The following is a 72,089-nucleotide window of genomic DNA, read 5'->3' as shown; positions in this document are numbered from 1 at the left end:
TACAAGAGTTAGCATTCCAAAGTCTGTCACCCTGATTTTTTTTAAAGTTTGGAGAAGGCCGGCATTTCCATCTGAATGATTGAACGACGTGAAACGAAAAATTCCATCGCATATTATCTGGCAATATGTACAGTAGAAATACTGTATACCGTCGCTCCAGGTACGTATAAGCTTATACTCCACAAAATGGCCACAGGCGGCGTGAACTTTCTGAAAGGATTTCCTAAACGTCCTACTTGTTACCTTAGGGACTCACTTGTGATGTCCTGAAAAGTATTCTCTGCAATAATTCCAGTTTCTGTCAACATGCAAAGCTCAACGACAAGATTATAGCACGAGACGTAGTGTTCAGACTACACATTCACGCGCAGGTAAATTAAAATGCATTCGCTCAATGTCAATCGGAAAAGGTAGATGTTCGTATATATCGCGTATAAGGCATATGTAATTTGCATACAGCGATATTCTAAGCGAGAAACTTTACATGAACTGTGTACATGTTTTATTGCGTTGAATTTGGAGGGGTTTGGACTTCTCGCCGATTGTGGTGTCACACCTTCTATTTTTTACACTTATATCTAGAATCAGCCTTCGGTCTCACACTTCGATCCCGGGCCTTCGATCGACTATCCAAGCAATTGCAGAAAATACTCAATTCCATTGAGTATGGGTTGAAAAAATTTGTAATAAAACAGCCTGTAACCGGAGCAGGAGAAAGCAATGGTAGATTTTCTGGAAAGAATCTACGATTTCGTGAATTTGTCGACAGGGTATGGTAAATCCCTCGTTTACTAGATTGCTCCGTTGCTTGCGATTGTCGATCGTCGGCATCCCTGGAGAGGTACTCCTGATATTTTCATAACGAGGTGCCACCTTGGCCCATGTATGTACAAAAACTATGACCCATTGTTAGAGATTTGCTTGACGAATTTATGGAACTTTGACTTTTATTCTGTTGCACATGGAGGTTTTCCTAAACCATCGGAATATTTGTTTGTTGTCAAGCCATGATAAGGTTTTTTCAGATGAAAAATCAATCCACATGGAGGAACGTTTTCATATTTTTGCTCCGTTTCAACGAAGTCCAGCCTTTTGGCCCATTCGACTGCCAATTGGTGATAAAAGACCTAGGTTTATATGCACGCCATACCTTTTTACTGGCATATTTTTAGGTGTGAACATACGAGACATGGTGGGTACAAAAGTACAGTGAAAATGCTTTGTCGTCGTCAATGCCCTGTTTTGAACCAAAATAAACCGCTGCACAAAGAACCCAACCTTCCCCAACCCAAGGGGACTGGCATATTTTCCCTGTGGTTACTCGCCGCTTGTGTGGCACACAGAGTTCCGATCAAGCACAGGCGCAGGTTTTCGGTCTGGCATGCTAGACTATATATTGACCTTCGGACCGTTGATGACGATCGTCGAAATACAGTCCTCGGCTTTGTACAGTCATAGAGGTATATTAAACACAGAACCTGCTGTGCAGCATATATCCACAATACGACTTTAATAACATGTTCTTTAGTGTGAAAAGTAAACATTTACTCAACACATTATATAAATATGTCTGATAGGTCCAGCCATACAATCCTCGAATTGGAATACAATGTTTGAACTACATATGGCTGGGTCCAATCACAGTGAGTGGAGGGACTATGGTCCAATACACGAATGTACAACATTTTCAAAATCCTCACAAATATTGGAAGTTGTGTACACAAGGGCTTATGTTTGAACGAGTACGGTAGTTGATGAGAACAAGTGTCAAATATTCATTCTTCCGTGTTCAAACTCACAAGAGAAAAGCATTGTTTCATTCACTACATACCTCGACTGTGTGGTATTAAAACACCTTGGCAGGGAATTATTCGCTACTAAATTGTTTCGAATAAACACATGACCTAAGAAATATCTTGAATGATAACGTCTAACCGGAATTGGCCTAGTCAAAGATCCTTGTTTGTCACTATAACATGAAACTCTCGGTAAAGAGGCGGATTACAAGGGTGAGCCCATGGCTAAAATTAGTTAGTATTATTGCTCAATATATACAAGTCGTTAAACGAGAGTTTCATGGACTTTTCGCTTGATCCAGACGAATTACCGAGTGAAACCAAAGCCGAGAAATTGAGCACTTCTTCATCTTACCTTATGAACAGGGGACACTATTTCTCCATTGTGTAACAAAAAAGGTTGTACTGACGAGACATTGTAACCAAACTCGGGTCTCTCGGACTTTGAAGTTTTCAGTTCGAAACTCCTTGGTGCTCGACAAAGCTTTGAAAAATTGGCACGCCCCTCGACATTGTTGGCATCTAGCCAAGCTGTGCATTGCGCACTGTGCAACAACAGGACTATATAATAAAGGAAAAATACCAATTATGGTATGGTTTAAGTCATTTGATTTACCTGTAATATACTCATTCTCGAATCTTCTTTTCACTCTCTTGTCAGGGAGCCGTCATTATTTACAGCCGGGGTCCGAAGAATGGCTGTGCATGACTCAAAAATGATGAACAGAAGAGGGGGTTTGTCTAAAGATGATTAAAAGGGGTTTGTGCATAAATATTCTTGTGTAACAGCTGTATCACATTACTTTTACACATCAAGTTTTCAAATAGGTCTTATTTGGAGGAGCCTCCCGCATGTATTGACTGCTTTACAGCTGCTTGGTCGTCAAACACACACATACCACTTTCAAATAATACAGTGACTACAAACGCCACATGTGTTAGAAGTTTTCAAGAACGCGTCGGCAGTGCCGGTTCAAGATATCCCGCCATCAACTGTTTACTCTATCATTTTACCTTAGACATGGAAAGTGTACGGTGTGACTTTAGACATTGTAAAGTCAAAGTGCTTATCATTCAGGCGAAAATCTCAGAAATAAAAAAGACCGATAAGACAATTATAGGACAAAGTATGTATTCTGTGTCATTGATTTGCATTTCAGTAAAATCACTCAGAAAATTGATTAAGATATGCAAACTGTATGGAAATGATCATGATATTCTCTTCCACTCTAGTAAATCTGAATGTATGTGCTTTCTGCCAATTAAAGTCTTGCAAATTAGTAGAAACCCGAACGTGTACCGCTATGGAGAGTTGCTCACGTTTGTAAAAATAAAATGGTATTTGGGCGACATGGTGTCGTCGTCTACGGGAGATAACCATAATGACATCAGAAGACAGCTAAAGTGTAAGCTTATTTATGCAAGGACAAGCTGTATCATCCGTGACTTCAGTCATTGTTCGTATGAGGTCAAAAATGTTCTTTTCAAAGCTTTCATTTGTATAGTGTATACTGCCTGAATATCTTGAGTGACTATTAGTGTAAAACAGATGAATACTAATGCGAGTTGCGTACAATAATTGTATGAGAATCATCTTTCAACTTAAATTTGCCTGTAGTATAAGGAACATATTTGTGCAGAGGAGCATTCTGAATTTTACTTCACTTCAACGCCAAGCTTTTTTGAATTCAGGGTTCGTCTAGTGAGAACATTTTAATTCTCAGTTTTATGGATTCTGACTCGTTGCTGTTTTCATCCTTTTGGAGTCATTTTGGAATTGTAATGTACAGATATTTTTTAAAATCCTTTTGTATTCATGTTCTTTTATCACTGTCATTTTTTAACTTTTTTGATATGGGCCTATGTATGCCTGAAATAAACAACAATAATAATAAAATAATTATAATTATAATAATTTTACAACTAAGTGAACATGAAATTAGCTTACGGGAAATTCAAGTACAAACTGTCTACTGTCAAGGTAAACACTTGAGAAGCTGCCTATTTATATTTAAACATGTCATGCCTTCGGCACAAACGATCTTTTGTTACTACTCTTCCAGTGCATGGAGGTAGGCTAGCTCTCTTCCTACCGCCATAGTTAACGTGTGTGTCTCTATCGCCAACTCTGGTTCATAGAATAAATTTGTATCGGAGGCAAATTAAAATGTCTTCGCTAAATGTCAATCGGAAAAGGTAGATGTTCGTTTATGTTACGTGTTGCTGATAAAGTAATTAGGCATATGTAATTTGCATACAGCGATATTTTAACCGAGCAACTTTACACATATTGTGTACATATTTCATGCGTTGGTTTTGGAGGGGTTTAGACTTCTCGCTTATTGTGGTGTCATACCTATTCTTTACACTTGTACCTAAGTTCAGCCTTCGGTATCACACTTCGATCCCGGGCCTTCGATCGACTATCCAAGCAATTGCAGAAAATACTCAATTCCATTGAGTATGGGTTGAATAAATTTGTAATAAAACAGCCTGAAACCGAAGCAGGAAGAAGCAATGGCAGATTTTCTGGAAGGAATCGACGATTTTGATTGTCTATCGTCGACATCCTGGGAATGGTACTCCTGTTATTTTCATAACGAGGTACCGCCATGGCCCATGTATATACAAAAACTATGACCCATTGTTAGAGATTTGCTTGACGAATTTATGGAATTTTTACTTTTATTCTGTTGCCCCTACATGAAGGTTTTCCTAAACCATGGGAATGTTTGCTTTGTTGTCAAGCCATGATAATGTTTTTTTCAGATGAAAAATCATTCCACGTAGAGCACCGTTTTCATATTTTTGACGGTTCCAACGAAGCCCAGCTTTTTGGCCCAATTCGACTGCCAATGCGACTGTGTACACAAATTGCCAACTGGCTAATCGGCTGTCCTATCAGCGGATTAATTGATTAAGTCAACACCACAGCCGTCCCACACTTCTTAATATTTTACTAAGTCTGGGATAGACAGCCAACACAGGTTGGAGACGAGATAAGGACTTGTAGCTAATAAAGAAAGCAGTCAGAGGGTTTGGAATCGAAATCCTTATTTGAAATATCACAGTCTAAAAATATGAATTAAAATGAAACAAAATAAACCGCTACACAAAGAATCCAACCTTCCCCCACCCAGGGGACAGGCATATTTTCCCTGTGGTTACTCGCCGCTTGTGTGGCACACAGAGTTCCGATCAAGCACAGGCGCAGGTTTTCGGTCTGGCATGCTAGACTATATATTGACCTTCGGACCGTTGATGACGATCGTTGAAATACAGTCCTCGGCTTTGTACAGTCAGGGAGGTATATTAAACACAGAACCTGCTGTGCAGCATATATCTACAATACGACTTAAATAACATGTTCTTTAATGTGAAAAGTAAACATTCACTCAACACATTTTATAAATATGTCTGATAGGTCCAGCCATACAATCCTCGAATTGGAATACCATGTTTGAACTACATATGGCTGGGTCCAATCACAGTGAGTGGAGGGACTATGGTCCAATACACGAATGTACAACATTTTCAAAATCCTCACAAATATTGGAAGTTGTGTACACAAGGGCTTATGTTTGAACGAGTACGGTAGTTGATGAGAACAAGTGTCAAATATTCATTCTTCCGTGTTCAAACTCACAAGAGAAAATCATTGTCTCATTCACTACATATCTCGACAGTGATATTAAAACACTTTGGCAGGGAATTATTCGCCACTAAATTGTTTCGAATAAACACATGACCTAAGAAATATCTTTGAATATAACGTCTAACCGGAATTGGCCTAGTCAAAGATCCTTGTTTGTCACTATAACATGAAATTCACTAAAGAGGCGGATTACAAGGGTGAGCCGATGGCGAAAATTAGTTAATATTATTGCACAATATATACAAGTCGTTAAACGAGAGTTTCATGCACTTTTCACTGGATCCAGACGAATTACCAGAGTGAAACCAAAGCCGAAAAATTGAGCACTTCTTCATCTTACCTTATGAACAGGGACACTATTTCTCCATTGTCTAACAAAAAAGATTATACTTACGAGGCATGTTAACCAAACTCGGGTCTCTCTGACTTTGAGTTTTTAGTTCGAAACTCCTTGGTGCTCGACAAAGCTTTGAAAAATTGGCACGCCCCTCGACAATGCCTTGTTGGCATCTAGCCAAGCTGTGCATTGCGCACTGTGCAACAACAGGACTTGTTTTAATAAAGGAAAAATACCAATTATGGTATGGTTTAAGTCATTTGATTTACCTGTACTATTCTCATTCTCGAATCTTCTTTTCAGTCTTTTGTCAGGGAGCCGTCACTATTTACAGCCGGGGTCCGAAGAATGGCTGTGTATGACTCAAAAATGATGAACAGAAGGGGGGTTTGTCTAAAGATGATTAAAAGGGGTTTGTGCATAAATATTCTTGTGTAACAGTTGTTTCACATTACTTTTACACATCAAGTTTTCAAATAGTTCTTATTTGGAGGAGCCTTCCGCATGTATTGACTGCTTTACAGCTGCTTGGTCGTCAACACACACATACCACTTTCAAATAATACAGTGACTACAAACGCCACATGTGTTAGAAGTTTTCAAGAACGTGTTGGCAGTGCCGGTTTAAGATATCCAGCCATCAACTGTTTACTCTACCATTTTACCTTAGACATGGAAAGTGTACGGTGTGACTTTAGACATTGTAAAGTCAAAGTGCTTATCATTCAGGCGAAAATCTCAGAAATAAAAAAGACCGATAAGACAATTATAGACAAAGTATGTATTCTGTGTCATTGATTTGCATTTCAGTAAAATCACTCAGAAAATTGATTAAGATATGCAAACTGTATGGAAATGATCATGATATTCTCTTCCACTCTAGTAAATCTGAATGTATGTGCTTTCTGCCAATTAAAGTCTTGCAAATTAGTAAGAAACCCGAACGTGTACCGCTATGGAGAGTTGCTCACGTTTGTAAAATAAAATGGTATTTGGGCGACATGGTGTCGTCGTCTACGGGAGATAACCATAATGACATCAGAGACAGCTAAAGTGTAAGCTTATTTATGCAAGGACAAGCTGTATCATCCGTGACTTCAGTCATTGTTCGTATGAGGTCAAAAATGTTCTTTTCAAAGCTTTCATTTGTATAGTGTATACTGCCTGAATATCTTGAGTGACTATTAGTGTAAAACAGATGAATACTAATGCGAGTTGCGTACAATAATTGTATGAGAATCATCTTTCAACTTAAATTTGCCTGTAGTATAAGGAACATATTTGTGCAGAGGAGCATTCTGAATTTTACTTCACTTCAACGCCAAGCTTTTTTGAATTCAGGGTTCGTCTAGTGAGAACATTTTAATTCTCAGTTTTATGGATTCTGACTCGTTGCTGTTTTCATCCTTTTGGAGTCATTTTGGAATTGTAATGTACAGATATTTTTTTAAAATCCTTTTGTATTCATGTTCTTTTATCACTGTCATTTTTTAACTTTTTTGATATGGGCCTATGTATGCCTGAAATAAACAACAATAATAATAAAAATAATTATAATTATAATAATTTTACCAACTAAGTGAACATGAAATTAGCTTACGGGAAATTCAAGTACAAACTGTCTACTGTCAAGGTAAACACTTGAGAAGCTGCCTATTTATATTTAAACATGTCATGCCTTCGGCACAAACGATCTTTTGTTACTACTCTTCCAGTGCATGGAGGTAGGCTAGCTCTCTTCCTACCGCCATAGTTAACGTGTGTGTCTCTATCGCCAACTCTGGTTCATAGAATAAATTTGTATCGGAGGCAAATTAAAATGTCTTCGCTAAATGTCAATCGGAAAAGGTAGATGTTCGTTTATGTTACGTGTTGCTGATAAAGTAATTAGGCATATGTAATTTGCATACAGCGATATTTTAACCGAGCAACTTTACACATATTGTGTACATATTTCATGCGTTGGTTTTGGAGGGGTTTAGACTTCTCGCTTATTGTGGTGTCATACCTATTCTTTACACTTGTACCTAAGTTCAGCCTTCGGTATCACACTTCGATCCCGGGCCTTCGATCGACTATCCAAGCAATTGCAGAAAATACTCAATTCCATTGAGTATGGGTTGAATAAATTTGTAATAAAACAGCCTGAAACCGAAGCAGGAAGAAGCAATGGCAGATTTTCTGGAAGGAATCGACGATTTTGATTGTCTATCGTCGACATCCTGGGAATGGTACTCCTGTTATTTTCATAACGAGGTACCGCCATGGCCCATGTATATACACAAAACTATGACCCATTGTTAGAGATTTGCTTGACGAATTTATGGAATTTTTACTTTTATTCTGTTGCCCCTACATGAAGGTTTTCCTAAACCATGGGAATGTTTGCTTTGTTGTCAAGCCATGATAATGTTTTTTCAGATGAAAAATCATTCCACGTAGAGCACCGTTTTCATATTTTTGACGGTTCCAACGAAGCCCAGCTTTTTGGCCCAATTCGACTGCCAATGCGACTGTGTACACAAATTGCCAACTGGCTAATCGGCTGTCCTATCAGCGGATTAATTGATTAAGTCAACACCACAGCCGTCCCACACTTCTTAATATTTTACTAAGTCTGGGATAGACAGCCAACACAGGTTGGAGACGAGATAAGGACTTGTAGCTAATAAAGAAAGCAGTCAGAGGGTTTGGAATCGAAATCCTTATTTGAAATATCACAGTCTAAAAATATGAATTAAAATGAAACAAAATAAACCGCTACACAAAGAATCCAACCTTCCCCCACCCAGGGGACAGGCATGTTTTCCCTGTGGTTACTCGCCGCTTGTGTGGCACACAGAGTTCCGATCAAGCACAGGCGCAGGTTTTCGGTCTGGCATGCTAGACTATATATTGACCTTCGGACCGTTGATGACGATCGTTGAAATACAGTCCTCGGCTTTGTACAGTCAGGGAGGTATATTGAACACAGAACCTGCTGTGCAGCATATATCTACAATACGACTTAAATAACATGTTCTTTAATGTGAAAAGTAAACATTCACTCAACACATTTTATAAATATGTCTGATAGGTCCAGCCATACAATCCTCGAATTGGAATACCATGTTTGAACTACATATGGCTGGTGCCAATCACAGTGAGTGGAGGGACTATGGTCCAATACACGAATGTACAACATTTTCAAAATCCTCACAAATATTGGAAGTTGTGTACACAAGGGCTTATGTTTGAACGAGTACGGTAGTTGATGAGAACAAGTGTCAAATATTCATTCTTCCGTGTTCAAACTCACAAGAGAAAATCATTGTCTCATTCACTACATATCTCGACAGTGATATTAAAACACTTTGGCAGGGAATTATTCGCCACTAAATTGTTTCGAATAAACACATGACCTAAGAAATATCTTTGAATAATAACGTCTAACCGGAATTGGCCTAGTCAAAGATCCTTGTTTGTCACTATAACATGAAATTCACTAAAGAGGCGGATTACAAGGGTGAGCCGATGGCGAAAATTAGTTAATATTATTGCACAATATATACAAGTCGTTAAACGAGAGTTTCATGCACTTTTCACTGGATCCAGACGAATTACCAGAGTGAAACCAAAGCCGAAAATTGAGCACTTCTTCATCTTACCTTATGAACAGGGGACACTATTTCTCCATTGTCTAACAAAAAGATTATACTTACGAGGCATGTTAACCAAACTCGGGTCTCTCTGACTTTGAAGTTTTTAGTTCGAAACTCCTTGGTGCTCGACAAAGCTTTGAAAAATTGGCACGCCCCTCGACAATGCCTTGTTGGCATCTAGCCAAGCTGTGCATTGCGCACTGTGCAACAACAGGACTTGTTTTAATAAAGGAAAAATACCAATTATGGTATGGTTTAAGTCATTTGATTTACCTGTACTATTCTCATTCTCGAATCTTCTTTTCAGTCTTTTGTCAGGGAGCCGTCACTATTTACAGCCGGGGTCCGAAGAATGGCTGTGTATGACTCAAAAATGATGAACAGAAGAGGGGTTTGTCTAAAGATGATTAAAAGGGGTTTGTGCATAAATATTCTTGTGTAACAGTTGTTTCACATTACTTTTACACATCAAGTTTTCAAATAGTTCTTATTTGGAGGAGCCTTCCGCATGTATTGACTGCTTTACAGCTGCTTGGTCGTCAAACACACACATACCACTTTCAAATAATACAGTGACTACAAACGCCACATGTGTTAGAAGTTTTCAAGAACGCGTTGGCAGTGCCGGTTTAAGATATCCAGCCATCAACTGTTTACTCTACCATTTTACCTTAGACATGGAAAGTGTACGGTGTGACTTTAGACATTGTAAAGTCAAAGTGCTTATCATTCAGGCGAAAATCTCAGAAATAAAAAAGACCGATAAGACAATTATAGGACAAAGTATGTATTCTGTGTCATTGATTTGCATTTCAGTAAAATCACTCAGAAAATTGATTAAGATATGCAGACTGTATGGAAATGATCATGATATTCTCTTCCACTCTAGTAAATCTGATGTATGTGCTTTCTGCCATTAAAGTCTTGCAAATAGTAAGAAACCCGAAAGTGTACCGCTATGGAGAGTTGCTCACGTTTGTAAAAATAAAATGGTATTTGGGCGACATGGTGTCGTCTACGGGAGATAACCATAATGACATCAGAGACAGCTAAAGTGTAAGCTTATTTATGCAAGGACAAGCTGTATCATCCGTGACTTCAGTCATTGTTCGTATGAGGTTCAAAATGTTCTTTTCAAAGCTTTCATTTGTACAGTGTATACTGCCTGAATATCTTGAGTGACTATTAGTGTAAAACAGATAAATACTAATGCGAGTTGCGTACAATAATTGTATGAGAATCATCTTTCAACTTAAATTTGCCTGTAGTATAAGGAACATATTTGTGCAGAGGAGCATTCTGAATTTTACTTCACTTCAACGCCAAGCTCTTTTGAATTCAGGGTTCGTCTGATTGAAAGTGAGAACATTTTAATTCTCAGTTTTGTGGATTCTGACTCGTTGCTGTTTTCATCCTTTTGGAGTCATTTTGGAATTGTAATGTACAGATATTTTTTAAAATCCTTTTGTATTCATGTTCTTTTATCACTGTCATTTTTTAACTTTTTTGATATGGGCCTATGTATGCCTGAAATAAACAATAATAATAATAAAATAATTATAATTATAATAATTTTACCAACTAAGTGAACATGGAATTAGCTTACGGGAAATTCAAGTACAAACTGTCTACTGTCAAGGTATACACTTGAGAAGCTGCCTGTTTATATTTAAACATGTCATGCCTTCGGCACAAACGATCTTTTGTTACTACTCTGCCAGTGCATGGAGGTAGGCTAGCTCTCTTCCTACCTCCATGGCTAACGTGTGTGTCTCTATCGCCAACTCTGGTTCATAGAATAAATTTGTATCGGAGGCAAATTAAAATGTCTTCGCTAAATGTCAATCGGAAAAGGTAGATGTCGTTTATGTTACGTGTTGCTTATAAGTAATTAGGCATATGTAATTTGCATACAGCGATATTTTAACCGAGCAACTTTACACGTACTGTGTACATGTTTTATGCGTTGGTTTTGGAGGGGTTTAGACTTCTCGCTTATTGTGGTGTCATACCTATTCTTTACACTTGTACCTAAGTTCAGCCTTCGGTATCACACTTCGATCCCGGGCCTTCGATCGACTATCCAAGCAATTGCAGAAAATACTCAATTCCATTGAGTATGGGTTGAATAAATTTGTAATAAAACAGCCTGAAACCGAAGCAGGAAGAAGCAATGGCAGATTTTCTGGAAGGAATGGACGATTTCGATTGTCGATCGTCGACATCCCGGGAGAGGTAGTCCTGATATTTTCATAACGAGGTACCACCTTGGCCCATGTATATACAAAAACTATGACCCATTGTTAGAGATTTGCTTGACGAATTTATGGAATTTTTACTTTTATTCTGTTGTACATGAAAGTTTTCCTAAACCATGGGAATGTTTGCTTTGTTGTCAAGCCATGTTAAGGTTTTTTCAGATGAAAAATCAATCCGCGTTGTGCAACGTTTTCATATTTTGCTCCGTTCCAACGAAGCCCAGCTTTTTGGCCCAGTTCGACTGCCAATTGATGATAAAAGACCTCGGTTTATATGCACGCCATAATTTTTTACAGGCTTATTTTTCGGTGTGAACATACGAAACATGTCGAGTACATAGGTACAGTGAAAATGCTTTGTCGTCGTCAGTGCCCTGTGGTCCAAAGTTATACTAATTTTGCAAAGCAAAGACATCCCACTTTTGACATCATCACTTTCCTCTTCAGTTGATTCTAGCCAGACCTCGTAACCTGCGGTTACCCCACAATGAAAAGATGTCACTCCCCTGGGGTGGGGATGGTTGGGTTCTTTGTGCAACGGTTTATTTTAATTTATTAGTTTTGTCTGTGATATTCCAAATACAAATTTTGACTTCTAATCGTCTGACTGCTTTCTTTATGACCTACAAGTCCTAATGACTGTGATATTTCAAATAAAATTTCGATTCCAAACCGTCTGACTGCTTTCTTTAATATTATTTAGGGATCAACCCCTGGCGTCGCGCCAGAGGATGAAGATTTAATTTCCGTCTGAAGATGCACAGTCGACGGTTACGTGATCAATAATGCTACTGATTCATGATTAGTGTAAGAATGAATGAAAAATAATTGTTACTGACTGTATACATTGGTAAGACCCTTCACACATTGTGTACACAATAAATTTACTTTGTCACTCACTGATGTATACAGTTTGCTTTATCAGACTAGGCAGGTATAGAGTTTCTCTTTTAATTTGTCAAAAGTTAGGCATAAATGGCAATTTTTGCGCATAACATTTTGCATCATAATCCACTGTGTACAATAAGGAACTTATCATGCTGTCATGAATTATCTTTGCCATAACAACTTTACTGCCAAACGTCCAGTTTGGAAGCTCAAAACCTGCTCAAAACCGTTTGCATCTAGTTGTTGACACAGAGGGTGCTTTTCTAAACGTGATTTCAATCCCAGCATTCTTAGAGTGACTTCTCGTTATATGCAGGACAGATTTCTCTCTTTTCTATTTTTTAATCATGGTAATGATATCTTGTATCAATGGAAAGGTGAAAAATAATATTTACTGGGTAATGGCAGCAACATGTTTTTTGATTGCGAGTGAAAAAATAATACTTCGTATTTGTTTCTTTAGGCCTACAAGCACTAAAAAAACATGATGGCGGCGCCGAGGCATTTACCCGGTACATTTCCGGTAACTCGCATAGTATTTATTGAACCTGTGCAAGCTTAGTCTGTTAGCCACCGACGGGACTACAAGCCCTTATCTCGTCTCCAACCTGTGTAAACACATTGCCAACTGGCTAATCGGCTGTCCTATCAGCGGATTAATTGATTAAGTCAACACCACAGCCGTCCCACACTTCTTAATATTTTACTAAGTGTGGGACGGACAGCCAATTAGCCCGTTTGCAGTGTATATACACAGGTTGGAGACGAGATAAGGACTTGTAGCTAATATAGAAAGCAGTCAGAGAGTTTTGAATCGAAATCCTTATTTGAAACATCACAGTCGAAAATACGAATTAAAATGAAACAAAATAAACCGCTGCACAAAGAATCCAACCTTCCCCACCCAGGGGACTGGCATATTTTCCCTGTGGTTACTCGCCGCTTGTGTGGCACACCGTGCGCCGATCAAGCACAGGCGCAGGTTCGAGGTGTAGCATGTTAGACTATATATTGACCTTCAGACCGTTGATGACGATCGTCGAAATACAGTCCTCGGCTTTGTACAGTCAGGGAGGTATATTAAACATGTTCTTTAGTGTGAAAAGTAAACATTTACTCAAAACATTTTATAAATATGTCTGATAGGTCCAGCCATGCAATCCTCGAATTGGAATACCATGTTTGGAACTACATATGGCTGGGTCCAATCACAGTGAGTGGAGGGACTATGGTCCAATACACGAATGTACAACATTTTCAAAATCCTCACAAATATTGGAAGTTGTCTACACAAGGGTTTATGTTTGAACGAATACGGTAGTTGATCAGAACAAATGTCAAATATTCATTCTTCCGTGTTCAAACTCACAAGAGAAAATTATTATTTCATTCACTACATACCTCGACTGTGTGATATGACAACACTTTGGGAGGGAATAATTCGCCACTAAATTATTTTGAATGAATATATGACCTAATAATTATCTTTCAATAATAACATGTAATCGGAATTGGCCCAGTCCAAGATCCTTGTTTGTCACTATAACATGAGGCGGATTACAAGGGTGAGCCGATGGCTAAAATTAGTTAGTATTATTGCACAATATATACAAGTCGTTAAACGAGAGTTTCATGGACTTTTCACTGGATCGAGACGAATTACCAGAGTGAAACCAATGCCGAGAAGTTGAGTACTTCTTCATCGGAACTTATGGACAATTGATACTCTTTCTTCATTGTCTAACAAAAAAAGTTATACTTACGAGGCATTTTAACCAAACTTGAGTCTCTGTGATTTTGAAGTTTTCAGTTTGAAACTCCTTGGTACTCGACAAAGCTTTGAAAAATTGACACGCCCCTCGACAATTGTTTGGCATCTAGCCAAGCTGTGTGCATTGCGCACTGTGCTACAAGAGGACTTGGTTTAATATAGGAAATATACCAATTATAGCATTGTTTACGTTACGAAATGCGCTTGCGCCATATGTGACATAGTTTGCCCGATCGTAAATTGATGTACCTGTACTATACTCATTCTCGAATCTTCTTAGGGAGCCAACATATTTACAACCGGGGTCCGAAGAATGGGACTGTGTGTCACTCAAATGATGAACAGAAGAGGGGTTCTCTAAAGATGATGAAAAGGGGGTTTAGTGCATAAATCTTCTTGTACAACTGTTTAACATTACCGAAAAGTCATTCTTTTGAAAGCAAGTTTTCAAACGTTTCCTATTGGAAAGAGTCTCCCGCACGTATTGACTGCTTTAAAGCTGCAGCTGCTTGGTCGTCAATCACTCATCACGTAGTACCGGTTTCCAATAATACAGTGAGTTAAAACTCCACATGCGTTAGAAATTTGCTAGAATGTGACGACAGTGCCACCCGAGCCATATATGGCCGCCATGCACGTTATCTTGAAAGGTACTATATTGACCTTTGGACTGTTGATGACGATCATCGAAATGCAGGACCCGACTTTGTACAGGCAAAGAAGTATATTAAACACAGAACCTGCTGTAGAGCATATATTTACAATACGACTTAAATAAAATGTTCTTAAATGTGACAAGTGAAAATTTACAGGAACATTTTTTTAAATATGTCTGGTTGGTCCAGCCATACAATCGTCGAATTGGAATTCCACGTTTGAATTACACATGGGTGGGTCCAATACACGAATCTACAACATTTTCAAAATCCTCAAAAATATGGGAAGGGGTTACAAAGGGTTTATGTTTGAACGAGTACTGTTGTTGATGAGAACAAATGTCAAATATTCATTCTTCCGTGACCAAACTCACAAGAGAAAATCATTATATCATTCACTACATACCTCGACTGTGTGATATAACAACACTTTGGGAGGGAATAATTCGCCACTAAATTATTTTGAATGAATATATGACCTAATAATTATCTTTCAATAATAACATGTAATCGGAATTGGCCCAGTCCAAGATCCTTGTTTATCATTATAACATGAAACTCCCGGTAAAGAGGCGGATTACAAGGGTGAGCCCATGGCTAAAATTTGTTTGTAAACTTGCACAATATATACTAGTCGTTAAACGAGAGTTTCATGGACTTTTCACTGGATCGAGACGAATTACCAGAGTGAAACCAATACCGAGAAGTATACTTCTTCGTCTGAACGTACTTATGGGCAATTGATACTATTTCTCCATTGTCTAACAAAAAAGTTATACTTACGAGGCATTTTAACCAAATTTGAGTCTCTGGGATTTTGAAGTTTTCAGTTTGAAACTCCTTGGTACTCGACAAAGCTTTGAAAAATGGACATGCCCCTCGACAATTGTTTGGCATCTAGCCAAGCTGTGTGCATTGCGCACTGTGCTACAAGAGGACTTGGTTTAATATAGGAAATATACCAATTATAGCATTGTTTACGTTACGAAATGCGCTTGCGCCATATGTGACATAGTTTGCCCGATCGTAAATTGATGTACCTGTACTATACTCATTCTCGAATCTTCTTAGGGAGCCAACATATTTACAACCGGGGGTCCGAAGAATGGGACTGTGTGTCACTCAAATGATGAACAGAAGAGGGGTTCTCTAAAGATGATAAAAAGGGGGTTTGGTGCATAAATATTCATGTACAGCTGTTCCACATTACCGAAAAGTCATTCTTTTGAAAGCAAGTTTTAAATGTTTCTTATTGGGAGGAGTCTCCCTCACGTATTGACTGCCTTACAGCTGCAGCTGCTTGGTCGTCAAACACTCATCACGTAGTACCGGTTTCCAATAATACAGAGAGTAAAAAATCCACATGTGTTAGAAATTTACTAGAACGCGACTGTACCGCCCGAGCAATGTATGGCCGCCATGCACGTTATTTTGAAAGGTACTATATTGACCTTTGGACTGTTGATGACGATCATCGAAATGCAGGACCCGACTTTGTACAGGCAAAGAAGTATATTAAACACAGTACCTGCTGTACAGCATGTTCCGACAATACAATTATAATATCATGTTCATAAATCTGGCAAAGGAAAGTTTATTGTCACATTTTTGAACATATTTGATAGGTCAGCCACAGTATCGTCTAATTTGAATTCCGTATTTGAACTACACTTCGGTTGAGGTCTGTACACGAATGTACAGCATTTTCAAAATTCTCGAACATATGGCATGGAAACTACACGAGGGTTTACGTTTGAATGAGTACGGTAGTTAATGAATACAAATGTCAAGTATTCATTTTTCCCATGACCAAACTGACATGAGTAAATCCCATGACCAAACTGACATGAATAAAATCATTACTTCATTCATCACATTACCTCGACTGTGTGATATAAAACCCTTTGAAGGGAATTATTTGGCCGCTCAATTGTTTTGAATAAAGCATTAGTAAGCTGACTGATATATGTAGATCATTGACAGGGCATTGCCTTTTGAAGAAACCTGTAATTCTCTAGTAGTCATACAATATTCTGTTAGTACATCATGTTAATTTTTGGATGAGAAAACACAAATGCGCTACATATGTAAGCTTACCATCATTTGCACAGGCGTAGCGCCAGACTGATTGCCAGCCGCCAGGTGTACTAGACCGCATAGCTAATAAACTTACACACATACTCACGCATACACAGACATGTATACACAGACACATAGAGACACAGAGAGAGATACATACACATATATTGTATTATTATTATTATTATTATTATTATTATTATTATTATTATTAATGTTATTGCTATTGATGTTGTTGTTGTTGTTTTCTCCTGAAACCTGCCAACATCACTTCTGATGATTGCCGAGCGCATGAACAGACTGTAGAGTGACCACAACAAGTCTCATGCCTAGTAAACACTTATTGCCTGGTAATGAGGGCTATAGCGCCCGTCTATTACCCCGTGGGGTATAGCGATGTGTTTCTGGTAACACACGGCCACGAGGGGTAATAGACGGGCGCTATAGCCCGAATAAAGACCAGGCTATAGGTGTTTTATAACACACCACATGCTCATGTTATATTGTTATAATATAGTTTTAAATGTGTTTGATATTTTGTACCGCAACAATCCATTGTGAAAAGTTTACAGGATGATGTTTCCACAGCGGTTTCAGTTGTACGTGGTACCACTTTCTTTCAAAAAATATTCTAAGCATACCTAGCGACATCCTTAGTTGCACTTTAATCTTTTCCGTCGATGAGCTGTTCAAGTTCCTACGCTGTTGGAATGTTGGAAAATGTTGGAAAATCTGTTTTAGAGAATGTGTCGTCACCTATCCCGGACGCACATCACGTTCTAGTCACCCGCCATTGTTGCAAAGCTGCAGACGACACTGCGGTCACGTGACCTGGCACTTTTCCAAATTTGGTCACAACTATTTCCCTAGGAAATAGCTTTTCAAAAAATGCCCTCTGACGTCACTTTTGTCGATCCGGTGGGGACTAGACGTATCTATTTTCTCGTCACGTGACGTATTCTGGCCAATCGCGACACGAAATGAGCATGTGGCATGTTATAAAAATACCTGTGCCCTGGCGAAACTTATCGAGCACTATACATTGCCTGATTTGAATATAATATAGAAATATATATATATATATGTGAATGTATTACGATCTGTCTTTGTTTTTGCTTTTTATGGACCTATTTTATTTTGTCGAGTACATAAAGTTTTCAGTCATTGTGGCGTGAAATAGAAAATATATTTTGCTATTGGCTGAGGGCTAATAGTCATTTTAAATGTATAATATAGATAAATTTGGACAAGTTTTTTCTCTAATCCGAAACACTGTACGATGACCCCTGAGTTTGTTATTTATTATATTTGTTATTTGGTCACAACTATTTCCCTAGGGAAATAGCTTTTCAAAAAAACAAAGTTGTTTGTTATTTATTATGAAGGTGAACTTTCCTCGAACAAAGTACATGCAAAAGTTGGAAACTTGTTTCGAGCCCAGCCTGCTTTATTTTAAATAACAGTGGCTACAATAAATTTCGCTCTTCGTATTATTATTATTATTATTATTATTATTATTATTATTATTATTATTATTATTATTATTATTATTATTATTATTATTGTTGTTGTTGTTGTTGTTGTTGTTGTTGTTTTTGCTGATGCTGCTGTTGTTTTTGCTGCTGTTGTTGTTATACGTGTTGTTGTTGTTGTTGTTGTTGTTGTTGTTGTTGTTGTTAACATACTTACGAAAGTCCTACTCATGTCAGACATTTAAACCAGACGAAATTGCGTTAACTTTATATGTTGGTTTGCGCGCCAGATTAGTGACTGAGAGAGAAATCGAGGCGGCGCCAACGTAATGAATCATTGTCGTGATTGTATCCAAGAGTACTTTGCCCGGGATGAGTATATGCGTATCCGCGAGAGTTCAATTTACAAAGCACAGGCTACGATTTTCCGTGGCATTGGGGGTGATGGCGGATGATAAAAAGTTCATTGTATTTGCTAAATACTCGAGTCAAACTCTAAAATGTTTTTTTCAAACATATGTTATATACGGAGTCAACGATTGTGCCTGAGTCTAAAACAGGAGTCAAACGTCTTCATTTAAGTAAAATGTTCTTACTAGACAAAGTCTACACGAGACGAAACAGGGGGAACAAAACCTCAGTGAATATGTGGATGTGGGATTTCATTAGGTGTGTAGAATTAGTTTTGTTATGATGAAACGGTCTATCCAAGATGCAATAACATTAGAATTTAGTAGGGAGTAGAGATCACTTTCACTTCCATCCACCACACTGTTTCCAAATTCAACGATTGGATGCAGGGTCGATCTCTTGTGAGCGTTTTCCGGTGGAACCGGTCGCTCTTTAACAATGAATCCCCGCAAGACGGCAGAGAAACTACCATAGTCTGCCCTCAGGCGATGTCTACACGTTTTCGACGATTGTTTGTAGAAGGATCAATTGGAATGTGAATTGTGAAGAGAGCTATCAAACAAGATTAAACAATAACACTGTCCTTAAAAGTAACACGGATCCCCTTCGTTGGTCGTTTCCAACGGTTTCCGTTTCATATGTAAATATGCAAAGTTAGTTTCAAGACCAGTCATGCAAATATATGTGATGTATTTAAATGTTTACTGTCGCTGTCTAAGCTTTTCCAGGTACACACTGAAGTAGGAGATCGACCCTTGAAGGTTATAGCAGGCCCGGTCCTATCTCAACCTTTGCAAGGCGGACGACACTAAAATGGCTGAACCTTATCACGGGTTCAAAGTTTCCAAGGTGCAAGACACGCTGTATATCAACCAGGATGGTTAAATGATTCTGGCTTCCTTAGGTAAGATTGATGCCCACTTTCCTATTTCGTGGATTACCAAAAAGAGTAGTACATAATTGTATCAACCGTAGATTTCTAAGTTTACAGCTGTCGAAGCCTTCGGTGAGGTTTGGACTACCACTGTCCCATAATTCCATGACAAACTTTTCTTCAGGGCTTTAGAGTGACATACTAATTATCTATTCTGGTTGAACACAGCTAGTTGCTGGTTCTCTCGAAATGTTGAACACGATAGACGCTGAAGGTCTAGAACGATTCGCTGCTCTGCGCCCACGTAATACCGATAAGTTGAGGGAGTTTCACATGTTGCAAGACGCTTAAGCCTGTGGCTAATGAACTGTAAAATTCCCCCATTCACAAAAACAAGTACTCAGCAGCAGGACAAAGGTGCGGTTGCGTAAATGGTGATAACACGCAATGTTCCAATCTCTAATCGCAATCCCCTTCATAATCAACAGGCATGTGATCCAAAAAAATGTTGAAATCCGGCTTTCATTCAATTTTCCATGGAGCTGTTTATAAAGTTTCGTTGCCATAGTAACGATGATTTATTGAATGTTCTTAATATCATCATAGACGTCAAAAATAAATAAATAAATAAATAAATAAATAAATAAATAAATAAATAAATAAAATGTCTTCTTTATACTTGGTAAAGTGTTAACTTTCACATTTCTTGTTCTTTACTTCAGATACGAAAATCCGTGTGACATATTGCATTCACACAAGATTAATTTATCTAGCAACGGTGCTCTGCTCGGTGTAGTTAAAAAAGTTCGCCTTTCTACTTCATAATTAACTGATGGACCAAGAAAATACTATGGAGACACATGGAATTTTTGCGCAGTTAAATCTTACTCTAAGTGTTTTCTTGTCTAAATGAAAGATATGTGGCAGAAAGAAATAAACTCTAGAATAGGGGAATTCAGTCCTATAATATTTTCCTGAGAGATAAGAAACCTTGCTCGAAACTCTGTTTATTAGTCGCCATGGTTCCGTTGTTGTTTTGCCTGGTTCTTGTTTAACTTTTAGGCTGCGTTCACAAAAAATGTTTAGGGGGGCTGGAGGAATTCAGGTGGGGATTCGAAAATTTTGGGGTTAGAAGAGGGGGGAACTTGAAAATTTTGCTATTTTTTTTGGTTCCCTTTTATGTTTCACATTTTCCAATTCCAAGTTTTTTGTAGGTTATTCAATGAAAAATGAATACCATTTTTATGTCATCCAATTGTTATAATATTAGTAATAATTTCAAAAATCTAGAACCATTTTGCCATATTCATTACTTTTTCTCGAAAAAGTCTAAACGTGTGATTTGTTGTAAAAAAAAGCAAACCAAACGGGCCAAGTAACAGTGCAGAAGCTGCAACTGTTGATGATTTTTGCAATATTTCTATGAAATATATCAACTACAGTTTCTTGCTGTCTCCCTACAGCATGCTCAAACACAAATATTCAGTTTGTCGACAAAGCCTGTATATATAAATATGTATTAGGTGATAATTTAATTAGAGTCCAGACTGACAGTCAGTTGTCAGTGATACAAATGCATGGTACACATACACAGGCTGTGATAGCAAGCTGAATACTGGACAGTTCAACATGCTGTAGGGAGTAGAACAAGAACACAGTTGTATAAACTGAACAAAAATATTGTCAAAATTATCAAAGTTAATACAGCTACTCCCTACGGGCAGTGTCACTATCAGGTACCGCCCTGCTACTGCAGTGTCACTGTCACTGCATACCTGAGCAGTGACAGAGATAGCTCTGACCCTGATGTACATGGTAGTTGAAGAAAGAGTTTGGGTCAAATGACGCTCATGACAGTGAAACATACTTGTACACAAGATCAGGCCAGAGAGTAACACATGGAAAACAAGACGACTTGAAAAATTGTTAAGTTTTTTGAATTCTGGCATATTAGTCTAGTCGGAAGGTAGGGTTCCCATGCACCCCATGGATGTATTTTTTTAACCTACATTTTTGTAATCCTTAGGGTCTATATTTAATGAATTTTGATGTTCCCAAAATCAAATCTTGTCCCATGGGTTCATTTGGCGCCATCTTGCCGCCATCTTGGCCGCCATCTTGGATTTCAACAATGGGGTAGGGGTCACGTATCTACCGCTCGACGGAAACAGAAACAATAAAATACTATAAACATTACATTTTAGAAAGCCAAGATCATGGCCTTTTCATTGATATATAACTTAATAGGGATTAATTAATATTCGAACGTCGATTAGACTTTATATCGGCCATTGGCCGTAAATCGTAAAATTTGCTAAATTTTTACACCCAATAATTAAGTTCCCGTTCCTCCAAACAATTTTCATAAGGTATTTACATATTTTTTGGAAGAACTCAGTGCAATAAACAAGAAAAACAAGATTAAAAGTATGTGTCTTGAGATTTAGTGGGTGCATGAGCTTGTTTTCTAATTACGCGGTATTCCACATATCCGTGTGTAACATAAGGGGTAGGGTAATGTTTCCCTTTCTGTTTCGAATCATGAGTGATGAAACCATACAAATATTACATTTTTTGAAAGTGCTGCATCAGACCTTTCTAAAAATATATAGATTTATGGGGAAAAATTGCATATTCAAAAGTTACAAAGCTTAAACCTTTCGGTTTGTGTCGATTTTAAGTGATTTTTTAAGAACGAAATTACAACATATGGGGTAGGGCTAATGTTTCCCTTTCTTCCTCGAACCATGAATTACGAAACCATATAAATGTTATACTGTTTAAAAGCTCTGAAATGGGCCTTTCCAACATGTATAGTTTTATTGGGAAAAGTCCATATTTTAAACTTACAAAGCTTATGGCTTTCAGTTTGTGTAAATTTTAAGTGATTTTTTTAAGGACGAAATTACAACATATGGGGTAGGGGTAATGTTTCCCTTTCTGCCTCGAACCATGAATTACGAAACCATATAAATGTTATACCGTTTGAAAGCTCTGAAATGGGCCTTTCCAAACATGTATAGTTTTATTGGGAAAAGTCCATATTTGAAAGTTACAAAGCTTAAACCTTTCAGTTTGTGTCAATTTTAAGTGATTTTTTAAACAAAATTTTAATATAAGGGGTAGGGGTAATGTTTCCCGTTCTGCCTTGAACCATGAATTATGAAACCATATAAATGTTATACCGTTTGAAAGCTCTGAAATGGGCCTTTCCAAACATGTATAGTTTCATTGGGAAAAGTCCATATTTTAAAGTTACAAAGCTTATGCCTTTCAGTTTGTGTCAATTTTAATTGATTTTTTAAACAAAATTATAATATAAGGGGTAGGGGTAATGTTTCCTGTTCTGCCTTGAACCATGAATTATGAAACCATATAAATGTTATACTGTTTAAAAGCTCTGAAATGGGCCTTTCCAAACATGTATAGTTTTATTGGCGAAAGTTGCATATTTGAAAGTTACAAAGCTTTAACCTTTCAGTTTGTGTCAATTTTAAGTCATTTTTAAGAACGAAATTACAACATATGGGGTAGGGGTACTGTTTCCCTTTCTGCCTCGAATTATGAATTATGAAACCATATAAATGTTACACTGTTTGAAAGCTCTGAAATGGGCCTTTCCAAACATGTATAGTTTTATTGGGAAAAGTCCATATTTGAAAGTTACAAAGCTTATGCCTTTCAGTTTGTGTCAATTTTAAGTGATTTTTTAAACAAAATTATAATATAAGGGGTAGGGGTAATGTTTCCCGTTCTGCCTTGTACCATGAATTATGAAACCATATAAATGTTATACTGTTTGAAAGATCTGAAATGGGCCTTTCCAAACATGTATAGTTTCATTTGGGATAGTTGCATATTTGAAAGTTACAAAGCTTAAGCCTTTCAGTTTGTGTCAATTTTAAGTGATTTTCTGAACAAAATTATAATATAAGGGGTAGGGGTATGTTTCCCGTTCTGCCTTGTACCATGAATTATGAAACCATATAAATGTTATACTGTTTGAAAGCTCTGAAATGGGCCTTTCCAAACATGTATAGTTTCATTTGGGATAGTTGCATATTTGAAAGTTACAAAGCTTAAGCCTTTCAGTTTGTGTCAATATTAAGTGATTTTTGAACAATATGCACAAAACAGTTAGTCCGTTGGCCAGGTATCGAAATCATCCCCTCTAAGGCATTTTACCCACTATGATTTTCTGTTAGCTAGTATTCTCAGCTGTCATAATCTGCTTATTTTCCATTTAACTGATGGTGTCTGAGAGTGGAACGACTTGTTTGTGAAGGGCTGTCACGCCCTCAGTAGTAAAATAGGAATGGGTTAGGGGTAACATATTTACCGCTAGTCGGAAACAAAAACAAAAAAACCCTTAAACAATACATTCTTAGAAAGCCCAGATAATCCCCTTACCATTGGTATACAACTAAATGGGGATAAATCAATATTCAAACATCGATTAGATTTTATATCGGACATGAAATGTAAATTGTAAAATTTGCTTAATTTCAAAAACAATGATTAAGTTCATGTTCCTCCAAACAATTTTTACAAGGTATTTATATATCAGTTGAAAGAACTTAATGCAATAGAGAAGTAAAAAACATTAAAGGAGTGTATCTTCTTGAGACTTATGGGGTGCGTCGATTGTTTACCTAATATATGGTATGCCGTACATCCCTCTATAATATACATTTAAGGGATAGGGGTATGGGTAATGTTTCCTCTCTTACAAACGCAGCGAATAAGGAAGCCACATAAATATCATATCTCTGAAACACTAACGCAGTCTTTTTCCAACAAGATATGGCTTGATGGGGTAAACTCAAAAATTATGCAGTGACAATGCCTAAACTCAAAAGTTTGTGTTACTTTACTGACATTTACTTGTTAAAAGGAACATAGAAAAATACTCTATAGGCATTAATAGCAATAAAAAGCTAAAATGGTGGTTAATAAAAGACGTTTTACTCATTTCAATAACTCAAATTAGGGAAGAAAGTTAACAGCTATAATATGTCAAAAATTATATATTCCAAACCCACAAACACTAAATTGGATGTCATAGTCGTCACGCAAAGTTGATATGACAGCAGCAACAATCAATCCTTTTCTTTAATTGTATCGCAAGAGATATATATTAAGTAATAAAGCACCACTTTGAAAGGATACCACACGGTTTCGACCGGTAAACAACATATACGCACGAACTTCAGTCGTGTGTATAAGGAGTGAAATGGTCAAAACCGAGCTCGAGTGGTGTACCCAACTTATAGGGGTTGTTTATCGCTATATTATATCAGTATATTGAAACTTGTGATGAAAATACAAACAATGTGAAAGAAACCCACTTTGGAGATAGGAATGGCAAACTTTACAGTATATCGTAAATACATGCACAGTCAGGTGACCGTCTGGGCAAATCAGAGCTCACTATTAATAGTGTTACTTTTAATACCACACGGGAACACGAGAGAATCTTTTATCGCTGAAAACCAATCACCATTAATCCACAATATAGCTTCTCCATAATAAGATATATGGATCGACAACACTTTACCTTCCTACCAGAAAACAAGAGATCATAACCAATTTGTCGAAATTATTTTACAACGCAGAACACTATATACTCCCAATGAGGATTACATTTTCGACTGGGTACTAAAATTCAATAGCAAAATAATTCTGGAACTAAACCCGAAAAGCCAAATGTCACAGAACGCATTCAAATTACGCAACTAAATAGTAAACAGAAGGCGAACAAACACTCTCTACACCAAGCAATAAGAAGGCGAGACAAACCTCAGAAAATGACTAAAAAGGCTTATATTCCCATTGACACCTCAATGTTTAAAATGCCTTGTGAGTGAATCTATCATTAGTTTCTTATCATGGATGACATTTAACCAATGTTAGACCCTGACGTCTTTGAAGCAAAGACCCTACAAACGGACGTTTTAGGGTCAATGCTTGAAGATACCACTCCCACCAGCATGATCGAATCAGAGAAGCTAGATTGATCTAACTTTCGAGCTAGATCAGCCACCAGCAGCTGAGAAAAAAATAAGTCAACATAATCATCAGAATCAAGCGAGCTAGACAACGGCTTCACACATTATACACCACAAAGAGGACATTCTTACACAATTCACAAAAAGCGTTCAAAGCTTCGTTAAAGGCATTGTTCGCGATCCCAGGGCGGGCATGGCTGGTTGCGTGGCAAATGCAAAATGTTAGTCACGCTGAATCAAGGTGTAATCAAGTAATAGCTTATTTATAGATTGGGAAAATCCTAATCCTGATAGTAATGATGTAATATAAACTTTGCCACTTCTTTGATTTGTATGTTTTACATTCCATGTTGTACTAGCCTGTACTGTTCATGAACAGTCAATACATCCGGCAAGTATTCTGTGCTGTTCTTTTATAGTTAGGTCCCCGCAATCCGAGATAAGTCTTTCTATAGTGTGAACCATTCTCTTCGATTACTGTAATCTACTCCAATAAATTCCCATTTAACTCATTTGTATGATTACAGGGAAGCCTAAGCCTATCTCTTACAATCTAAGATTTGAGATATTTGACAAAACATATGTATGCAATTTTCATGTTTTTCATAGGCCTAAATAACACACAGAAGAAAGTCATACTCAATGTTTTGTCCAATTGAAAGTCAAATTTTCACCGAAACAAGTAGAGGTGGCAATCTGTAAGCCAAACGAGAATTAATATTAGCAAAGATGGATATTAATTAAGCCTTTCCCATTTCCGATCCCAGTTACTCATACAACGGGGTATAAGCGAAAGCCAAGAGTATCGAATTTGTTGAAACCTAAGTGGCCCCTATTCAGTACCACGTAGCCTACAGGTACACCTTAAAGAATACTTACCAGGCCATAATACCGAGTGTTGAATTCCTTTAAAGTGGCAACACCTGGAAAGACACTGCGGCAACCAATATATCACCCTGATCTCTAAATATTTACCTCTACACCCAATAAAGCACCGGGACTCAAGACAGTTGTACATCACAAACTTAAGAGAGCGATCAAAGACACTCGCTACACAGAACGCAGGATGGAAGGCTGCAAAGACGATTCTTCAAATAGGCAAAAAAAGAGGCTAAAAACAACACAAACATTCACAGCAACGACGAGAGGTCGGGTTTTCTTCCTATACTACGGTACAAAACCAAACCAAAGGGTCTTTCAAAGGCCACCGCACTTCCCTTAAAGCCCGGCTCGAAATGGACTGGGATCATGATTAGTGCCAAGTTTGGTTGGGCGTTTTGGGCATGGCTCTGCATAATCAGTCTGTTGGTAACGGTTGCGATCGTTCGCATTATCTGCGGATCTGTTTGCTCTCAGATCACGCTCAGGCTCGGACTAATATAGATACGTACAGCCTTCGTTTCAAGGTTCGTTTCAGTCATGCCATGGTAAATACTCGAAATAAAAAGAAAGGAAAACTATCAACTTAATCAAACAAGAGTTTGCTTGAATGAATTTACCGAAGTTTCAGGCCATATCAACGTTCGTTATGTGAATGATTCAGCTGCTGACCGCCACGTACGTACGGAATATTGGCGCCATCTAAAGTCGAATAATTATCAAAAAAGTAAAAAGCTTATATCTGGGCTTTCTAAGAATGTATTGTTTATGGTACTTTTTTGTTTTTGTTTCCGACTAGCGGTAAATATGTTACCCCTAACCCATTCCTATTTTACTACCGAGGGCGTGATAGCCCTTCACAAACAAGTCGTTCCACTCTCAGACACCATCAGTTAAGTGGAAAATAAGCAGATTATGACAGCTGAGAATACTAGCTAACAGAAAATCATAGTGGGTAAAATGCCTTAGAGGGGATGATTTCGATACCTGGTCAACGGACTAACTGTTTTGTGCATATTGTTCAAAAAATCACTTAAATTGACACAAACTGAAAGGCTTAAGCTTTGTAACTTTCAAATATGCAACTTTACCAAACGAAACTATACATGTTTAGAAAGGCCAATTTCAGAGCTTTCAAGCAGTATAACATTTATATGGTTTCATAATTCATGGTACAAGGCAGAACGGGAAACATTACCCCTACCCCTTATATTATAATTTTGTTTAAAAAATCACTTAAAATTGACACAAACTGAAAGGCATAAGCTTTGTAACTTTCAAATATGGACTTTTCCCAATGAAACTATACATGTTTGGAAAGGCCTATTTCAGAGCTTTCAAACGGTATAACATTTATATGGTTTCATAATTCATGGTTCAAGCAGAACGGGAAACATTACCCCTACCCCTTATATTAAAATTTTGTTGAAAAAAATCACTTAAAATTGACACAAACTGAAAGGTTTAAGCTTTGTAACTTTTAAATATGGACTTTTTCCAATAAAACTATACATGTTTGGAAAGGCCCATTTCAGAGCTTTCAAACGGTATAACATTTATATGGTTTCGTAATTCATGGTTCGAGGCAGAAAGGGAAACATTACCCCTACCCCATATGTTGTAATTTCGTCCTTAAAAAAATCACTTAAAATTACACAAACTGAAAGGCATAAGCTTTGTAAGTTTAAAATATGGACTTTTCCCAATAAAACTATACATGTTTGGAAAGGCCCATTTCAGAGCTTTTAAACAGTATAACATTTATATGGTTTCGTAATTCATGGTTCGAGGAAGAAAGGGAAACATTAGCCCTACCCCATATGTTGTAATTTCGTTCTTAAAAAATCACTTAAAATCGACACAAACCGAAAGGTTTAAGCTTTGTAACTTTTGAATATGCAATTTTTCCCCATAAATCTATATATTTTTAGAAAGGTCTGATGAAGCACTTTCAAAAATGTAATATTTGTATGGTTTCATCATTCATGATTCGAAACAGAAAGGGAAACATTACCCCTACCCCTTATGTTACACACGGATATGTGGCATACCGCGTAATAAGAAACAAGCTCATGCACCACTAAATCTCAAGACACATACTTTTAATCTTGTTTTTCTTGTTTATTGCACTGAGTTCTTCCAAAAAATATGTAAATACCTTATGAAAAATTGTTTGGAGGAACGGGAACTTAATTATTGGGTGTGAAATTTAGCAAATTTTACGATTTACGGCCAATGGCCGATATAAAGTCTAATCGACGTTCGAATATTAATTAATCCCTATTAAGTTATATATCAATGAGAGGGCCATGATCTTGGCTTTCTAAAAATGTAACGTTTATAGTATTTTATTGTTTCTGTTTCCGTCGAGCGGTAGATACGTGACCCTACCCCATCGTTGAAATCCAAGATGGCGGCCAAGATGGCGGCAAAGATGGCGCCAAATGAACCCCATGGGACACGATTTGATTTTGGGAACATCAAAATTCATTAAATATAGACCCTAAGGATTACAAAAATGTATGTTAAAAAAATACATCCATGGGGTGCATGGGAACCCTACCTTCCGACCCGACTATATGACTATAATCAAATATTAAAGAAAAAAGATGGGTCAACATGCTTGGTTTTCTAAATTTTCACATTCTTGCCATAAAGTAATACAAAAGTAAAACTTTGAACAGTAAAGACTAAATGAAAAAATATGTGACTAAATTAGCCATTATTACACGAAAAAAATTTCAGAGATTAAAACTTCTGTTCGACAGTATTCTATCGGGTAGGGTTTGAGTTTGGCCACTCATGGTTGGCTGGAGTTTGGCCACGCTAGATTGGATTAATATATCTCCACATCTAACTTCCTCAGTAATTTTAATTCTCAGCTTACCTTCTTCCGTGTGGTGATCAGTTACCAATCGTCGTCACTGTATCAATAATTTAAAGGGTTTCCTCATCATCTTCAGAGCAATACTTACTAGCTACGACGTCATATATAAGAGATATGTGAGATATATGAAGAGATATGTAAGAGATACAGCTGGCGATGTCGATTACGAAAAAAAAAAACGAACTAAAAGTCTAAAAACTCTGTGCAAGTATAGTCACGCTATTTCTGTGAAGTCATATTCCTATCTCCATGCACTTCTAGTTATTGTCTGGTTTCTATCACCGTGTTCACTTTCGTCAAAGCAAATCTCTATGAGGAACACAACAAAGTACACTGTATTCAACTTGCGTGCAGATACGGCCCGACAAACACTCGAGTCAGTTAGGTAAAACGCGCCTCAAAAATGATAAAATATACTCAAAATTTCCTCAAGGAAACTTTGCAATATTTCATGTCAAATTTTATTAGTTGTGAAATAGACGAATATCGTTTATCATGTTCATGGCTAAATCTACTCATGAGAATCGTTCTTTTCAGACACGTCTGCTTAAAGGCCCATGAGCTGCAACTCTGCGAAATTTGTCCAACCTCAAGGTACCTTCAATTTCCTCAGATATTTATTGCAATCTACAAATTGAACGATATAGTCATTAACTGTGCCTCAACAATATTTGCTTGTGACAGAATAGGCAAGAAATTGAACAGATTTTTGTCCATTTTAAATTTCCCGCCATTTTCATAATCTTGCCATATTAGGTGAAAAACACAGACTTTTTTGTCAAAGTGGAGTGAATCCCTTTCCCGTCCTTCAGTCGGTTGCACCATGTTGCATTTGTAAAGATTTAAATGTGTACATTTACCATTTACGCTGTTTATCATGTAGCTATATGGAGGCGGCCATATTTGAGTGCGGCACCCGTTTATTATTTGTCTTACTGAAACCTCCCCCTGCAGTCCAACTTAGTGGATAATTATAGTAGAATAAACATCTCTGAGTGAGAACATTTCTATGAACTAATTTTAATCTAAATATAAAATCATGAAAATAATGTCAAAAGTTGCAGCTCATGTGCCTTTAACATATCCACCTCGTTGTGACAAGAAAGTAAACATTAAATACTTTGTCAACATTGCGATAAATAGAGACTTTTCCTAGACAATTTACAATTTTGGACGTCAAACCGTCCCTGACATTGATTTTGAGTCTATGAACAATATTTCGTGCAATTTAATTAACATAAGAACATATGAAGGTGCTAGGTCATCGGTAACCATCTCTCTTTTCAAAAACGTTCAAAGATCAACCAGAACAGCGCGCACCGTTTACTTCCAAACTGAGTGAGAGGACTCGATTTCAAAAGAATTCCGATAGCCTGCTCTTGCCACGTTTGAAGTGTTGAAAGTTTTACCTGAAGTTAAACATCAATTGTTTGAACACAAGTCGGAATGTGCGTGTCACCGTCTCGGAAATATGACGTAATTCGCAGGACGATACAACAGTAGAACAGTACAACGGTTCAAGATATCCACCACCTGTTTACTCTACCATTTTATCATAGATAGTGGAAAGTGTGTGTGCTTTTATAAATTGTTAAGTCAAAGTGCTTGTCGTTAAGGTTAAAATCTCAGAAATCTAAAACGACTCTTAGGGCCATTATAGGACAAAAATACGTGTTCTGTGTCATTATACAGACTACTTGACATGGAATTAAATTAGCGGAAATTCAAATAACAACCGTCTGCTCTCAGGTAAACACTTGAGAAGCTGCCAATTCATATTTAACATGTCGTGCCATCGGCAAAACTTTTTTTGTCGCTACTCTGCCAATGCATAGAGGTTGGCTAGAGGCTCCATGTCAACGTGTGTATGTCTCCATCGCTAACTCGGGTTCACTGAATATGTCTTTGCTAAATCACTATCAATCAGAAAAGGTAGATGTTCGTATATGATGCGTGTGGCTTAGGTTATTAGGCGTAATTTGCATAAAAAGATATTTTAAAAAAGAGCTTTACATATTATGTGTACATGTTGTCTCTTAGATCAGACTATAGTGGTACCATGGCTATTGTTGAGTATAATTCTACATCTCAGCTCGTGTTTGTGACGTAATCGTGTGTAGCTCAACTTTTGAAACTCAAATTATTGAATTGCACCTCGGCATTTTAAAAACACAAATAATAAACAATGTCAGAACCTATAATGACATAATGTAAACCTCAACGGAGGCTGTTCAGTAATTAATATGACAAAGAGATGAAAATGGTTTCATTTTCCGTTTAACACATATTTGCAGCGAGAAGGTCCACAGATCAATCTCATATCTCATATTATCAATCTCATAATTACCAAACACATGAGGGACTTTCCATCTTCATTTAAAGCCACGTCACCTGCACGAAAGCAATACTCAATTGAAAAACAGGTAATTCACCCATACTGAAACTCTTACTACTTTTTATTCAGAATTACGTCAGCATTGACGAAATCAAAGCAATATTTCTCATCAACGATGACAAGGAAACCCCCTAAAACTATATATTTTCAAAAAGCAGAGACTCTAAAGTTTAGTATGGTAGCAGTAGTTTACTCAAAGAATGAAGTAGGTGTATATTTGGGGTAAAAAACCTCAATTTTCGTATTAATGATAAAAATTAATTTAAGTCAAAAACGACGCTATTTTCTGAACTTTAATATTTCACTTCAAAGTAGAATATATGTAGAAAAAATGACTATTTTATTTGCATTATCTATCCTCATTTTAAAATGGTAAGGATTGAAAGACTGACACTCAAAAATTGATTAAAATCATGATTAGCAAAATTAAAATGCACCTTATTAGAAATGTAAGAACTTTACTGTCAAACAAATTAGTCATTTTCGTTATGTAGCATTTAAAGACCATAATGTGAAAATTTCAGAAAATTGGACCTAGCCAGAACGAAGTTAAATTCTTTGGAAATGTTGAAATTTGCAGGAAAAGAAGCCAGAAAATCGGGTGATTTGCATACATTTGCATGAAGTAACACTTCTGTATCAGGCAACTTACAACTACTTGACAAGCTAAGACGTGAACCCAACCAATATTTTAATCTTGGGTTAACAACTTAATGAAAATCGAATGAATATTTGTGAAAAAGTGATTTTTGAGCAAAATACGCTGTGTTGGGTTAAGCGCCCCCTTAATTCAAAGACCAAAAACATAATACAATCGCCGGTTGAGAAGATTCAGCTGGTTTGCGAATGACCTTTTGATGAGCATGGTAGACAATCAAGATATTGTTCCTGCATTTGCTCTGACCTTTACTTCTATCTTTACATTATGACCATTTTCAGTTTTGCCGCAGAGAGTTGAATAAATTATCAAATGCGAGCACAGTTACGTAGACCATGGTCACAGGTACATGGACCATGAGCACAGGTACATAGACCGTGAGCCCAGTTACATAGACCATGATCATAGTTAGTTAGTTAGTTAGTTTATTATAGTGACATGAGGTCAAAATTACATATTCTTTACAAATAAAGAAATGTGAAAGCAAACCTCCCAGCCCAATGGACTTATATGTCACTTTGAAAACAAAAACAGGAAAAAAAAGTGTACAATACACAATAGCAAAGGTATAAATTACACTAAGTGAGCTATACAAAGTTTCTTTTCTTCGAAGAAATGCTTTTTCAATATATTTGCTGTGTTTCTAACATTATATTGTTTTCACAAAATTGAAAGCGTTCATGAGGAACACATATGTAGTCCACTACTGCTTTACCCCTTCCCGATACGGACGTAAAATTGTCTCCCTGAATATTACATCTACCATTCAATGTACATAATTTTGCGTCTTGTAAAAAATCGCAAAAGCTACGACCATGCTGGTTCAAAACTTTATCAATGACCTTCCTCATTGGAATGTCATTTGTCATTCAAATTACCAAGACGCGAATTTAAATCGCCACAGATGAAATAGAATCGACATCATTATCATATAAATACAATTGACTCAACAGGTGTCCGAAAAATGCATCTGCATCTCTTCCCCAAGGGGAATTTTCAGGCGGCAGATAACAAGAAAATAATATAAAGGAGTAACCAGACACTTTGTTCGTAAAACGAACACCAAGAATACCATCAAAGGATTTATCAATAACTGAAACAGCGTAATCATTATACACAGAATATTTCACAAAGCATCCAACTCCACCAAAACTTCTCCGTGCATTATGATGCACAAGTGATCTATTAAATCCTATCCAGCGATAACCATTTAACTGTATACAATCATTTCCAGACAAATGTGTCTCATTTATTGAGATAATGTCCGCGTTTATACTAAATAAAATTTCACTTCTGAGGTCATTGTTCCAACCGCCGACGTTGTGATGAGCGATTCTCAGTCCATTGAGCGATGTGTCCTATTCCGATCTATCTTCTGCATTGCCTTCGTCTTGATGTGTTACCTTTCTGACAATCCTTCCGCTAGCCGTAATTCTATACTCTTTCCCATTTGGCAGCTCACTAAGTATTGTTTTCGTGTTTAACTCGACCAACCGTTCAATATGGGTCTTGCTAGAACGAAGATAGACTTTTTTATACAGCGCATTATCTTTAAGGCGTTGTTTCGCCTGAAGTACGAGTTTCTTTTGGTCAACATTTTCTAGTGCAAATTTGACAAGACCTGGCGATCCTATCCGACGACTTCGTAGTCGAACGGATTCTACAACCTTTACTTTTGTACAGATATCTTCACTCAGTGCATTTCACAGCGCTTTGACTTTATCATTTACGTTCTCTCCTCTTTCTTCATGCCTGCAGCAATAACACTGACTTCAGCCACGTCGACAGGGTTGACAGCTCGGTCATTACCCGGGGACGGTACAGTGCCAGTCTCCATGTTCAGCTCACTGTCTGTCTCAGACCCTGTCGAGCCTGGTCGTGGTCTTTTCTCTTTGTTCGACGACATTCTGACCAAATGCCAACCTGAGAAGTTAGTAGATATCTTCACAAACACTTCAGGTAGCAAACTGCTCACCGACTACTGTTCTATGTGAAAGTAGAACAGTTTTGCGAACTTTCTTGATAAGTTACTCCTTACCTGCAATAACTACCACTTGTTATTTGTTTGTTCTCAACAGAGGAGCCCGAACCAAGTATGGTGGTTATGCTGAGGGACTCGCCAAACCAACCGACACTGACATCGATCGTCAGATTAGAAATCAGACATTTTCAGTTTCTCGTTCCGTTAATATGTATAGCGAACCGACCCTCGACTCCCCTCAGCGGACTGATGAAAACGCTTCAAAAGAAGCATAATTGCTTGGAAGGTGGTGAAGGAATACGGACTTAACTCCACTTCGCATGGTATCCCAAGAATCTTTGGGGCAAAAAGTCGAGTGCTTGGATTTTCTGGACTGTCCTTACTTTAACTGCTTTTGGCGCATTTCTATGGCAAGGATCGGAATTGATAATGCAATTTAAACGTTTCGACGTCATCACAAAGGTAGTTTTAATTGAAGTTAATTCTTTAACAGAGTATAAATTACAACCGACGATATTTGAACTGATGTTAAGTTTGTAAAACTCTTCCTTCATACCTTATATAAACATTAGTAACACTATGATGCCCATAAAGTGGTTACATTGTAATGAACGTAAGGAAGCCATGGAGAAGGGATACTCGATATATTAAGCGGCATCGAAATCAAAAGTTTTCGATTTTAGACATAACATTTCAGTCGTTACGTGAGCTCTTATCTTATTATCCTTTCATTTCGGATCGCTGCTGGATGAACAACTTACAAGATCTGGTTGGATCCATGAGTGGAAATCCGAAATTCAATTGATTTGTTTCTGTAATTGTAAAGATATGTCTATGGATTATTTATTGACAGGTCGAAGTAGTGACTGAAAAGCGACTCGTCTTCCCAAGCGTGACAGTCTGTAACGTCAATAAGTTACGAAAATCTGCCATCGCATCATCTCCGTACAAAAAGATGTTAATCGTCGATGAACAGATTGTATTGCCGTATTATGGTATTAAGCTAAGTATTTGTAGGCTATGATAAAGATGTAAACTCTTTGGTGGTCAAAGGCAAAGAGTTACCTGCATGTGCTATTATATTTTGTCAAAATTTAGCGGTTGTGCCCCACGTGCACGGCGCCGAGACGTATAAGAAATTTATAAGTAATATCTTTAAATGATATATTATTTTAAACTGACATCTAAGATCACCGTATACCTTGTCGAGGGATAAAAATTTCTACGTCTTTTGGAAAAAAATAGTAGTTGTCAAGCTAAAATTATGTATATATACCTGTGATATTTCTTCCGACGTGTACAAACTATTCACCACACCAAATCTATCTATGAAGCTACAATAGGACAGGGACAAGCATTCGGCCTTACAAGTGGCGCAAAACATGCGGAAGTGCAAATATATATATTTATTGTTTTATTTTTCAGCTCCTTGTATACCTGGTGACTTTGCATGTGCAAATAGAATTTACTGTGTAAAAGAGTACCTACGATGTGACGGTATTAATCATTGTAAGGACTTCAGCGATGAAGATGGCTGTGTATATGGTGAGTTACGAGTGTACAGATATTGTCCACAGTCAAAGTGTAGGGAAATTGGCCATAGTCAAAGTGTAGGGAAATCGACCGACGTCAAAGTGTACGGAAATTGGCAACAGTCAATGTGTAGGGAAATCGGCCTCAGTCAACAAAGTGTAAGGAAATTGGCCGTAATCAAAGTATGGAAATTGGCTGTAGCCAAAGTGTAGGAAAATTGGCCCCGGTAAAAGTATAGGGAAATTGGCCACAGTCAAACTCAGCTGCAGTGATGAACTACGTTTTTCAGAGATTACGCCCAAATATCAGTCTCAAAGGTAAAAGTATGAGTTTCATGTTTGCTCTGTCAGATGTGAGCCTAAGTTGAATGCCTAAAATAGCATACATGTGATACGCAATGATGACACTGCTCGCTTAATGTGTGCTTTTACGATACTGTAGGCGTAAACTGTAAAGTAAGGGTGAGTTAAGAAGAGTTTGCAAAGAGGAATTATTTACAGTGACTAAGTATGACTTGGCAAGGAAAGAATTCATCTTAAAGAATCAGTTCACCACTACAGGACTTTCTTCATTGGAAATACATCAAATCCCATGGAAGGGGTAATGGTTCGAGGAGAGTTGATTGTAGGGTCATCTTAGCTAAACAGGAGAAGGAAGAGGCGAAAGAAATTTGTAAAATTGCCATGTTAGCATGGGTAAAACGTCACTTCGCTTCGATATCCCGATATTCCTATTTCGATATCTGGTATATTGTTTCGAAACTGCGAGTATAGTCGTCATGTGACCTGGTGACGTGCGCTTTGACAATGCCGCTCGGCGTACTCGCCATCTTTTCTGTACATTTTGCTCTAATTTCAGGGCCTTAGCTTGCTTTGGGGAGAGGGGGCAAATGCCCCTCCGGAAGTTTCCACACTGCCAATATGTAAATGTATGTAAATTACTCGAATCCTAAGATCTGCCTTCTGGTAGTTTGTTCAGGCAACGGCTTTGAATTTGTGCAATAGATTCTCAGTTACATCCTTTGAAACGGAAATGTTGTATGTAAAAACGTATGTTTGGATGTATCCTCAGAACATTTTCTGCGGATCAAAGGCAATCAAATTTTAATGTCAATAGTAAGCTTATCCGTGAAGCCAAAATTACCCCTTGTGATATCGTTAGTGGAGAGTGGACGTCTTTTTTATTATTCGACATGTTGAATCGGAAGTTGTGAGCGTACTTTGGGAAAGCCTGGAACCTGTGATATCCTTGATATTTCGACGTTTATCGCAAGAGAGCACTGTCTACATTTCTACGGCGAATGTACTGCACGTACAACATGGGCACCAATTACACGATCCTAGTCTGGATTTTAAGTTCACCTCACGAATAAGGAATTAATCCATCAGTTTGTACAAACATTTATTCTCTATCAAATAGCTTAAGATATTCTCTGTTGCCGGTCTTTCAGTTTATATAATACCGCAGTTAGAAGCGTTTGAGCCAGTCTTTTGTCAAGAAACTGGTCTTTGTGCAAGCGTATTATTTGATGAAACTGTTTGAAACATGAAGTTTGCTGTTATAGATTCATTTTAACATTATGATCATAAACAACAACAACAACAACAACAACAACAACAACCACAAAATCACCAATTATGGTAACAACATCAACAGAAGCAACGACAACAACTACAACAACAGACTCTGACGATTTCACGGGGCATAGTGTTCTAATCTCTGAAAACTTAAATATAGAACTGCATAAAAGCTATGTTATGAAAACTGGTGGACATAAACTAAAAACCTGCCAGCGATTGGCAACTAAGTCAACATATTTTAACGATAACAAGTTAAGAAATCAACGTTGCTCATTACGAATGCCATTTATGACCGTTTGCGAAGAACAAGCTGTCATGCGCTCCAAGAGTCCCGTTACAGACAATCGACAGATACCAGTTAAGGTTAAGTGCGACGAATTCGGACGCGCACACGCTTTAGAACGTTTCTGCGCAAATTTAACTCCAGCCTGCCGCAAATGGGTTATTTTGTTGCTCATGTATTTAACATCACCTGTCATTGTTGAAATTGCGCTTTTACCTAATTTTTTGACCCAGTCTCTTAGAAATACATGTGACCTATAACCTTGTCATATTTTGACCCCCTAGGAAGCTGGTTTTTATTCAATATGAGCGACAAAATTAAAATTTCTCTCCCATTTACATGGCGCATATTACCCATTCACCTGGAGATATTGTAAAAAGTAGCGTGGTGACACCCTTTTATTAAAAGTGTAAACAAAATGGTATTATGTCAGGATTTTATTCGCCAAGTTTGGTCAAAATGACACCATTCAGAGCGTCAGGAAGAAAGTTCGAAAATTATGTAGTGATATAATTTCGATATCGTCATTTTGTAATCGATACTTATGTAAAAATTTCTTTACAAACATCATGAAAACTATACATTCAATAGATATGGATCTTAAGTCTTGGCATTTATTAAAATTACTCATTTGCTAAGCTTTTTATAATTGCTTTCTTTAGTTTCAGTGAATTATATCATATTTATTTATTTCTAACGACGCCATTTTAACGTCCGTTTCCATGGAAACGAGCGTGGTTACCCCCATTTTTTTATTTCATTTTGCACTTGCACAAATTCCAAGAATATTTGTGCAAAGTTTCAAGAAAATGACACCACAACTTAATTTTGACGTAATTCGTAGTACTTCACCTTAAACCAGGTATTTTGACATTGCGTCATTTAATTAGCATGTTGATGAGATCGAATTTTTGAAAATGACACTGACGCCATTCATAGTTTGCTTTTAATTTTTTTCAGGGAACTGTGGTGAAAACCAGTTTAAATGTATCAATGGCAGTGACTTTGGATTTTGCATCTCGAAAAAATACGAATGTGATCGTAAATCTCATTGCTATGATGGCGCAGATGAAGACAACTGTCGTAAGTACAAATATATACTTGGTATCTGATGTTCTGAGATAATAAAGGCATCTAGCAACTTGTCAAATTTCAATGAAAATGTTTCCACATGACAATTTGGTGTTCCCATCATATGTCATACACTCAATCGTTGAGCGTCAAACCGTGCAATAACCTATTTCACAGTCACAGAGGTACAGAGGGAGATACTACAAAGCTGTTGAAATATGTATTAGAACACTGGTATGGTTGTATAACACTTTATGATAGTAACTGATATGTTTTCGTCGTGTGAAAGAGAAACATAAATTTCTTTTCAGAGGGTCATGCCTGCATCGTGCTATTGATGCTCTTAAAATTGATTAACAGGTTTCTTCTAATTTTTGAATGATACATATCAACGATACCTTATCAATCCATGCGAAAATTTGTATTGATTTAACCGGCTCATTAAAATGCTGCACACAACAAAGTGTTGGCCGAATGTCAACTTGATGTCGAATTTGAAGCTGAACTGTAAACATTCATATTATGTTTACATGTTATCTTCTGGTTCTCTTTGTCTTGTTATATTTTTGTATGACATGGTGAAAAAAGTTCCTGGTATTTGGATATATTGCCTCCTGAAGTCTATGTAATAATTATATTTCCCAACAGAGTGTAAACCCCGTGAATTTCACTGCCAATCGAAAGGAGGTTGCATTGACAAAGGGAAGGTTTGCGACGGCCAGGAAGACTGTACGGATGGCAGCGATGAGTGGTCATGTGATTGTAAGATTTCGTCACTTGTGTATAGAAAAAAATAACTATTTCTCGCTAGCTGAACTCGTCAAATGGCACCATATTGCAACCTGTACTATAGTGTTTATCGTCTTCAAGAGTGTACAAACACTTGGTTACATCAAATATTGATGCCATCAAATTTTTTAATCGTACCAGACATTAAAGGAACAAAGTCGAGCATTTTTTAAGAATTATATTGTTAGATGTGTTGAAAGATACTGAATGAAAGGGTGACCATGCATATATTCGACTCCGATTTTAGACAAATTAAATGAAAACATCGCGAAAATGAATTAATGGTCATGACCATCAATTCATTTTCGCGAAAATGAATTAATGGTCATGACCATCAATTCATTTTCGCGATGGTTTCATTTATAAGTCGAACATAAGTCGAATCTCGTATCATACTAAATTCATAAAAAATGGCTGACTTTGTCCCTTTATGTTTACTGAAAAAGGGGCAAGAGTATTTCAAATGCCTTTTTTTCAACGGCCTAGCTTATCAAGGTTCTGGAGCAAATTGCCTGGGTCATACGTGCGATGGTGGTAGAACATGCATTCCATTGTCATATTTGTGTGATGGATATCCCGACTGCCAGGATCAATCGGACGAAGACGGTTGTCAAGGTAATTCTAACTTGCAAATGGCCTTTCAGAATTAAATTCAAATGTCTCGACAAACCACAGACACTTGCCAGCAAACAGGAAATAAAACGACCAGATTTCATTTCTTCTATCCAACAAATTCAATAGATCCATGTTATTTTGAAAATAGTTCGAATCTTTATCTCACCTCATAGAATCCAGGAAAAGAAAAGACACATTTAAAATTTGTAAAAGATAAGTTGCATATACAGTATGGTCTTTTTGTAAAATAGCGAAAAATTAAATGGACTAATACAAATTCCAGGGAAGTCATCAAATAAATACAATAACACAGAAATCAATAAAAAAATGGAATAATAGTGAATGAAGGAGTCAAATAGTCAGGTAATACAGTCGAAGATGCAACCGTCCTGGTGCAAGTGTCTGAGTTGACCAATCCTTGCACTTCATTTCTAACAGGGCGGTCCATAAGTGTTATGCTTTGTCGAGAAATATTGATATTTTGCACAATAATGGCGTTTATTCAAAAATCAGAAATATCAAATTTGAAATTTCAAATAATGCTCTGGTCAAAAAGGTTTTTCTTGATTAGGCGGCTCAAAATCCCTTTTAACCATTATCTAAAGATGATGAGTGGTTCACAGTAATTAATGTTGGATTAATGACGCGCACCGGACGGCTACGTGTTCATTTTAACAAAGGAATTCATGTAAAGTAATCATAAGGATCTTTATAAGAGAAGCCTATCCTGTGTCCTGGGAAATGATGTACTATATATCCATGAACAAATCCTGTGATTTATATGGAAGATGGAGTCTGACGCGTGTAATGATTTTGGGAGGAAGAGATATACCATATCACTTTGGGAAGCGCTCACAATCCATCGGCTATAAATACTAAGCAAGACACATTTATTTCCCACGACAGGCAAAAGGACGATTTAAAAGAAGACAATTCTTCCGAGATAAAAATGGTAAAAACGTGCGTCCTTAAAGCTTACTGTATCCACTTTAACACTATCTCTCTCTATGCGCCGACAAACACTTGAAAAATTAGTTTTATTTATCTAATTACATCGATTAAATTAAAACTTTGACTTCATCATCAGCTGATGGAAATACCATATGTGCAGAGGAAGATTTTCCCTGTCAGGAAGGATGTATTCCAATTTACTGGGTTTGCGATGGTTACCCAGACTGTCTCGACGGCTCTGATGAACAACAAAACTGTGAGGATATTTCAGAAATAGGCAATGAGCCTGACTATGGTACGTAATTGTTACTCTATTGTTGAGTGTGTGTAACCTTTCTAGAGAAATAACCTAACCACAAGGTATGCGAATTAAACCAAACATTACAACTTTTGTCTCTTTGGAAATTACATTATTTATCTCTAACATTTCTGGTTCCATGTCTTGTGAAAAGGTGCGTGCGGAAGTTATGATCAATTTACATGTGACGATGGAGTCTGTTTTCCGGCATGGTATCAATGTGACAACTATGAAGACTGTGCCGATGGCTCTGATGAAAGAGACTGTGGTAAGAGCCGTTTTCATACAATACGGTTGAAACAGTGTAGTTGAAACAGAATGGGAATGTGTATTAATTAAAGTTAAACACAATCTTATTAGTTTATTTACGAACGCGCACACTCGACATTCATGCAAACGCCCCACATCAAAACCATTGTGATTGGTCAATGGCATCGACCTACAGTAGCCTTTAAGGTAGTATGCGCCTCGAAAGTGAAAGACTTAAACTTTTGCTCAAACTTTACTTAAGAAATCTTCCAAACATTCTCTTTCAAAATCAAGAATAAAAATATGGGGTCATCGGGCAAATTTTGGAACAAGAGAAACAAATAACTCAAGATTTACCGATACGTGAAATTCAAATTTGCCGGCTTTCCTGTGTTAAGTCTATGGGGTAAAAATTAAATATTGTATTTTCTAAAAACTAAGACGGTGAAAGGTTTTCTTTCTCCAAGAGCTTTAAAATGAAGGCCACAAGTGGTATATCAGAAAAACAATTGTAGAAATTTGAGAGTCGGAATATCTGTCCCCGAGGTGCATTCTGCCTTAAGGTACACAGATATTCGAACTTTCAACTTTTACCATACTGTTTTTGTCTGTGAATAGTTAAAAATTTGATTCTTTAATACCACATTTTCAGTGCTCGATGACTCCTGATTTCTATTCTTGATTTCGGAAAAGGAGCTGTGCAAAGTTTCATCAGGTAAAGTTTAAGCCAAAATTGAAATATCGCAATTTCGAGGTACGTACTAACTTAAAGAGAAGTATACCTAATACACGTTACTTGATAGGCTTGTAACTTCAAGACTGTGCTTCATGGAAAGGTTATTTTGGCGTATTAAACATTTAAAAACTATTCTTCACGTGACCAAGATGAGTGCACATAGTTTTCTCACATTCCTGGCCATTGGGAGTGTGGGATCACCAGTGTGGGAAAAATCGATCCCATACTCTGCAGTATATAGTACACGAGCTCTTTCTTTTCTCTTTTATTATAAACAAAAATCAAGTGATTGCAGAGTTACATTAATGTATTACGGTAGAAGGTCACATAAAGAATTTACAAAAGGTTGTGAATTCTCTCGTAAATTTTCATTACATCAGGTCTAGTACTCAATGTCTTTTCTATATTGTAACGTACAGTAAATTCTTTTTAAGTAAAATTCCAATTGGAATATTTGTTTCTGATATCCAGTATTTATGTATGCACCATTTTCCTAATAAAATTAGAAGTTGCATAACCGTATTACAATGTCTGGGGATGACCATGTTTTCAATGGGGTCACCAAAAATTTTCATTGATGGTGTGATTTTCACCCTTTCTCCAATAAATCTACAAATTACATTTTCAATCTTTTCCCAACATCTTTCAGCAATGTTACAATATAAAAATCTATGTTCTAAGGAGTCAACTTGATGACAAAGAGGACAGTACATAGAGTCTTTCAATTTCCAAAATATAAATATTTGTTGCATGGCAATACACGTAGAAGAAGTTTCCATTGAAATTCTCTCAGTTTTGTCACATTGGTTACACTGTAAACTTGTTTCCAGATGCTGCTATGACTGTTACTGTTTCTGGCTGTGTCATTTAAATTGTTACACCATTTTTGAAGACTCCTTGAGGTTTTACATAAGTGTTGCTGAATAAGATTCAAATAAAGTGTCTTGCCTTTCAAATTATCAAGAGTAATTTTTGACTTGCCAGTGACTACAGCATAGTCATATTCAATCGTCTGTATTGCATAAAAGCATCTATATCTCTCTGACCACCCGAGCCGTAAATAATTAATGTCTTATTCTTACAATTAATTTTGTACCATGCATCTATAACATTAACATAAAACTCTGGTAGCAGTGACTTGATGTGATCTGGAACAGCTCTCCACAAAGTAAATTGTTGTAACAAATCTGTTGTCTGATCTAATTGAAAAAGTGACCAGGGCAGAATGGTCCAGATCTCCCCTTTGCTTTCAACAAGCCTCTTTACCCACATTGCAGAAAGTACACAAGCTCTTATTGGATGATAAAAAGCCTTTCGTTCCAGGCGCAAAATATTATCCAATGGCACGATGAGTAACACACGGACTGAAACTAAAAAGTAAGCATGTCAGAGTACGGTGACAGACGACAGAGTTGCCACGATTTTGGATAATGTTGTACGTCGTCGGTGATACACTCACAAAAGACGGCCGAATTTTCCAAATAACTGGTGAACATAAACCACCTGGTACTTTTTTCTGTAGGACATTTCGTCCTTAGCAGTTGTTGAAGTATCGGCAATGGAACTCGCAACGGAGTTCGCGTTAGTGACATGGAATGCTAGATGGCCACGAAGTAGATAGTCTCTGATACAGTTGAACATTCAATGTTTCCAAAGTGAATTTCATGCATTTCGTGGTCATGTGAGAAAAAGAATCTCACACACCAAAGATCTGGGATCAGATTTCTCACACTCGTAGGGGATATTTTGTCTCACACTCGCCTGCGGCCCGTGTGAGACAAACTATCCCCAACTCGTGCGAGAATCTGATCCCAGGTCCTTGGGGGAGTGAGATTCTATTATTCCCAGTCCTAGTCTGGCAGAGACCCTGCGATTCGCTTTCTTCCCTGTCAATCAGTTGGAACTCGTGCACGCCGTCCAGAGACGCGACGCGAATCCCAGGGTCTGGACGTTCTTGCAAGCTACCGGTCGGATTTCTGCCTGAGCCGGGTACTTTACAGAACTGCACGCATCCGTCGATCAAAAACAAGTAAGAAGTACCATGGCCAAATAAAATTGCAAATGACAAATATAAACATACCGCGTATATAGGTCTACTAGGTACTAGTATAATATTCTCTCCGCCCAGTTAGCTTGGTGTTTCTTTTGACGTCATTATCCTTATGAATATTCATGTCCTTGCAAGAACCGAAAGTCGCTGTGTGTCTGGCAGCGCGTCTTCTAACGCTGCACAGCGTATAGCCTTCGAATGCAGGCCTATCGCGGCGCGAACAACACAAGGCACAGCGACTGTGGAGAGTCTATCCCAGTCCTAGCAACCTGCGTATAATCTCAGCAATGGGAGGTGTAAATTTGCTTTAAATATCGCACTGAAGAATAAATGTACACATATCACTGACTTAAGTAAATGAACAACGAAAGTAACGTATTCACGGAGAGTAAATTGTTACCAAACCCGAAACAATATTTCCCAGGGATGCCAGCCGTATTTAAGGAGTAAATAATAAACACCTATTCTTTGCTTTGTTAAGTGAGTTTCTTATCGATCTTCTTTCCCGATTAATTTTCATAGTATCCACTGTTCCGTAACGTGTGTTTTATTCAAGCCTCAAAATGGCGAACTCCCGCTTACAAGGAAGTAGGGGGTCAAAGGTGAACAGCATAATTAGCATAGCCTTTGCATGCCTCAAGCCATATCTCGTAACATCCCCCTTTTCATAAAAAAACGAAACAACAATTCAACAAATCCAGAACAAGAAATCAGATTTAACAAACAAGTCGTTGATCTAGGGTTCATGTATAGATTTTTTTTTCGTTCGTTCGTTCCACGATAATGCCCTAGCTTCTATTCTGCATGCATAACTGCCTAACACTACAGTCAAGGGTCAGTAAAGCTACTTTAGCACAAAATCTTTGAAACGTGCTGGGGGGTTAACAACCCTTGTACGTGTGCGTTGTGTAGGTGCTGATGATATATCTGGAGCAGTATTCCCATTGCTGTTGTCAGGTGTTGTATTCACACCATCTGGCCGAGAATCCTGTGTTGATGATGGATGACGCTTTGTAGTTGGAGATTCACACTGTATGGCGTCCTTTTCGCCTGTTGGTGGCATCTTTTCCTTTGTTGCTCGTAGTAATTTACGTTAACGACGATACACTTGACCATCGATGTCGACATGGTATGAGCGAGGAGCGACTTGTGCGAGGCAGGTTCCCATGCGCCATTTCTTTTCTCTGTCAGTCGGTAGTGGCTTCATCCGTACTGTTTGGCCTAGTTGTAGCTCTGGAAATTCCTTTGCATGTTTGTCATAGTATAGTTTGGATTTTTTTCTGCGATGCTTGATCCCCTCTGTAACTCCCTCTACAACTTTGGGTTGAAGAAGTTGGTTTGCAGTTGGCAATAATGTGCGTGTGCGGCGTGACATAAGGCGCTGTACGGGGCTGCTCTGCATCCCTTCCGTTGGTGTATTCCTCCAATCAAGAAATGCTTTCCATGGATCTTTCTCATCTTTCTGTGCTTTCTTGAGTAGCCGTTTCGCAATTTTGACTGCTGCTTCAATTTTACCATTCGACTGGCTGTGGTAAGGTGATGATGTAACCAACTGGAATTCCCAGTCTTGCGCAAAACTTCGGAATTCTGCACAATCAAATTGTGGGCCATTGTCAGACATAACAACATCTGGCACCCCATGTCGGCTGAATTGTATTTTGCAGCAGTTGACGATGGTTGCTGCTGTAGTGTTTGTTATGCGGTCTATTTCCCAAAAGTCTGAGTAATAGTCCACAATGACTAGGTAGTCTGCGCCATGGTACTGGAATAAGTCCATAGCAACTCTGCTCCATGGTCTGTCTGGTATCTCATGAGTCATGAGTGGTTCTCTCTGCTGATTCTGCTGTGTATATTCATTGCAGGTGGTGCATTGACCAATGGCATCCTTTATTTCTTCACTCATGCGCGGCCAAAAGATAGTATCACGGGCCTTACGAAGACATAAGCCAATTCCAAGGTGGCTGGAATGTACTCGAGCTAACATCTCTGGACGCATTACCTTGGGAATGATGACTCTGGGACCCTTATACAAGATACCATTTTGCACCGTGATCTCGTCTCTATATTGCCAGTATTCTCTGATGGCAATAGGAGCTTCTTCTTTCAGCTCTGGCCATCCTGCAAGTACTGTGGTTTTCAGCACCTGCAGGGTTTCATCCTGCTGTGTGTGTTTCTGTATCTGCTGTATTCTTTGGTCAGTGACATTCAAGTACTCTGCTGCATTGATGTTCTCAATTTCAGTGATGTACTTTGACTCTTGCTTGATGCTAAATATCGCATACTTGGGAGTATCATTGTGTATTTCCCTGGTTGGAAGTGATGCTCGAGAAAGGAAATCTGCGATATACATTTCCTTTCCTCTCTTGTAGTGGACATCGATATTGTATTTCTGTAATCGTAGTAACATGCGCTGTAGCCGCTTCGGAGCAGACAGCAATGGCTTTTTGAAGATGATTTCCAGGGGTCGGTGATCTGAGTGCACGGTGACCATATCACGTCCCAATATGTACTGATCAAATCTCTCACATGAGAATACAATCGCCAGGCATTCCTTTTCAATTTGGGCATAGCGTTGTTCTGTCTGTGTTAGTGACCTGGATGCAAACGCTACCGGCTGGCCCTTCTGCAGCAATACCGCTCCTAATCCGGTTTCACTTGCATCGCATTGTATTGTGGTTTCTTCTTTGACATCGTAGTACCGTAGTACTGGAGCATTAGTGACAAGCCTCTTTACTTGTGTTACTGCTTCATCATGATGCTGTTGCCATGCCCATAGTGCGTCCTTGTCTGTAAGTCTCCGAAGGGGCTCGCATACTTCGGATAAGTGTGGCAGGAATTTTGCGAGATAATTCACAAATCCTACAAATCGCTGTACTCCTTGTACATCAGTGGGGTTCTGCATTTCTAGTATCGCTCGAACCTTTTCTGGGTCTGGTTTAAGACCTTCTGATGTCAACAAATGCCCCATGTATGGCACTGCAGTGAGTCTGAGTTTGAGCTTATTCTTGTTAAGCTTTAGATTGACTTCTCTAGCACGATTTAGAACTTTCTTCAGGTTCTCATCATGATCTCTATCTGCTTCTTCCTTTGTGTCTCCACAGCCGTATACTAAGATGTCGTCTACTATCACTTCTGCACCTGGTAACGATTCTAATACTTCATGTTGCCTTCTTTGAAACTCTTCTGGTGCACTATTAATACCAAATGGCATCCTCAACCAACGGTAGCGCCCAAATGGTGTCCAGAAGGTTGTTAGATAGCTACTCTTTTCATCTAACTTGACTTGCCAAAATCCATCCTTGGCATCCAATACAGTGAACACTTTGGCGTTGGTGAGTCTTGGCAACGCTTCTTCAATAGTAGGCATTGGATAGTGTGATCGTTTCAATGCCCTGTTTAGATCACTCGGATCTAAGCAGACTCGTAGTTTACCAGGTTTCTTGACTGCAACCATACTGCTGATCCAGTCAGTAGGAGTGGTAACTTTGGCTATCACTTTCTGTTTCTCTAGTGATTCAAGTTTTGCCTTCAGTTCTGCTCTCATTGGGGCTGGAACTCTTCGTGGTTGGTGTCGTACTGGTTTTACAGTTTCATCAATTTCGAAGTGGTATTCTCCGGGTAGACATCTCAGACCATGAAAAACATCAGCATACTCTGTGAGTACTTGTTCTTCAGTCATCAAGTCATTATTGTTTTGTTGTTGTTCAGGCAGTGCTCTGCTTTGTCTTGTGTTGTCAACCTGTATTGTATTAACTAGCTGTTCTACATTTACAGTGAGTAGATGCAGTCGCTCACATGTCTCCGCTGATAGCAGGGGTTTCTGCATGGAGTCGGCCACCTGAAATGTCAGGCTGTATGTGTTACCTCTGTAGAGGCATTTCAAGTCACACTGTCCCTTTGGATATATGGTTGTACCTCCATACAGTCTTAATTTCACTTTGCTAGGCTGCAGCTGAGGATCTCCATCTTGGGTAATTCTGCAGTAGTCTCTGTAGCTGATCATATTGCATGTTGCTCCACTGTCTAGCTGACAATTTAGTGGGTAGCTGTCTTCAGTATTGGTGGTCAGATTCAGTGTTACAAACCACTGCTTTCCAGTAGCTTTGACTGCTCCTACATAATGTTCTATGTGTAGGGCTGACTCGTCAGTTGAGTAATCATTTTGCTCATTCACTAGATGTACTCTATGTCGCTCGCTATCACGTTGATCACGATCATGTCGCCTCAGTTTGCAGACTTTTGCGAAGTGGTTTTTCTTCTTGCACAGTTTGCATGTTTCACCATAAGCTGGACAGATGGCTTTATCTATCACATGTTTTCCTCCACAGTATCTGCATTTTCTTGGCTCTTTTTTCTTCTGTTCAGCTTGAAAAGTACCATGTTTGGAAGCACTTTGCTTTTTTCTAGGCTGTTGTTTTGACTTTGTTGCATAGTTTACTATCTGCTCTTCTGAATTTGTACCACTTATTTTCCTCAGTTGCATTTGTGTGACTTCACTGCTACGGCACATCTCGATGGCCAGGTTGAGTTCCAGCTTGGATTCTCTTAGCATTCTGGCTCTGGCAGCATTGTCTTTTGTGCCCAGTACAATTCTGTCTCTTATCAATTCATCTTTGATAGCACCAAATTTGCATGTGTCAGCTAGCTGTCGTAATTTGGTTACATACTGTTCAACAGTCTCTGAGTTTTCTTGATCACAGGTGTTGAAAACATACCTTTCGTATATCACATTTCTAGTCGGTTCGAAATTCTTCTCCAGTGCGTCTAAGATTTTCGTTACCTTTTTCTTATGTTCGTCCGTCATATCTAAGTGTTTATACACTCTAAGGCAATCCTTGCCCATAATAGAACGCAGTGTGGCTACTCTTATAGTCTCATCTTTCGTCTGCAGAGACGTAGCTATTTCATTGTCTTCCCATTGTGAACGGAAAAAAGACCAGTTCTGTACGAGATCGCCTTTCATGTCCATGGCCGATGGGACGGGAAAGTTACTAGCCGCCATCTTTGTTCAATGCGCACGTGTTTCAACTATAGTGCGCAAAATTCGATCGACGAATTTTGTTTTTTTTTGTTCTAACACACAGTACAGCTCACTTACTAACGAATCAGGCTTCTGGAAAGCTTCTTTGGGTCGTTAGGCTTCGTGATGTGTTGCTCTGGTACGATCTAGTGGCTTCTAAATACACCAAATCGCCCACTCCTGACACCATGTTCCGTAACGTGTGTTTTATTCAAGCCTCAAAATGGCGAACTCCCGCTTACAAGGAAGTAAGGGGTCAAAGGTGAACAGCATAATTAGCATAGCCTTTGCATGCCTCAAGCCATATCTCGTAACATCCACTTCTTCTACAGTACATGGGATGTCGTAGTAGGGACAGCCTAAGAATATATCACATTCACACAGTTAATATAAAATTGATCTGCATATATATGTAATTGTAGAAATATAAATGTTTCAAACCTAACAGATAGAAGTTTTCGTTTCGATATCTACTTTTTAAATTAAAATAATTAGCCGTATACACAAGAACAGAAAACTATCCTGTTAAAGTGTTGAGTGCCTGGGTTTTACTCGCTTCGATTCTATTCTCACTTTAATGTACCCCCTCTGATCGTTAACACAAAGCTTAGAGGCGGTGACATTTTTCACAATTGTTATCTTCAAGCACTAGGAAGATTTACAACTTAACACAATTTTGCACATTTATTCCTGTTCTGTGTCTAGAATGCCCTACATTCTCCTGCGACAATGGAACAAAATGTATTCCTGAACATTGGGTGTGTGATCTGCTACCAGACTGCACAGACAACACAGATGAACCAGACAGGTGTCAGCAAAGTAAGGGAATATTCAGTTTTTTCATCTTGAATGATGCTATACCACTCTCAACAATCAGCTTTGCTACCTTCCGCAACATTTGCCGCCTTTGATACCAGCGAAGGTCAATTGAGCTTTCGAACTGCGGCTATCCATTTTACAACAGGAAATGTGGATGTTATGTAGCTGCAATTTAAAGCTGATCATGATATAAAGGTATACTGTCACCTGTCCCAATTTTGTCACAGTTACCATGGAAAGGGAAAATCTAACCAATCACAGATTTTAAGCGGGTGGCCGCCTTTTAAAAACAGCGCCCTCACATGGGCATTTTGAATACCAAGGAACGCCCTTTTGACCATATATGGGCATATTTAGATTACAGGTGACTGTATACCTTTAAGGTGACACATTACATTCTGAAGGCTTATAAGGGGAAATTTGATACAGTTAGAGTAATTTTTGCTCATGTATGGTAGACCAGTGACCATTTACATTGATTTCAACAGTGTAATTAGAATGTAAAAGAAGGAGAGTCTCTCTCCCTCTCCCTCCCTCACTCCCTCCCTCCCTCCCCCTCTCTCTCATATCATTTACATTTGAAGACACTCAATAGCGGAGGAAAATCTTTCCCTCTTTCCCTCAGTTGAACTATTAACATTTCAAAACATTCTTTTTACCAGATTGTACCTTTTCCTGTGATAATGGAACGCTGTGTATCCCGGATTTTTGGATATGTGATGGAGTACAAGACTGTATGGACAAGTCAGATGAGCCGGATTATTGTAATTACGACGCAAGTAAGTGAAGGAAAGCAGGTTCTGTTGTCTAGATACTGTTTGTTTTGACGTGTATTTGAAGATTTCAATTTTCGATACACATCCCTCTTTTCTATGAAAAATACTAGGTGGTCGTCTAAGGGACTGGACACAAATTACAGGGGGGGGTGGGCCGGTGTTTTTTGGGGGTGGGTCGCCATTTTTCGCGCAAGCATTTTTGAAGGGTCATAAAATTTTGTGCAAGCCTATGGGGGAGGGTCACCTTTTTATGCATCAAAGCTGAAATTGCATGTGCACGTATTGAAGAATATGGAATACTGAAAAAAGAAAACATACCTCCTCAGGCACTTTCATTTTCTGTCATTTCCATTTTCGGCGCGCCCTTCGGGCGCAAGTTTAAGGGTATAATAAGCAATGTATTGATGATCCAAGCAGCCACATTGAATTAAGTTGTCATGATTTCTACTTACCCAACTCCTCTATTGTACATATAAACTGTCCCCTATAATGACGCTTTATATAACAATTTGGGAGATCACTTATTTGATATCATTCTCCATTGACAATACATCGGGTATAGGTCGCTGTCAAATGTTCATGAAGCTGTATGTACATTTTTCATTTTTTGAGAACATTGACAGAATACAAACTATTCAGAATAGTGCAAAATGTCATCAATAACAACTGTAAGCTTCAGGTCTAACAACTTTTGAATAACAATTTAGGATCAGATAACCTTTGAGTTATTTGTAGTTTCCTCATAGCGTACAATGTATAGTGAATCAACATTTCGGTGAAATTCCAAAATCAAATTTCTTGCACAACCATGGACTTGAAACCACTGTAGTCTAGTCATGAACATTAATACTAATAATTAGGTGTACATAAATGCACAGCTTTACCTTGTTTTGTATTTAAAAAAAAATATTCATAGTTTCATCATAGGCTGCCATGCATAGTGAATGGACATTTCAGTGAAATTCCAAAATCAAATTTCTTGCACAACCATAGACTTGAAACCACTGTAGTCTAGTCATAAACATTAATACTTATAATTAGGTGTACATAAATGCACAGATTTACCTATTTTGTATTGGAAAAAAAAAATCATAGTTTCATCATAGGCTGCCATGCATAGTGAATGGACATTTCAGTGAAATTCCAAAAACAAATTTCTTGCACAACCATAGACTTGAAACCACTGTAGTCGAGTCATGAACATTAATACTAATAATTAGGTGTACATAAATGCACAGATTTACCTAGTTTTGTATTGGGAAAAAAATATTCATATTCAGCGGTGTTTCGAAAAACACCGGCCCACCCCCCTGTAATTATGTCCAGTCCCTTAATAAACACAAACTTTCCTCAACATATCTGTTTCTCAGTGAACACAGCATTTTCGCTTTGGATATTTGATCGAAAAGGCTACAAATTTTGATATTTTGCTTAACGGAATGGTTCACTGTTAGCCTTCATGGTCCCTCATTTGGATTACCTTCTCCTTGATTAATCTACTGATGAGATTACTTTAACAATTGCCCCGCTTCATATATATCATGTTCAGCGCCCTCTATACAGAATTGCAGAGCAATGAAGCCGTTATCTTTGGCCCATGATGGCAGCTACAATGAAAACACTTTAATAATAAGGAACCTTCTTTAGGAGTCGTCAGTCTCTTTCAAACACATGGATTGCATTTATGATCTTGAAAACCAGATTCTATCACCCTTCAACGCCATTGATGGTGTCATAATTGAAAACCCAGTGATACCCACGCACAAATTGTCAAACACAGGTGTTTGTAAGATTTTATGCAAATTACAATACACTCATCTCTTCAAACCTGATCGAAAGATGTCATGCAAATTATGTATCAAACCCTTTTGCCGAGCATCTCAATAACACATTTGACTGTTAGATCACGGTTCAATGTCAATATCTTTTACCATATGGTAATTCTACATCCACAAAATCCCTGATAGTTAGCAACAATGTGTGAGTCGCGGCTGAAACAGTATTTCAAGTGTTTATTACTGATTGCATAATTTGCATAACAACGTCAGTAGAATGTGATTTTGTTTTGTTTTGCTTTATTTCTTAAATCAGCACGTACTTAACTAGTACAGAGATTAAGGTTGACTGGGCACAATTATGTATCATCATAGTATTATTGTGTTATCATAGTATTATTTAACATTGTTAGTTCTTATTATCTCAAAGATTCAAATTTCCATTCACTTTTTCGTCAAAGATTAAACTATTGATTAGTTCACCTTTTACCGTGGCAAGCAGTCGTTACTTTGATGAGAAAGAAGGGAACATTAGACAAATGTTTGCAAATCACCCAATTTTCTTGCTTCATTTTTTCTCCTGTTTTCAACATTTCTTCAAAAACCATAATTCCATTCTTACTTTGGCTTCGTCAAATTTTGTGATCTTTCACGTTATCTAATTTAAATGGTATAAAACAGAACGAAAATTTTATTTGACAAGAATTTTCTTACATTTTGAATAAGAGTCATTTCAATTTTGCTTATAATGACTTTTTTGAATGTCAGTGTTTGAGCCCCGCCATTTAAGAACAGAAATAGACACGGCAAAACAAAATTGGCGGTTCTGTCTACATATTCAAATGCGATGTTAAGTTCATAAAGTAGCATCAAGTTTTCACCTTTATCATTAAGATCAAAATCGAGATTTTCCAACTCAAATATGCACCCCTTCATCCCTGAGTAAACAATTGTTACCATAGTAAACTTTAGATTCTCTGTGTTTTGAAAATATATGATATGAGAAGTATTGCCATAAAAAGTGCATTGGTTAAATGCAATGTTACCTTAAACGAGTTTTCATTCTTTACAGAAAAGGTTTTCTTTGCGTAGTTTTCCCTTTCAAATGTAAACTACGTGAACATTGATGAAAATAAAGGTTTGCCATATCATGAAATAAGAATGTCAGCATTCATTGATATTTTATAATTTCATATTTGTTCAGTCAAACGTTTCTTTCCAATGTGTATCTCCATCAACCCGTCCTCACTTTAATGCCACAGTTCCTGATAGTGGTGATGAAACAAGTCAGATGTTATTTCCGAGTGACGATAGTGATGTCCTAACCATGCCGAGTGACGAAGAAGGTGACCTATTCAGCTTCTCTCTTTTACATGACGACGCTATGTCTGTTGCATCTCCCTCGAACGAAGACCTCACAACAGAAGCAGGTACCGAAAAAATCAGTAACTTTTCTTTTGGCAATTGTTATTTATCTCACTTAGGGGCCTTACAGCAATACAAACGTAGTTAATGAGGAAAACACTGTGTTGTAAGATAATAAGAATATTTTAGACTAAGTCGAAGATGCTCTGTTCAATTTTACTATTGTACGAAATGTGGCCCTGCCATTGACAGAGCACAGTCATCATGTGTGAACGTATTCGAGAGCTACTGACTCGGAGTACATACAAATATTTACTTTCAAAAAAATGTCAGAATCGCCCATGCAAAGTCGCGATTAGATACTTGGTCGATAAGCAATGTATTTCTTGTAATTCCATAGAAAATCAAACATTGAAATACAACTGTGAGGGTTTTCGGTGCTTCGATGGCCAGTGCGTCGAATTGTACTCAGACTGCGATACAATAGTGCACTGTGAAGATTCAAGTGATGAAGACGACTGTATACCATCAGGTATGTAACAATTACAATATTTTGTCAACATATCAACTCTTGTAGTCTGCATCGAATATTCGATTTCAATGGCGAAATAAGTCTGTCGAGGGACCAAACAATTCATCTTCTTCAACGGTTTTATCTTAATATGATTAATTTGAGTCTCAAGCTTTTGTAATTCGTTTATTTCAGAGGCTTCACCCGAAGATGTATTTTCTAGAAATTGGAGAGAGCCGTTCCTCACCATAACGGAGGATATGAATAAATATGATTATTTCAAAAATAGTTATTACAAAGATCGCGGGTTCGATCGAGTCAAAGGAGAGAATCCGCCCGATTGGAACGGCTTTCTTACATTCAGTTCAACCCCAGACTACAGCGACCTTGAGAAAGTTCTTAAGTTACAGGCGGAAGACATAGAGACATTAGGTCACCAAGCAGACGATTTAATTTTAATGTGTACCTTCAATCAAGAGAAATGCACTCCCAGGTACTTCCTGAATGCTTGGATAGCTTCCCGTACCCTGACTTACACGGACAGAGTATTTTGTCCAATTGTATGACATAACTTCGTATTATATGATACTATCCTTTCACTTGATATTCGAAAAATATTGAGTCTTCTCTAACATTGTAAATCATATTTGAAAAACTTGCAAAATGTGTACTTATCGTCTGGTATCTAGCTTGTCTAAGTAGTCATGTGGTGGTAAGGTAAAGTGATATTAGTGATAAAGTGATATTAGAATGTAATGGGACAAAATGCAAAACTCTCAGAGAGATGATTATTGTTACAAAAAGACGACTTAGACGTCCAAATAGACTGAACTATCAGTTACAGAAGGTGCTCTGCCTCTCGGCATTGTAGCACATTCAACAATCGACAGATACAATGTCCCCGAAAAAGAGCAAAACAAATATAGGATTATATAAATTGCCACCTAAGAATTTGCCGTATGTATATATAGATATCTCGATCGCTCTATTTCATACTAATATTTCATGACAGTATATTGACCATTTGAGTTTCAGTGATTTTTCCCGGTTTCAAGACGATCGCTACGGCAACTGCTACACATTCCCAGGATCTCGGAATAACGAAAAGCCGCTTTACGTCAGTCGAAGTGGGCAAAGCCATGGTCTTAAATTGACTCTTTTCACAGAACAAGACGAGTACATCAGTATCTACGGACGGCAGGCTGGAATACGCGTCACCATAACAGCACCAGAAAATTCTGAGTCTATACACACTCAGGATGGAATAACAATCCAGCCCGGTACAGAAACACACATCGGTTTACGTGAGGTACTATTTTCCTACCAGCAGAGAGAATGACGTTTAAGTCACATCGGTTCGATATTACCTTATTAAAGTCCCATTAGCTGTACATGTATCTTTTTTATTTTGCTTCCTCAAAATACCTACACTCTCTGGAGAGATGATTTTGATTTCTGCTATTTACAACTATTATATTTGAAATTGTCACTATTTCAAATATTGGCGATGGTTCTGGTCGAGCATTAAAGTCACAGTTTTCATGTACTCGCTCGCGGGAGCTATATTTTGCTTGCAGGTTGAAAATTATTTTGTTGTTAAATCAAGTTGTTCATTCGTGCCAGTTTTTGAAAAACGATCTGTGGTCATACTTCAATAAGCGTTTTTTAATAGGTTGCTTTGATTTAATTTCATCTCATCGAAGAAATGTAAAAGGATATATTAGATGAGGTAGTCGCAACTCATAATTATGCTACTTAGAACACAGTTACGTTTCCTTATCATGATATTGTACAGGCACGTTTAGTATTTATTGAATTCTCGTATTTTACGTATCAATTTAATCCAATTTATATTTGGCTTTGTTGCGTTATGTAAACAAGGCTTAAAGATTGTTTTTAATGATGATCAGTCCACATACATTTTTTAAGCCAGCCTGCTACATTATTTGTTCGACCAGATAGACAATTAATCTTCTGACAAAAACTTCAAAACTAAAATATTAATTACAGGAGCAAAGCTACATGACTAGACAAATCACAAGGAATCTTCGGGTCAAATTTTCAATCTTTTTTCAATCGTTATCATTTCACCGGAAAAAAGAAAAACTTACAATCGCTGGTCGTTAAATTTTAACAAAGCAAGTAAGCAAACATTGTTACAATGACAAGTAATTAGGCCAGTTATTAAAACTGCCAATATTAAAATCGTTACTATTGGTGGTTCAAGGAAATCTCACGAAAGTGGTTATTTTTACTTTGTACAGATATGATTATTGGACCTGTTGTGATGTCGTATATGAATAGTATTACACAACACGAGATTAAAATACAAAAATATCAAGATACCGGAAAAAAAGAGGAATAGCGTGAACGTTTTCATGATCTAATTTGAGGGAATTAAATTATTTTTAAAAAGAACCCTAAAGCTTGAGGGCAGGTTAACATGTTTTGGTCAAAAGGGCAAAATAAGTCCCAAACCTTTGTACTTTGCAAAGCTCACTGTAAATCGTAAACTTGTCAAAGAGGTAGTCCTTCAGTACTTAGAAAAAATATTGACAGCTCTTAGCTGATTAGTTTCAGAGAAGAAAATGTTGTAACTATAAACGAAACAAAAGACCTTAAGAATTTTCATAGGCATCACTGTGATGAAATGCTAGTAGTATCGTAGGAAAGAGCCAATTTGACAAATTGAAAGTCTATCGGACAGATACACTGTACGAGAAAAACGATTGTTTAACGCAAGTATAAAAAAGTCCCACATCTAAGTGCAATGTACTCGTTCTTTGTGAAACATGTGACTTCACTTCATGGTCTGTCTTTCACGGATTTGATATTGCATTTTCCCTTCTGCATGTTTTCTTTGCAATTTAATATTTGCATAGCCTAACTTGTGTCTTTTTGAACGTTGTCATCACTATTCACCCAAAAAAACCAATCACTTCAAATGTTTCTTACAAGTATCTGTCGAATTATTTTTCAGAAATTTTTGACGAGACAGCCTCATCCATATGGTAACTGCACAGAAGGAACAAGTCAGAAAGACCTAGACAAAACTTTAAACGGACAAGTGTACTCGGTTGTGGTATGTATACTTTCTCAGTCTGTGTTGCCGATTCATATCTTAATCAATGAGAAGACTGAAATGTTCTGATAATTGCAGTGATAAAATCATTTGATCTGTATTTTGATGAGCGGCAAACACGTGAGTGTTTTAAGTCAAAGAAAAGGCTAATATACACATACTTAAAACTAAAGTAGTCTTAATACCGAAATGAATTTGCTATTTTTCTTGAACCGCATTGTGGAATAGTTTACTCTTTATATGACAGGTCGAGGGTAACACGATTGGAACTAATTTGGGATAATTGGATGGTGAAGTGATGATTGTTTAATCTGCAAATGTAAGCTCATCTGCTTTTCTATTTAAGTTACACACTTGTTTTTGTGAGTAATTTGTAATATTGCAACTTTCAGCTATATGGCACCTAACATTTTTGAGAAATTTGAAAAATAGGAAGATCCAATTATCCCAAATTAGTTCCAATCGTGTTAGGTTGAAGTTGGTTGAGTACGGCGTGGAAATAAGAAAATATTATATTGATATCTGACGTCTGATATCATGATAGTCTTTCTGCTACATGTAAGAAATAATCGAGTTTTTTACATCTTTGGTATCAAATAATTCAAAATTTTCTACACGGTAATTGTACCAGAGACGCAGATTCAATTCGCCTCTCTATGCTAAGTGTTCTATAATCCCAAGTTAACGCTAAACGGGTAAAAGTTCATTCTGTTCAAGGAGATACATTATCATATTATTTATTTATCCCACAGGGCAATTAAGATTTTCGTAAAAAATGATAACATGTATCCTCGACGAGAAACGTATAGTAGTCGGATATTGATGAAACGGAAAAGTCAAAGGGGCAACGGAATATATATTCTGACAAACCACCAACAGTTGTTAAAAAAGCAAGCTTTAGATCTCTTAAAGCAGTAAAATGCTTGATTTTCAGTATTTATTTCTATAATCCTTTGTCACATTTGAAAGTTGTTTTTAGTTAATAAATGGTTTCAGAGACAGAGCCGATAAGATAAAACTTTGCCTTTGAAGACGATATCACTGTATTTCTTACACATTAAAAATCACAATAAGATAATCACAATAATTTTGTCTTAATCAATGACAAAAAGACTGTCTTTACAGCTTTCAAAACTTAAATCCTTCTATCCCCCCCCCCCCCACACACACGGTAATATTCCTACAGTTGTCTGGGAAAAGCTCGATATATTTATTCACCAAAACAGGAAGAAGCAGTGACGGGTGTAATTGATGATGTTCTCTTCTCTTCACACAAGGATACCAACTTATACCTACTTTTATGTGCTGTACAATGTATCGATAGTTAATGTAAAATAACATTATTTTTATCTCAGAATTGTCAAAGAGCATGCGTTCAGCGAAACATGTTAAAATACTGCGGATGCATAGACACCTCTGAGATGGATGGTCCACGATGTCATATTCTCAACAAAACACAAGGCAAGTTACATAGTAACGTCGCTACTTGGAGGTGAAATTACTGCATATGGAGTGATCTTGATGAGACTATCTCCCCTTCACACATTTATCAATCCTCCATATTCATTAAGATTGGTTAATTTTTTGAAATATGCTTGCGTAAAAATATCGCAATAATCATTTTCATGTAAGCATGGTTATAAAAAACATTTGATATTACGGTAATTACGTTAACGACGGTGTTACTTTTCTATATCATAGATATGTGTAAACAGATAATGTACTACTTCCACCAGGAGGATCTACTTCCATGTGTATGTCCACAGTCTTGCAGGTGAGTGATTACGCCATACCATAGGGCCTCGCACAAAAATCCGTCCCCAGGGATAGGGATGGGGATAGGGGTGTCTAAGCACAAGGTCCTTATTGCTATGGTTTATTTTATTTCAATACGTTTGACTATGATTTGTATTGCCAATAATATGAGGTTTTATTACGAAAATACGGCAAAGGATGCACGAGGACATTGGCGCAGCGTATCGCCCGACGCGAAGCGGAGGGCGATGCGCGGCGCCAATGTCCGAGTGCATCCTTTGCCGTATTTTCGTAATAACCTTATTATTATACATCTTAAATTCGTGACTTTGGTGTTACTTTGGCCAACTTTTTATCGTTTTCGTGCAAGTTTCACTTGGATTGCAGCGCAGTCAAGCACCAACGGACGTACTAGTGCAGCAGTCTAAACTTGAAACAGAGCGCGAGAGAAATGTTGGCAATCATCCAATTTTTTGCCACTTTTCATAGGGGCTGAGGGGTGTCGGTTATGTATTACCACTTGTACAGAGCTTTCCTTCTCATCTAGAGCATCCAGCTGTAATGTTCTTATAGAATTGATGCTATTTTAAAAATCGCAATGATATGAATAAAACAAATATTTTGCCGTGATAGAAGTAATTCAATACACCCTCCCTATCAGTACCCTGGATGAAGTGGGAGAGTCGACCTCAGTGTCAAAGGTTACCGGTATCACATTCTCTTTTACCCGCGTCCATGGCCATGCAAGCACTCTATCTGTGACACACATATACTCAAACAATCGTGACAGAGAAGTATAGTGAATGAAATCATGGCTCAATTAATTTATTTACTTCTGACAAAACTGAACTATTGTAAAAGTCTATCATCATTACGAAAATCGAAATCACTCGCTGTCGTCGTCGTCATAAATTACATATGGACGCGTTCGCCGTCGCTTCGGTGACCTTGGTGAAGATGCCGTGTTGATTGTGATGGCAAACGAAAAATTACATCCACTCAGAGTTGAGCCGCTGAACATCGCTCCCAAAGCTGAGTCGACAGAAGCACATGATGTTGTTTGGCTGCGTTGGATGGAACTTGAACTTGTTGAAGGTACGTTTGGCCGGTGAGTAGCTGCTTGCATTTGAGAAGTTGAGTTGTTGATGTTTTGGGCTATTTCATGCAATGGACGTTTGGCCGCTGCCGATGTTAGTATGTCGGACATAGCTTCTCGTTTCTTTTCGTTTGGGGTTGCATAATGGTTTAGGCTCGACACATTAACGTGACCTGTGAGTTGGGCTGTCTCAGTCGGTGGAATACCTGCATTTAGCAGTGACTGGATGGCCGTTTTTCTACCGGAATGATTGGTTTTCTTACCGGTAATACCGGCTGCAGCGGTCATTTTGCTCATCAAACTGCCAAGTGTATTTACGCCGATGTTACCGCGTTTAAACCACACAGGGTCTTCTAGCTGTTTGCTGTAATCGATTGCAATATAATAGTTTGAGTCCTGTGTTAGAGTTCGTTCCGGTCGGTGTTGTCGAAATATTTTGTACATGTTTACTGGACATCGAGAGGGGTCATCTGTCGCGAACATTACAGGTTTAAACGGCCGTTGGTTGTTAACTTGCCCGGATCTTGTTTTAGTGTCACGTTCCGTATACTCCAGATATTCTCTGCCTTCTGTATTTTTTTTCAGTTCCACATCACCCCATTTCATTTTGTAGTGTTCGTCCCTTCCTCGTAGGCCGAAACATTTGGTGTTATAGTACCATATTGTGTTTAGGAGAGACTTTGCGTTGTGACCGCCAAGTTGACCGCTCTCCCACAGCAGCTCTTCTTCCGTAGCCGTGAGTGCTTCTGCTTTATTCGGTCTGTTTCCTTTCCCTTCTTTCTTAAGACTTTTTCTTTTTGCGCTCAGCACTTCTCTTGACTTCGCAAACTCTCTACTTTGTGTGATGGAAAATTCGTAGCTATTTGCTCTCAGAAATCGCTCAATGCGTCTATGATGGGATGACAGGGTATCAGGTTCGTGGAAGTTGTAGTTAGACTCCCTGGCGAATAGAAATAACGTTGAAGGTACCAGTCTAACTGAGATGATGGGATAGTGTTGATTTATCTGAACGCGTTGTTCTGCGGCAGAAAACGTCGAAAAATATTTACTTCATACTTTGTCTTTTTCTTTGTGTTCTTGTTTTCCTGTCCGTCAACAAATTTACGTATATCTTCGTCAACTTCGTTATCTTTGGGTGTGCTGTCCTACCCGCGATATCTTTTGCCAAGCGGAATATTTCATGCATATCGTTATCTGCGATTGAATCGGAAGAAGTTAAGTTTGTTGAACTTGATGTTGAGGCAATGACAGGGTTGCTGATTCTGATTGCTGGTTCAGGCTGTGGTTGGTATTTACTGTTATAGCGGTTGTACCGGCAACTGGTTCCCGTACTTCAAGTTGATGATGAAGTGTTTGGGGTACATCGCTCGCATTGTCGTTGTAGTAAAATGCGTCCCGTTTGTAACACAGCCACTGCAGTGAATCCCAGTCGTACTCGCCATCGTCAGAGTAATTATCACCATCCATGCTTTTGAATTACTGACAGAAATACAACAAAATTAAGCTCGAAAACAAGATTTGTGGTCGGGAAACGTTTACAGGAACTGTTTATGTGCTGCAAATCTGATCGACCGACGACTGACGGAGCTCGAGCTCGCGCAGTTACGTCACAGGAATAAACATTGCCGTGAAGTTATACTTTTGAAAAAAATTCTGTTTCATTTTTAAATGAAATAAATCTCTATATATTTTTTTCAAGAATTTGGTCTGTCTGCGTATTGTTATCGTGTGTGTTGATCTATCGACGCGACGTTTTGTTTTCATTTTCATGGGGGCAGACATTATTGTTTACATGTAGTGTGGGGTACCTTGAAACCGTTCTTGTGAGCGCGCGCAAGTGGGACTGATCAAGGTAGTTTAAGGGCTTGTGCTTCGGGTGCCTTGAAACTAAGTGTTACGGAACGGCGCGGCGTTCCGTACGGCTTTTTTAGCGAACGCTAAATCCTATTGTTCTCGATGGTAGATGTATAATAAAGATTTATATTACCAACCTTTCTTTGCGGCTTGGGTGTCTTTGTCTTATTTTAGCACTGGTTTTTTAACCTTACAGCAAACGGCAAGCATGTTGCTGAACGCTTTATATAGTGTAGATGTATCGTATACTAAAGGGATATATTTATATTGGTGCATTAGTAATATTCTGGACTCCTGTCATCTATTTATTTTTAATTCCCTAATTAAAATGACATCAAAAATTATGATGTTGTTCCGTTAACATTTCTTAAAAGATAATATGTTTCACTTGCATGTGAACGTTATTGGTTTATAGATAAATGTCTGACGTAAATTATTGACATAAATTATTGTTCCGTGGACAAGTGAACTATTTATTTACTGTTACTGATTATTGGACCTGTTTTGCCATCAACTTGAAATAACTACTATTTCACCTTATTAGGGAAATATATTATGAAGAACGCATGTCGATGTCACTTTGGCCGTCCAATATTTATCTTGTAAGTGACTGTTCTTCACGTAATTATTATCAGTATGTGATTATCTTGTTGACATTATTCAGTTGTTATGGTAACAGGTACTTTCATCCTACCGACTCACGTACACTATACTAGGCATTGCGATATCTGTCTTTTGTCGTTACTTTTGGTCTAACAACTTCAACATGTAGTCAGTATGCTCTGCTCAGTTGGTAATGAAGTCATAGCTAGAAGGGTATGAATTAAGGGGTAACTGCGAATACTATTCGAACTTCGACCGGTTATCGTGTTGCACAAATATGTAGAGACACTTTGAGATACTGAGGTACTTTTCATATCGAAATCTCCAAGGTGCTTGAGTTATCCACATTCGGCTAGAAAAATCAATAAAAAAGAGTGAACTATTTCAACATTAGCAATCAGTAGTATACCGCTATCACAACATTTACATTTTCATATTTACATTTTCATTTTATTGCTAATTATTTTCCTATAAATATCTTCACATGCAGAAGAACTTGCTTCGTACCATCCATTCACTGAATAACAAGACACTGAATATCAATGACAAGTACAGTACGAGGTAAGTGTAACGGCAAGTATTTTGTTTGTCTTTATTATTATTGTATTTTTTATTTATGCCAATATTTGAAAATCTGTACAATTGTAGTGTGTGGTTATTGTATAACGGTGTATTTATATGCAACTGCCTGTTTAATGTCATGTATTTTATTTCAAATTTATTTGTCTCGTAAATCATAATATGCTGACAAAAAGTTTGGAAGACCAAGCACAACACATAACAGACAATTTAAAAATTTATTAACAACTGAGATACGAACTTCTTATATTGAGAGGTTGTGTCAGGTGTTATGGAGTGAGCATATTCAGTCCCATGTTCTGCATCCGCCATGTATCTGTCTAGAATGGTCACGCTTATGTACAATCTCAATGATCATTCTTTTAACTGATGACATTTCCACACCATTTTTTTTCATTTCAGAGAAAATCTGGTTAGTCTAGCGGTATATTTTGAGGAACTGAATTATGATAGAATGGAAGAATTACCTTCCTATGAGGTTTGTAGTCAGATTTATTTGTGTACTGCATCCAAGGTTACAATGTCCATCGTTTCATTCAACGTCTATCAAAATCGAATTTATCGTACTGAAGGTGACGATCGATGCTAATGCCAAGGAAGTCAAGCGTATAATATCTCTTTGTAATGGCTCCTTTCTCGTCGGTTGTATAAATAACTACTAACTGACAATAATTTTCCCGTATCTCTTTCAGCTGTTCCAACTTGTCAGCGATATTGGTGGCGCTCTTGGGCTTTTCATCGGGCTGTCGCTCCTAACGGTGTTTGAATTCTTCGAGTTTCTTTACACTCTTGTAAAAACAATGAGAAACAGCTAAAAGTTACCCGCTGTATTTTAAAATCAAAGGTATCTATTCATTCCTAGAAAGGTCAGAGAAAGAGATCTACATCCCATGCAAAGATATTTGAAGATAGGTTCTCTTCATATTGTTTTTTCTATTCAAAGCAAAACATACTTCTTAAATAACACGTCATCGTTCCGAGAGGAAAAACAAGACATTTTCCTTCTAATTGAAAAAAACTTTAGCGTATTTATCTTTCTGATATGGACAAAAGTTATCTAGAATAGTTTAAGGTCATGGTTTACTTTGCCATTTGCTCAAACTTGAAACGTTCTTTAAAAGTTTCGGTAATTTGCCGACTCGGACGGGAGTCTGAACAATTTCTTACTTTCGTTGTTAATTTCACCGTCGAAAAAATACGTATGTATTCTTAACCAAAAGTACATGGTAAACCACGGCTTAGTTTCTTAAGACGTTCGATTGGCCGTCGGTGTCTTACTTCTAGAATGTTATACACATAGTCTGATAACTGTAAGAGGTTATATTGCATATCCAGGTGACGATATGAATTTTGCCCGAACCTAGGTTGGAATACCAAAGGACGGATTCGCAGAATGGGACAAACGGATAGTTGATTGTATATTCATTTTAAACTGGCATTATAGACTACTTTTTTGTATGAATTTCATAATCTTTCGAAGTTCGTTTAAGTACATTTTATAAACATTCATTCAGAGGAATTTTTTTTTAAACATTTACATGGTTTACTTTTTGGCAGTGTACAAGTGGAACGGTTTTATACATTTTCGCTTTGTAATTTGTTTTACCCAATAATTACACATTATGTAAAGAGATTGGCAGTGGCTCATTTGTATGGTTATTCACGTAGAAAGGTAGGAGATCTTACAAAAAATGTATATAATTAGCTTAAAAAAGTAAGTTATGAATGGAACAAATATCAGCTGAACCTTTTATGCTACAGTCTGGCTTTCCTCATTGGGATTTTGCACGCCAAAAAAATATTGTAAAAAGAATCAGAGGAAAAACTATTTCAGCTGACATTCCACCACTGAATGTTTTGGTATTACGATCAAATTCTCAGTGTCAAGTGTTAAGCGTTTATAATACATAGCATTGTACGCTACCTGCTGAACCAGAGGAAATTCCACAGTGTAAGGTTCAGCCATGATTTCGTACAGGACTGAACAATTTTGGATTTCAGAAATCACCCCTTTGGATAAAGGACGATATTAACTTCCATCACTTTTACAGGGTACGTGGATAGAGAAATTCCTATCATTGTTTAAAAAAAAAACCTTTCATAGCAGAAGATTATTACAAGAAATGTTGAATGATGGATAACCCGTGCTCACCTATGGCATAATTTATTTCGTATATCGGGGACAACCTTACATCATAATAATCAATTGAAAATCACAAGGGCCGTAGCCTGAAGGGGCAGGGGCAGATACCCCCTGGCATTTTCAACGCTGTCAATATTTCAGCGTTTTAGCAGCATAGCATTCATTTATTAAGCAATAATCCCCGCCGCAGTTAGCAGGATTTTGGTACAATGCACCAGTCTACAGGCGAGTAATAAATGGAGTGAATTGTACCAAAATCTAGTGCATATCCCCCAGCGTTGGGGTGTACGTTATTGCTATTAAATTATATTAATTTGTGTGTCTCTGTCGTCTTCTTGAGGTATTTTCGTCACTTTAGGCACCAAATACAGAATACGGACGTCTGAAAGATCGAACGTCAGAAATTAATCGCCCGAGACCTAGCATTTTCATATTGAAGTTGGTATTACGTTGACAACACACGCACACGGCACCCAACGGAAACACACGCATTACGTTCAGGAATATTGCATTTTATTCACATTTCAGTGCTAAAAACTAAAATGTTAAAATGACCTGCTGCAGACAGGAAACGGGTCAAGAGTTCGAGCATAAGAAAATCTAAGTTTTTTTCGTAAATTTACATAAGGGCAAAGTCCTGGCTTTTTTGTCATATTAAAAATAGATTTTCCGCTTTGTCTCACTCTGTACCGTAGGCCTACGTGTCAACTTTGCAACCGTCGCGACATTCAGAATCGGTACAGTGAGGACACAGGTGCTATTTTTGATGGATTAGATTATTTGGAGGTTAAATGAACCAGAAAATGTTCAGTTTGGAAATACTCCATAAGTTGCATGAATGCGACTGGGATGAACACTTGTGTATGGTGTATTGTCCGATTCGGCGGAAGCTGGACGCTGACACTGCTGACTGCATGTACACTTTCGTCGCAGTCGCAGGAATGATCGCATTATTTTAAACTTCTTGGTCTTCTTGTTTTACATCCTTGGAACACCCATGTCTATTATAGCCCAAACTTTGGGAAAGAGTATGTGACATACCTTTTAGTCAATGGAAGAGTCAACGTATTTGTATATGAGCGAGTACTGGCTTAAATTCTATGAGCGGTACCTAGAGATATCTAGAGAATAAAAAAACAATCTAGAATTTCTATTGGTATGCTAACTAAAACTCTCTTCACTTGTAGTAAACATTACTTTTTAGAAAGTTGTAAACATGACTCAGGGAGGAGCATAACCCACATAACACAGCCCCTCTTCAACAAAGAAGAGTTTTCGAAGAATAAATCTTTTTTTTTTCAAAAGCGTAAATAACGATAGACTCTAAATACGAAAGCAGTGGTGGTGGTTTGGTTTATTACCATGAAAAGTAGTAGTAGTACACTTCACAAGTCATAACAGGCAAATACAAAATTTACATTTCGGTGGTAATGTGGAGCCAGAAAATATAGCTGTTCGCTAGTCGAGCCTTGCCCATTTTCAAAATTTAAATTAGTTAGGTTAACACGTACGCTTATACAAAGAGTTCTAAAAACATTTTTTATATTTATATGATACAAGTTCGATATCAGAGCGAGGTATTCCTGAAAATTCTTACACAATGATGTGACGACTATCGTGATTTAACTAGTTCACTGTAGGTATTCCTGTAACAGATACTCTCTCATTGCTTTTGTAAAGCTATGCCTAGAAGTATGAGCTTTAATTACATTAGGCAACGAGTTCCATAATTGAGCACCCGTGTACGAAATTGCCGATTGACCTTTACATGTGTACATTTTCGGCAACGTTAAATTCATCCCTACTTTTTGACGGTGTCATAACAATGATCCACAACTTGGAAATAGTCTATCATGGGATGTGGTACATTTTGATGATATAAATCAACAACGAAAGCAGTGTTGCAGCCAGGAGTTTTAAACCAGGGAACACTCTGTCCCCCTATTTATTTTGGGGGACATTTTGCAGAGTTTGAAGACAACATGCATCAGTTGTCAATGAAAGTATTATTTTGTAACAAATTAGTTTCACAAAACCAAATTCAAGCTACCAGGACAGCTTTATTATGCTTGAATTTCAGGCAAGTAATTGTAGCAGCTAGTATACCGTATCTGTCACTAATCAGAGAGCTCAGTCGGACCAGCGACTACAGGCAAGTTATAATGTCAAGTGTAGCGTTTTAATACTTCTAATCACAGCTCCAAAAGTAGGAAAATATAAGCCTCAAAATAATCATGCAAAACAAAACTTATTGTGATTATCAGATATTACTTGCAGACTACACCCAACACGTTCGACTCACGAGTGTGACTGAGGTGACCTGCAGTATGCGAGAATGCGGGACAACAGATTCGATTTGGGGGACATTGTCGCAAGGGCGTGCGAGAGGGACAGTGTGCAATCACATTGTCTCTTCCCTTGATATGTCCGATGTCAAGGTGCCGTATGTTGTGGGTTCGAATCCGATTGGAAACTAGCCGTATTTTCTACCCTGGGTTGGTAACACTGCTGGTGGACAGAATTGTCCCCGAGGTTACCGTTCGCACAGTTAAAGCAATGAAATTTGTTTCTTCGCTTCGATAAAGTGTGTATGTGCGATGTTTGATAGTGGGCATGCGTGCGTGAGTGCTTCACGAACTCTACAACGTGTTGAGCGGTCTCAGTCAGAAAAATGTAACAACTTAGCCGGCTATTGAACCACTCTTTTTTGGGAGTGGAGATTTAGCCGAGTGGTTCTGTCTGTGGCCTCTCAGCTAGGCGACCGATGCCGTATGTTGTGGGTTCGAATCCGATTGGAAACTATCCGTATATTTAACTCCTACAGCATTAAACTCCATCTTAACAATCTCTGATTTTGCCTTTTAATTTCGGCAGGAAAAACAGGGCCGGCCGGGGGTTGTGATCAATATAAACCATTATCGGCAGATTTCAATAGGTAACTTATTAAACTTAGAACTGTTGCAAAGCTAATATCAAAAATGAAAACCTTTTTTCCAAGTGCAGAGTAATTTCTCTGGGATTTGTTAAATTTGTGTGAAAATAGCAGACAGGATTATCTATGTCATGATTGTCCTCTTGCAATAAAATAGCACCAGAAGCAACATCGCTAGCATCTACAGCTAATTTGAACGGCAAACTGAAATCTGGTGCAGACAAGACTGGAGCACTTCGTAGTATGGCTTTAAGTGTATCAAATGCCTGTTAGCATTGTTCCGACCAAACAAACTTTGCCTTTTTGAGTAAGTGGGTCAAAGGCTCAGAAATGGTAGAGAAATTTGGGTAAAATTTCCTATAGTAACCAGCCATACCGTGAAAACGCTTCTGTAGTCTATGAAAATTTGGAGTAGGAAAGCTCGAAATGGCACTGATTTTGGCATTAACAGGTTTTACCCTTCTCTACAGTTTGTCGAAGGTAAGTTATTTTGTCGATGGCCCCTTGCTATATACGGTCAAGGGTCCAGTGGCCGGCCAGTAGCAAGATATGACCGGCCACTGGTCCCTTGACCGTGAACCGCTGGTAAACTAACGTCACGGGAGCATTTTTTCAGTCTGTGAGCGATTTAGTTATTCGGGTAGGCATAGAGCGGAATCAAGAATCGATTACGGCCAAAAATAGTCAAGGTAGTTTTTCGTGCGCGGTCCAAATAGGGACATCGTCCGCCGGATTTTCCTATGAGAGTCAGCAGGGGTGCGGTGGGAGGCTATATAACACCGGGAACACACAGCATGGTACGCAGGGCTAGGTAGCCTGCTTCCTTCAAAAAGTCCTGCACGTTTTCTACCATCGCTTCTATCCTTTGCTAAAATATTATTGTGCGGCGGTATTTATACCCAAAGAAGACACATAAGGAGCTACGGCACCAGCAGGGCCACTGCCGTGAGGGGGTCCATTTATCGCTTGTGCCAATGCTTCTTACGATAAACTCTGTACGGGCGTGTGAACAAGGGGTTCTCTGCAAAAGTGTGCAGCTTGTCAAGCAAGGATAGGGCATTGCCTTCTTCTGCCTGTTTGGCTTTGAAGAGCATGGATCCAACGTATCTCATGCACGCCTTGAGTTTCTCCCTTTGACTGAGTTTGCTGGTTTATGAAATCAGAAGAGCCACCGTCGGCATGATATGCCCACTAATCCTACAAAGCTGCTTGTCCGATCACCACAGCTGGGACATACATGAGGAGAAACACAGGAGGCTAACACTCCTGGTCCTTTTCTATGCCGCCCTTGAGCCAGTACACCAACTTGTATGATTTCTCATACTCCACCAGTCTGTCCTCAAAGGATGCAATGAGCCTGTCTTTGTCCATCACCCTTTAATGACAGAGGCATCTTAGGGCAAATAATGAAATAGCCCTCCAAGAGCCACCGCGACGACCAACACTCCTGTCATTTTTGCTTCATGTTCGTGTCAGGCTCTGCTGTGCTCTTGTGAGCCTCAACCAAGCTTGCCTGCAAGTGCAAGTGTCGGGCAGGAGGTGGGGTGGTGTGAGAGAGGGGCTTTCCCCTGCAGGGAGCTTGTCACCTGTGAACCTGTCTGTCTTGGCAGGGGGTCCTTTGCCTGCAAGTGCAGGGGCAGGAGGTGGGGTGGTGTGAGAGAGGGGCTTCCCCTGCCGGGAGCTTGTCACCCATGAGCCTGTCTGTCTTGACAGGGGCCCTTCCATCAAGTAGGCCACGTTTTTCTTCACTTCAGCGTTGACACCATCATTGTAGCCAAAAGTCATTTTAGCGGTGGTGTACTGCAGCTTCTTGTTGTACCCTGCAACACTTCCAGTGATTATCAGCATGTTCCTTTTGTGGCATCAATCGTGTCTTCCCACCGCTAGTAGGTGGTGATTTTGTCCGGATTGGCGATCTCATCTTTAAGAAGAACAGCCAGCTCTTCCTACGTCTCTTCTGCACCTCCCGTTCCGCCAACGATTGTGCTCCTGATGCTGGCTTGCCCCCCCTCCCGAATGCAGTAAACATTGTGCCTGCCTACATCAATCCACTGCACCACTTGCAGAGACAAACCATTTTTCTGAAGAAATAGTAGTGGGCGCTCTCGCTGTCCGGCCTCGTATGTTTGTGTTTCCGGCCAAACAAGTCCTTGGTGTAGAAATATTTGCTGTCAGGGCTGATGAAAAAGTTCTGGCCATTGAACTTTGCACCTTTGCTCAGCAAGGGGCCTCTGTTGGTGACATACGTGTAGCCATTGCCAAGGCCCTTGTTTGCTCCCCTCTTGTACCTAAAGTCTTCATTGTCTCTGATGCCAAACTCCTGGCAGAAGGCTTCGTAGCTAACCTTGTCACAGGGGTTGTTCAAAACATTGAAAGTACCAACGTCTGGAAGTACAGCCCCTATCTCATGAAGGACGTTCCTGGTGGTAAAATATACATGGAAATGGGGAAGGGATCTGATCTGAGGGGTCAAAGTGGAGGCCAACAAGTGGTCTTGGAAAGTTACGCCACAAGGCCGTGGTGCACCAAACAGCAAAGTTTAACTGAACACAATCTTGTCATCCTAGACATACATGCAAATCCATACCGCTTCGATATCGGAGAATCTGTTCTGAAGATAAATTGTATGACACTGCCAGTCATAATCTATCCAATCACCTCAAAGCAAGAGGTTACAAACCCTCCAATATTCATAATTGCATCACCAAAGCCAAAACAGTCCGTAACTAAAAGTCTCAAACCGTCAGTCAGCAAAACTCCAAAATTCTCAAAATGAAAATAACAGTCTACCATTTGTCATGACTTACAGCCCAGCCCTTTCCAGTATTCCAGTTATTAAAAGAAAACGCTGGCCAATCTTGGAATCCAACCAACACAGTAGAAATACTTTCGTTTCTCACTCTGTCATAGCCTATCGGCAGCCCCAAAATTTTCAGTAAATTCTCGTTCGTTCCTCCCTTAAATCTGACAACAACAAA

At 38.2% G+C, this 72,089-nt stretch overlaps 1 protein-coding gene and 2 long non-coding RNA genes across 3 annotated transcripts; all 3 read left to right on the top strand.

The window, feature by feature from the left end:
* The first annotated feature begins 19,705 nt into the window (after positions 1–19,705).
* LOC139126581 (uncharacterized) lies at positions 19,706–36,191 on the top strand. The gene is made up of 4 exons (XR_011550644.1): positions 19,706–19,868; positions 34,744–35,108; positions 35,500–35,641; positions 36,072–36,191. It is a non-coding gene; the product is annotated as an uncharacterized lncRNA (long non-coding RNA).
* A 1,567-nt stretch (positions 36,192–37,758) lies between these two features.
* Positions 37,759–59,947, top strand: LOC139126585 (sortilin-related receptor-like). The gene is made up of 15 exons (XM_070692653.1): positions 37,759–37,819; positions 39,003–39,125; positions 39,762–39,875; positions 40,389–40,517; positions 41,605–41,763; positions 41,921–42,034; positions 50,527–50,640; positions 51,303–51,419; positions 54,454–54,621; positions 54,957–55,088; positions 55,263–55,560; positions 56,103–56,376; positions 58,048–58,149; positions 59,505–59,610; positions 59,886–59,947. Exons 1-15 carry the CDS (start codon positions 37,759–37,761, stop codon positions 59,945–59,947), a joined length of 2,073 nt encoding a protein of 690 aa, XP_070548754.1.
* A 3,995-nt stretch (positions 59,948–63,942) lies between these two features.
* On the top strand, positions 63,943–65,595 carry LOC139126582 (uncharacterized). The gene is made up of 3 exons (XR_011550645.1): positions 63,943–64,018; positions 64,439–64,514; positions 64,729–65,595. It is a non-coding gene; the product is annotated as an uncharacterized lncRNA (long non-coding RNA).
* The last annotated feature ends 6,494 nt before the right edge of the window (positions 65,596–72,089 follow it).

The sequence above is a fragment of the Ptychodera flava genome, unplaced genomic scaffold (assembly GCF_041260155.1).
Source record: "Ptychodera flava strain L36383 unplaced genomic scaffold, AS_Pfla_20210202 Scaffold_103__1_contigs__length_275955_pilon, whole genome shotgun sequence".
Classification (NCBI taxonomy): Eukaryota; Metazoa; Hemichordata; class Enteropneusta; family Ptychoderidae; genus Ptychodera; species Ptychodera flava.
Note: the sequence above shows the minus strand (reverse complement) of the source record. Positions and strands in the feature narration are given on the sequence as shown.

Coding starts and splice junctions, on each gene's coding strand:
- LOC139126585 (XM_070692653.1), top strand. CDS start 37,759: ATGATCATAAACAACAACAACAACAACAACAACAACAACAACCACAAA. Junction 51,420..54,453: donor TTATTGTAATTACGACGCAA/GTAAGTGAAGGA, acceptor TTAATGCCACAG/TTCCTGATAGTGGTGATGAA. Junction 59,611..59,885: donor TATTCTCAACAAAACACAAG/GCAAGTTACATA, acceptor TACTTCCACCAG/GAGGATCTACTTCCATGTGT.